This window comes from Phytophthora cinnamomi (genome assembly GCF_018691715.1).
Source record: "Phytophthora cinnamomi strain GKB4 chromosome Unknown Contig4, whole genome shotgun sequence".
Classification (NCBI taxonomy): domain Eukaryota; phylum Oomycota; class Peronosporomycetes; order Peronosporales; family Peronosporaceae; genus Phytophthora; species Phytophthora cinnamomi.
The window spans coordinates 1,793,550-1,859,756 of NW_027150937.1; the positions used below are offsets into that span (position 1 = coordinate 1,793,550).

Here is a 66,207-nt window from a genome sequence, read left to right on the forward strand (position 1 = left end):
TGCGTGAGAGCGATATCCCTCTCACGGCAGTGAGCACGCCAAGCGGCATGCTCTGGGAATGGCTAGTAATGCCACAGGGGCTTAAAAATGCCCCTGCGACTTTCAACAGGTGCGTGACGCACTTGTTGCGCTCGGTGCGCGACTTCGCACCGAGCTACTTCGATGATGTATTCATCCACAGCCGGGCTGTGGACGGAAGACTCGACGTAGAGATGCACAGGGTGCATCTCCGACATACTTGAGCTTATGCGAAAGCATAAGCTCTACGCGAACCTGAAGAAGTGTATCTTCGGGGCGAGCGAGATACCCGTCCTCGGGTGTCTCGTAGGGAAGAATGGTGTCCGCCCCTGACCCAGAAAAGGTCAGAGTGATTAACGAATGGCCAACGCCTTCAAGTGTCAAGGAACTGAGGCAGTTCCTTGAGCGGCCACGTACTTGTGCAAGTACGTGGAGGACTATGCGGGCAAGATCCGCCCGCTGTCACAGCTTCTTAAGAAAGAAGCTGTGTGGAATTGGACACCCGATTGCCAAAAGGCATTCGATACAGTCAAGCGGGGCTTGACTGAGGCGCCGATCTTGGCAGTGGCTGACCAAGATCGCCCATTTCACGTAGTGTGTGACGCATCCGATTTCGCGATCGGATGCGCGTTAGATGCAGCACGATCACGAGGGCCGTGATCGTGTCGTCTACCAATCGCGTCAGCTGAAGCCAGCTGAGCGCAACTATCCGGTGCATGACAAGGAACTCCTTGCCATGAAGTATGCACTCGCAAAGTTCCGAGTGTATTTGCTTGGAAGTAGACCATTTGTGGTCTACACCGACCATGCTTCACTGCGCACCGCAGTGAAGTCGCCACACATTTCACAAAGAATGGCGAGATGGCTCTCATTCTTTGCGGAGTATAACTTCCGGGTCGAATACAAACCCGGAAGATTGAACGTGGTGGCCGACGCGTTATCACGTCGGCCAGACTATGTAGAAGCTGTTGACGTCAATGCCATTGACGCCATGCGATCGAGCAAACCCACATCATCTCTGTTGGATGATGTGAAGGCCGCGTACGCGCACGACGCGGACGCGAAGCTCTTTGCTGGCCTATGGCACAGCGCCTTCTGACAAGTCCCGTCAGAAGCTGCCCAAGCACCTTCGAGCGCGTGCACACCGCTTTCGTGTGCACGACGGACTGCTACTCTACAACGCAGTCGACGACAACGCGGATCGCGTTGTCGTGCCAAATGACCATGACCTGCGACTCAGGATCATGTACGAGTATCATGATGCCCCGACTGCGGGACATCTCGGACGTGAGAAGACTTACGTCCTTCACGCGCGACTTCTACTGGCACCACCAGTATAGAGTGGGTGCGCAAGTACATCCGTGCTTGCGAGGTATGCTAACGCGTGAAGCCTGCGCCATTCGCGCAGGCTCCACTGTAATCACTACCGACTCCGTCGGAGTGTTGGAAGTCCATGTCTTTGGACTTCATCTTTGGTCTTCCCCGGACAGCGGAGGGAACACCGGTGTTGTGGTCTTTGTAGACCGTTTCAGCAAGATGGTACATCTTGCTGCGGTGCCAGCAGAGGTGACCGCGAAGCAGACAGCCCGTCTGCTCGTCGACATGGTGTTCAAACACCATGGCATGCCGTCCGACATCGTGTCGGACAGAGACCCGCGCTTCACAGCGCATCTGTGGCAAGAAGTGTTTACACTTCTTGGGAGCCAGCTTTCCATGTCGACTGCGGATCATCCGCAGACGGACGGTCAAACCGAGCGCGTGAATCGCGTGCTCGTCGATATGTTAAAGAGCTACGCTCACTCGTTCCAATACTGGAGCGAGTGTTTATCGATGGCAGAGTTTGCCATCAATAACTCAGTGCATGCCTCGACCGGGCATACACCGTTCTACGTGAATGCCATGCGGCATCCACGCCTCCCGAGTTTACTCGGAGTGATGGCTCCCACTTTGGTGGGGAGGACCTACGACTGCAATACAGCAGCCAGCCGAAAACCGCTGACACTTGCACCGTGTCAGCGGCAACAATGGACAAACCACATGAGTCTGCGCAGGGCGCAGACTCCCCAACAACATGGTTAACGACCACGGGTTCTGCGCAGGGCGCAGACACCGCAAGAACTCACGCAGAGGCCGGGCCTCTAGCGGAGAGCGAGCTGAATGACTTCAGCTCGGATGCAATCAGTTTCATCACCAAAAGACAAGCCGTGATTCGGTTTGTCCAAGACAATAGCAGCTTCTGTTGATCAACAGAAGCTGAACGCAGACAATGCGGGCAGAGGCAACACAAATGAATTTAAAGTTGGTTCATTAGTTTTGTTAGCTACACAAAACCTGCCTAGACATGCAGTTTCGGATTTCGGAGCAAGCAAGCTTGCTCCGCGCTTCATCGGGCCGTTCACTGTGTTGGCACGGCACGGCAACGCATACACGCTAGACATACCGTCTAGCATGCGCCTCCATCCGACCTTTTACGTCGGACGGCTGAAGCCATACCGGCAGCACGAGCCATCTAGCTCGGTTGACCCGAAGCCTCGGCAGGAGCCGAGGCAGCAGCGGAGGACTTGGCCTCAGCGACGAGCAACCTCTCCTCCAGCGCGCGGACGCGCTGGAGCAACTTCTCATCTGGGTCCCCAGCTCGACCTGGATATTCGAGGCGGTCTGCGAGACCGCCGCGACTTGGGCCTTCTGGTTCGCCAGCTCCTGTTTTAGGGCGGCGAACTCAGCGCCCTGCAGACGCTCCACGACGGTCACCCGGTCGTGGAGAGGCGCATACTGATCAGCCCGGGCTGATCATACCCGGTCGTGTTCCCACCCCCGCCACCGCCGATCCGTGACGCCCGCGGCTCAACCCGCTGGATTGTTGAGCGGATTGTTGACCATAGTATCCCGAAAACGAACCCTCAAGGGGCTCGTTTTCGTATTCGTTGGAGAGGATTTCCTCCCCATCGAGATACATGGGAGCCGCGGAACGTCTTGCTGGAGGACGTTCCGGAAATGGTGAGGGCGTACGAAGAGCAGTACGCGCTGGCACAGCGGAAGTAGAGCGAGCGCTGCGATCATCGCCAGCGCCCGAACCCTCACGTGCTAAGAACTTAGCACGGAGCTCTTTGAGACTCTCGGGCACACGGAACGACGTGTACCCGTTCAGGTCGCGGTCGCTCAAGCGGACCGCGCCTGGAAAGCACTTCGTGCACTGAAAGCCCTCGGGCACAGCGCACGGCACATTTGCCTCCTCAGCAGCAACATGAAGTTGCTCCAGTTTTCCACGCTTCGAGTACGTCTCGAAGCGATCACGCTTGCTTAATCCGATCACGGTAAGCACTCGGCCTCTTGTTGAAGTTCTCAACAAAGGCGTTCCAACTTTGACAAAGTGCCTGCCATTCGGGCACTTTGCTGCGAGAAGAGGTCTTCTTGCTTTGAAACCATCGGAGCTCATGAAAGAGTCCGATGTAGTAATCGCGCCTTTGATGCGTTTCCGCATCAAAGTGCAGCTCGGCAGCCACAGCGTCATCTTTGATGGCGCTGCATACGTACAGCGGCACCTCATTCGGAGGTACCGAGTTCCCAAACCGGTCCGCGATCTCGGACGCGGACGGCATCCATGGATCGCGCGCTGCAGGCGCAGCGCGCGGAGAGCCTTGAGCTTTAACATCACGCGCTGCAGCAGCAGCGCGCGGAGTACTGAGAGCCCCAGCTGAAGCGAGTGGGGTATCACTCTCAGTACGCGAACGCTTCGAACTCGAAGCGTCCGATTCGTCCCCTTCACGCGGGCGAATGTTCTTGGCATGAGGGTCGAGCGATTCGCTCGACACTGATTCTTTGCGCTTAGAGGGCGAGTCCTCCTCGCCCTCCATGTCTTCATCGTCGTCGTCGAAGTCGACGACGTCACCGTACTTCGCCTTCTGGCGTTCGAAGTAGTCGTCGATGGAGAGATGACTCCCCATCGACTTTGCGGACTTCTTCTGAGGCGCGCTCATCGTTGAATGAGCGCGGATTGCTTCTCCAAACGCGGAGAATTGACGAATGGTCAATTCCAAAGATTGACCTGCGGAGACCCCGCGCGTCTAACCTTAAGGGTGGGATGGTGTAACGGGGTTACACGTACAAGTGGCTGCAAGCCACTTGTGAATTTAACAGATAGGTTATCTGTTAAACGTTTTGGATACTTCCTCACATTGGTGTAAGACACACCGATGGATACATTGAAGTGGACCACCACAGTGAGTGGTCCACACACACCCAAAAGATCCTATTGGTAGAAAGCAGCATCTTTCTACCAATCAGAGACATGCATATTAGCGGGGCTCTGACAGCCAGCCGCTGCCAACCCTTTCATAGATGATAAACAGTTTTTAGCAGATTTTAGAGGAAGATCAATTTACAAACAATACAGTTCTCATTTTACCTAATCTAAGTCACTTGGAATCCTTTTGTTACTTAACTTATATTTGTGTATTCAAATATAATTAACCTAAGTAATTACTAAGTACTTACGCTTCCTCATACACGTTGCGCAACGTGTAAGCTAAAGTAGTGAGTCAAGTTAGACCCACTACAAAACTTGCCATCTCGGCTCCAGTAAATGATTGTGCCATGCGTTGCTTGGGGACATACCTCTGCCTGGACTCTGGTCCTCTGATACAGCCCTACTTCAGTAAGGAGCTCGCGCATGGTAGACTGAAGCTCCTCTTTCTCATTGCTCCAGTTCCAACCCTCTTTTCGTCTAAAAGCTTCTAGATACCGCTCAGAAGTACATCAGGCATGCGTTCAATGGCTTTTTGAGTCTCCCGCTGCTGCTCATATAGATGAGTATAAGGTGGAATTCCTGATGGGACCAGCGATGACATATTATCGCGCACCAGCTTGCATTGCAGTGAATCCATTAAATTGACGTCTCGAAATATGGCTGAAGCCATTAAGGGGTGCTTGGCGGGTATAGTATGCCTCAAGAAAATGGCATGCTCAACCAGTGATGCCAGACACAGTGCTAAAATCATATGCATGTTTGTGTCCTTACTCATTGACGGAAACATCACCTGTACTGCTGCGTCAATAGCGCTGCCATTTACTTCAGCAAAGTGAGGTGGTAGCACTGAAAAATCAGGCGAGTTGAGTGGAAGCCCTGCCACAATTCGACTCAGGAATTGGTCACCTGCAGATTCGTAGCGAATGTAGAGGACTTGTACCCACCCAGGGACCACCCGCAGCGCAGACACACACTTGCGATTGATGATCCGCCAGTACTCCCACTTGAAGCAAAAGTAGCAACCCCTTTTCGTATGGAGTGCGTACCACACGCCTTGCCACTAGTCTCCTCCTGCAATAGCACTCCCAGGTTCTTAGAAAATCTGCTTTTCTCGTTCGAACCATTGAAAAGGCTTATCAGCGCCTAGCGTTGGGTTCGACGCGAAATAGATGCCAAAGGCCAAAATACAGCAAATGCTTGGATTCAGCGGGTTGCTGTAAATGTGTCGGGGGTCTTTGGGGCCACTGCGCTCTTGGTTAGTCTTAGTTTTGTGAAGAATGCAGCCAATGCTATCGTCAACACAATTTAGATGCGTCATGTGCACAGCTTCTATCGACTTAGATCTGCACTTTAAATTCCATTGCAGCACCAAGTACAAATGAGCTAAGTCACTATCAAGGATGCCAAGCGTTTTCTTGCAGAGAATCTTGTAGAGAGAAAAAGAAAGGGGACATTTTCCAGAGGTGCGACCAGTGCCATTTTGATCATTATCTGCTTCAATGCGCTTCAGCCCACGAAAAAAGATTTTGAGGTCGTCTGTGTACTCGGGAGGGAGTGGGATTTTCTTCCGCCGATAGATATCCCAAACAACACTTTGGTAGCCACTTAGAGTCGATACTTTAAGCGACTTTGAGTTCATCTTATCAAGCAAAAACGTTTCAAAGTGAGATGGCTGGAACATCTCCACATTAATTCCACCATCAGTGTCAAAGTAGCTTTCAGGAGACGGCAGCTTCTCCTTAATCCATTTGGCAATGCCCTTAACGTAACTCTTGTGGGCCTTCTTTGTTGATGGTGCTGTGCAAGCACCACGGACGTCAGCACTACTGGGCGTTCAAGGTGCTGGTGTCCGGCCTTGAGCCTGAGATCGTTGTGTTGGAGGTGCTAGCGAGTCCACGCCATGCCTGACGGTCGCCATGTTCGCTTCAGCGTGTCTGTCGAAATTTGAACCAATAGGATACGGATCTGGGCCGTAAGAGATTTAAGCCACCAGAACCCACACACCAGGCTTGAGGCTTGCTCTGGTGGGGATGCCTGTGGTTATCCGACCCATTTCGGGACCGGGTTCTGATACCCCTCATTACACTATGGGGCATTTTTCGGCACTTGGGGCCTCCAGCCCACCCAACTATCTGATCTGGGCCGTAAGACGGCCAGGCTACGGGCACTCTACACGACTCATTGAACCGGACCATACTAAAACCAGGTTTTTTGAGTCTCGTCAAAACTTTTGTTGAGAAAAAAATAGGATATTCGTCTTACGCTGCCACACAAAACACAAGTTTGGTCTTACGAAAGTAGTTGAATCAATAATATCAACAGCCAAAAAAAAGAAAGAAAAAAAAAAAAAACACACACACACACACAGAGCCAAACTCCGGTATTATCTATCACAGCGAATGCTACGTAGGTGCTGTTTGTTAGCTGACAATCAGTATAGTTTCTGGTAAGGAAAACTACCTACTACAAATTGAAAAAAAAATGCTCGAGTTATACTTATTCGTTTGTGTTCGCCACCACTCTACCAAAAATGGATTGCTACTTTGGTTTCGTCGTCGCATGGTTAGCAAATCAGTGCCCCGCATAGCCGTCGCCACGTTTCGAGGCGATGTTTGCGATGCGCCGCTCGACGCGCTCCCGCTGGGCTTGGCGCGATAGAGCGATCGCATCCTTAATCAGCGTGGACGACTGGCGGTGGGTGTAAGCCGACTTCTCAGCTGAGCGAGGCGATACGGGAGGCGTGCCTTCAAGGAGGTCGTAGTCTTCGATCTCCAGCGGGCTCACCACAGCAACAGCCACCGTCTTCTTTTCAACCAGCTCGAAACTTTCATCGCTGCCAGTGCTGCCTGAACTTTGCTGGGGAGTAAACGCACGAGCTGGTTCGTCTTCTTCCTTCTCCGCCTCGTTATTCTCCTCGATAACACCCGCCACAGTTTCTTTCACTAGTGTCGTATCTTCCTCTCCCGACGACTCCACCCTCTCTTCTTCCTCCTCTTCGTACAGGAACTCGCTCTCGTCGATCTTCTTCATCACCGAGTGGTTCTCTGGCCCGGCCGCCAGAGCGTTGTACTTCCGATGCAGCCTCTGGAACAGCAGCTCCTCGTTGAACTCGTACTTCCGGAGCAGCTCGTCCACCTCGCGCAGCTTCTCCGGGTTGTGCTTGGTGTAGAACGCCACGAGCCTCTTTCTGCAGCACGTCAACTGTTAGCACTAAGTCCACCATCAACCTCCCTCTGATAGCCACCCACCGGAAGCGCGCCTTGGCGTCACCCTTTCCTCCGAACAAAATTACGCTGACGATGGCTGCAAAGCACAGCATGGCGCCCGCCAGGAACAGCTTCTTCTCGGCCTCCACGCTCATCCCGAGCAGCGAGTCTTCCGCAAGCTGCAGCCCCCACAGCGCGAGCTGCAGCGCCGCCAGCGCCGCCAGCACCCAGAACCAGGACGGCCGGATGCTGGCCAACGCGTAGCTCAGCAGCGTCAGCAGGCCGCGCAGCACGCGCACCGACGCGTCGGCGTCCGCGCCGTCCAGCTCCGACCCGAGCAGCGGCTGCAGCAGCAGCTGGGGACGCACGTAACAGGCCACCGCTGCCGCCAAGACGGCCACCTTGAGTCCCGACCCGAGCATGATGTGGCCGATTGATGTCTGTCTGGGTGATATTCCTGGACGACAGCTTGAAGCTATTTTTAGCCGCAAGGTGCGCGCGGATTGGTCGATATTCGTCACGGCAGGTTACTGTGCGAAGCATGAGCCGACTGCGTCAGCTGATGGTGCTGAGCCGCGACCTGGCGCGCTCCAAGCAGTTCTACCAGGAAGGACTGGGGCTCAAGCTGCTGCGCTCGTCCGACACGTTCGCAGAGTTCGACACGCAGGCGGGTGTGCCGTTGTGCGTCAAGTTGGCGCAAAGGTGCGAGGGCAACTGGCTGGAACTGTGGAGACGGTGAACGACTCATGGGACTGTGTGACTTGTATATTAATTCTGTAGTGAGGCTGCGTGCAGCAGCGGATACTCACCGTTCCTGAACTTCGACATTCCGGACCTGAGCGACGCCGTGCCGCGGCTGCTCATGCTAGGGGCGATCATGGACGGCCCCATCAAGTACCCGGCCCACGGGAAGGTACGTTTTGGCGATCTGGACGCGGCTTGGGAAGTTGTGGGTTCTAAGGAGTAGCGTGGTCCTGGTGGTGGGTAATGCTGCAGGTCGCGGCGCTGCGGTCGCCGGACGGAGTTATGATAGGACTGTACGAGCCCAACTCGTGGGACAATGTAACTTCGGCGTGATTGGTGTCAGGGCAATGAAATCAATTTGCAGAAGTACCAATTGAGCTTGGAGCAAGGCTCGCTGCGTGGTTACCGCGTTGCATGACAAATTTGTATGATTGATTTGATACCTTTCGTGAAGGTGAAGTTCGACTACTACGAAACTAACTGTGCGGCGATACCCATTGTCGTCGACAACTCTTGTCACGGTGAACATGCTGCGGTTACATGTTCCAGACTTGCACTCATACAGAGAATGCTGCGACCACTGCGCCAATACAAAGCGTATTCCGGAGAGTTGCGCGGGAACCTGTGGGTGATTCAGCCAGACTAGCGGATCGAGCTCGCGAGTGCACCACTGTGTCGTACGGCGCAAATGTGAGTCGCACCGGGGAGGCGTCACTTGCCCCACGAAGAGCAGAACTGACGTCGGCCAATCGAGCTCCGATCATACTTGAGCTGTTCACGGACCGCAGTACCATGCCAGGACGTACACCTAGCAATCTTGCAGGTCCAAGCACCTCTGATACGACGATCGGAGATGGAGGCGGGGTGAAGTCAAGCACACAGGGAGATCGAACACTGTGCAGGAGTTCCACCACGTCCTGCAAACTCTTCCCAACGACCGACATCTTCCCAACACCGATGAGTTCTTGACCGGGGGAGATGTCCGTGCGCATACCTGGTACGTCCTTCACAGCCACGCCTCCTTGCGGCATCTCGACGAAAGTCAGCCCCAGTCGCTGGTTCTTGGACCAGACCAGTCTCGTGGGTCTCTGCTCCTCCAGAAACCTCGACCTCGCGCGCTGCAGCTTCACACAGAGCGCGCCTCCCGTGTACACAATCGTGGTCTCCTTCGACGCGACTGGCTGCAGGGGGGTCGGTGGCGGTGGCAACTTGGCATTGAGGCCCTGAGTCCGCCGCTTGCCGTACACGTAGCCAAAGAAGCGCATGGTCTCAGGCCGCTCGAGTCGTGAGCACTAGGCGTGCGTTTGCTAACTGCACCACTTGCAACCAACGCGCAAGCTCACCCCACCTCTCGAACAGCCGAAAGAGTCCAGACGAGCGAAACTGGCTTGGTTTCTTCGCGTTACTTGCCGAGGGCTGAACGTGAGCTAGGCGCCAAGCAAGACCACAGACCTCTCCACTCCGTCGCGCCTGTCTCCGTTGCACGATGTAGCAGCATTCTATTGCTATTACGTTCAATGTTACGGAACGTATTCGCGCCTTCACAATTCCACCAGACATGACAAACATCATATCCCGTCCAGGTTGGGTATATCCATTGAATGGATTCCATTCACACCAGCACTGCTGCCAACGGACTGCAACAAGCAAACCTTTCTGATTTGCCTTGAACCAGGAGCTCCACATACAAAACGCCGCATAAAACCATCATTCCGATGCCAGTAGACCCGTCATCGCCGACACAATTCAATTCGCTTCAAACCTGGCAGGCGGCATGGGCAACGCGGTGAGCTGGCTGGCGCAGTGCTTCTATCCGGAGGACCAGGTGTTCTGGGCCGCGGCGCGCTACGGCGACGCGCGCATCATCCGCTCGGCCACGTCGCGCCTCACGCCCGAGACGCGGCAGTTCCTCGAGTGGCAGGAGCCCTACACGGGGCGCACGGCGCTGCTGGAGTCCGCCGCCAAGGGCCACGTCGAGTGCGCGCGCCTGCTGATCCAGGCAGGCGCCAACAGCAACGCCAAGGACCTGAAGATGAACACGCCGCTGCACCTCGCGTGCAAGCGCGCCAGGCCGGAGATGGTCGAGCTGCTGCTGCAGGTGCCGGCGCTCAACCCGTTCGAGATCAACTTGTACATGAAGACGCCGCTAGACCTGGCGCGAAGCAGGTTCTCGGACGAGGAGGAAGAGACCGAAGCTGAACCATACGCCAAGTGCATTGAAATTCTGGAAAAGGTCCGGGTTTGTCAGCGTTTTAACGCTTTTGGACCATGCTGTAGTGTTGCTGACGTTAATGGTGGTGGGTGGATATGATGTTGCTGCAGAAATTCTGTTTATACAGTGGCTGGTTGTATGAGAAGACCGACAACGTGCTGTCGCTGGTGTCGGGCATTTCGTCGCTGAATTCGTGGACGCGACGTCTGTGTATCGTGTTGGAGCGTGGGGAGCCCAACGTGTTGGAGCTGGCGCTCTTCAGCATGACGGAAGGCGGCGGGCTGCGCCCTGTTTGCCCTACGTCGGTGATGCTGTACAACGTTGCAGCTGGGATGGAGGCTTCCAGTGATCCGAGGTGGTTTAGCCCCAAGGACTTCACGTTCATTCTGCGAGGAGACCAGCTGAGCAAGTGTCATTACCGAGCCAGCTCGGCACTGCAGAACCCCGTCCACTTTGCCGCAGTTGACCAAGCGAGTTTTGATGCGTGGAAGGACTTTTTCGCCCATCAACAGCAGCAACTGGCCGAGCGATCCCACTTGAACAACAGCCTCCACGAACAGCTAAGACCATCGGAGGCTAGACACAGCCACATTGCTGGCTGGAATCCGGCCGTTGTTCCTTCGCCGTCAATACCGACTCCCCCAGGCATTGGCCCTGAAGAAGATGAAGACATTCGAAGAGCTATTCAGCTTTCCCTGCAGACGGCGGCTGCAGAAGGCAATGGGCTTGGGGCTACTACAGATACAGCACGTTCACCACCATTGCCAATATCAGCTCCTGATTGGGAAGACTCGGAAGGATGCGAATCAAGTGGAAAAGAGGCATCAACAGCGGATGCCAGTGAGCATAGCAGCGAATCGGTGGCGTCTTCGGCCTCTGAGCAAAAGCCACCCGTGGTAAACAACGGAAGCACAGCGTACTCGTCTATCGGCGAGTGCGTTATATGCTTTGATGGACCTCAGTCCGCTGTATGTGTGCCTTGTGGCCACAACGCAGTGTGCATGAAATGCGCCGAAGAGATACTTACAACTACTGCGGAGTGCCCAGTTTGCCGAGCTCATATTCGTGAGCTAATCAAGTTGTACCGTGTCTAACCAACAAAGCGTAAGAAGTAGGGTAACGTGAGGCCTTCTGTAAGCTTTCAACATGAAAATTAATTTATGTATTCCAAGTCACTACCGTGCCACTACGTCACACACGATAGAGGCGAATCACCTCCCTGACTTGTTGTCGGCACACAGGACATAGTCGAGTGGTATCAAGAAGCTCCTGTGCGCAATCCATGCAGACAGCGTTGTGGCCACACGGAACGCAAACCGCCTCCTGAGGCCCATCGAAGCAAATCACGCACTCATCAGGGCTCTGAGCTCCTGATCCTTGAGCAGAAGTACTCTTCGCAGGAGGGCTCGACGTAGCAGGAGGTGCGGATGCTGTGCCATGACTAGCCGTCGAGTCATCGTCACGAATAAGCTGCACGATCTCCACTCCATCGGGTCCTACGATCGTTTCCGAATAGCCCAGCGTTTCCAGCATGGTGTCGGAAGGAGGTGGAGCAGAAGGCGCCGACCCAGTTCTGGGCTGACGCCGGGATTCCTCGAGGGAGAGGCGTAGAGCTCTTTCCAAGTCACGCTGCTCTTGAAGCAATGCAGCTTGGGTAGGACTTGTGCTTTGGGCCGACACAGCAGCGGACTGAGCAGGTTGTGGCGACGCAGAGCCCTGCGCTCCAAACGCAGTAGTGATTGGGTTCACTTGGACGTTAACCTGTGCAAACACCTTGCAAGTTAGAGCCTACACCAAATCATTTCGAATAAGGTTATCTGCAGAGAACAAGTCGTACCCGTAGACTCGTCAGAAATGACTTCCATGCAACCAGTTCGCCCTGATTTGAAGCAGCAAAATCCATCGACTGGACGGCCGACGCTCGACTTGTGCCTAACTTCCGCGACACCTTCAAGGACAATCGATATTCCTTTCGGTTGAGCCACGTGACATCGTCACTCTGTTGAATCCCGTCGCTCGTTCGATAGAGCAGCTCCGAGCTGGTGACACCAAGGTTTTTCTCGCTCAGTGGCGACGTCGTAAAACCTCCCATGAAATTAACAACGCGTACCTTGGCACTGGTGGGCGTCGCTCTCCCGGCTTCATCGGGAACAAGTCGATCTCGACAACTTCTCTCGCTGCAGTCCGCAGCACCATCGCGTACCTAAGTCCAAGGAACGCATCAGAGTCTTCACCCTAAAGATCCGCACCCGGCTACGCTCTACCTCTTCTTCCACGAATCCAGGCCTGAAATCCCCGACGCAAGCGACAAAAAGTTGTCGGATCGTTCGTACAGCCATCCCGAGTAGATGCAGAGTTTCTGCAATCCATCCCGAAAGTGCATTAGAGGGAAAATATATCAGATCCACCACAAAGCAACACGAGTCTTCTACATGTACTGGTACCTTCTCAATGTGCTCCACGCACTGAATGTACTTGAGGCCTCTTCCCTCCGACGTTCTGTACGCCTGGCGCGCAATGTCCAGCGCCGTCTGCGCCTTGGTATTCGTCTTGGCGAAGTAGTCCACTGCCGGGGCCTCCAGCAGCAGCCGCACCACCTCACTCTTGCCGCAGGCCGTGGCGATGTGCAGCGGCGTGTTGCCCTGCGAGTCGCGCGCGTTGCAGTCCACGCCGTACGCGAGCAGCGCCTGCACGCAGTGCAGATGGCCCTGCGAGCACGCGTTGGCCAGCGGCGAGTAGCCGTACACGGGGTCCCTCCACTCGGCGTAGAAGCGCGTCTCGGGCGTGAGGCGCGCCAGCCCGTTGCGCAGCGTGGCCACGTCCCCGCTCTTGGCCGCCACCCACAGCGCCTGCTCCTCCGGGCACAGCGACTGCGCCAACCAGCTCGTGGTGTTGCCCATGGTCGCACTCCGATGGCTTTTTGTCGAATGGCACATATTCTTGATCCATCGCTATGATACATAGTGTAACCAAGATATAACGGTATAGTTGAATATCAGGTATAACATCGGAATGATTGTAAGCCAATATCCACGTTGCTGGATGCTATTCAGCCTGGTGCTGCTGGTCGGCGCTGCCTGGCAACGCGAATACCTCGGCGCTGACTTCGTTCCTGTTGAAGTCGTCGAGCTCCAGAGTCGTGCCTTGCACTACGACGAACTGCAGACTCGGACAGTGCACGCTCGTGGTGGTCCCTATCAGCTGGTCGCAGCCGCGGAGGTTCAGGCGCCGCAGCGACGGCGAGCGGATATACAGGTGTGTGAGGCTCTTGAGGAACGACAGGTCCAGGTCCGTCACGCGCTCCAGGTCCAGCAACACGAACTGCAACTTGTCATTGCGCGATAGGTCGAGCGTCTCCAGCAGCTTGGAGCTCACGTGCACTCGAGAGAGCTTCGCGCAGCTACTGAGGTCGAGTCTACGCAGAGCAGGGAGGTCTCCAGGATCTACCAGCACCTGCTCAAGCTGCGAGCACCCGGCAAGACTCAGTTTTTCCAATGCAGGAGACCTCGACAGCGTGTCCTTGATCAGGTGCCGCGCCTGCAGCGCCGACAAGTTCCGCGAGGACAGCGTCAACTTCTTGAGCTGCGGCAGACTCGTATCGGCGCAGAACTGGCTCACGGGGCAGTGCTCGATCACCAGATCCTCCAGGTTCGGCGCGATGATGGCAGGCTCTTGCACCTGGTAACACTGGCGGATGGCGACTTTCTTGAGCTCCTCGGTCAGGAGATGCACGTAGAAGCCACCGACGCTGGTGACTCGCGTCAGTACCAGCTCCCGCAACTTCCAGTCCTTGTTCAGCCATGGCACGAGCGACTGCATCGTCGGCATCTCCTCCAGAATCGCGTCCTGCAGCCGCAGACACCACACGTGTGGGAACAGCTCGGCCAGGCGAGCCATGACCTCGGAATCGCTGACGTTGCTGGCCGTGAGCTCCCATGTGTGTCGCGGAACTGCAGCATGCAAGTTGCGACTCACTGCCCGCAAAACGCACAGGTCAAAGCTGCTGAGCCACGAGCTCAGGTGCCCCAGCACTGCCGGCGACTCAAGCGACATCAAAGCTCAACCTGGTAACCTGGAAATGCCAATCAATTATAGAATTTTAATTCCAAAAATTGCACCTTCACTCACAAACAGAGAAGCTATCACAAAATGCGTCAAATAATTTATTTTGCTCCCAAATTGCATCAAATAATTTAAATAATTTATTTTGACCAGCATTTGACCACCAACGATCAGATGAACAGCAGCGACAGCGAGAGCGATGGCGAGCAGCTGATGCTGTCGGGCGCGGCGCTGGCGGCGCTGCAGGAGTTCGCCATCGAGCGCGGCATCGCCGTGGAGGAAGGCTCGGGCGACGTGCGCAAGGACATCCAGAAGGCGCTGGACGTGGAGCCCCGCGAGGACTCGTTCGAGTTCAAGTTCGGCCAGGCCGAGGGCGCGGAGGACGCCGAGATCACCATCCGCCTCAACGGCCTGCGCCGCGACATCGGCCAGACGCTGCAGTCCACGGGGCTCACGCTCTGGCGCGCCGGAGACTTCCTCAGCGCCTACATGTACCAGGACCGCGGCCGCTTCGCCGGCAAGTCCGTCATCGAGCTGGGCAGCGGCCTCGGCCTCATCGGCATCTTGGCGTCCTACCTCACGGACCAGCAGGTGGTGATCACGGACGGAGACGACGACACCATCGAGCTGCTGGTCGCCAACTGCAAGCTCAACGAGGTGGAGGACAGGGTGCAGTGCCGCAAGCTGCTCTGGGGCGTCGATCTGGACCAGATTCAGGACAAGTTCGACGTCGTGCTGGGCGCCGACATCATCTACGAGCAGGAGCACGTCGTGTCGCTCTTCGAGACGGCCAAGTACCTGCTTAAGCCGGGGCGCCGCATCGTGGAGGACGGAGGCAAGGCCGCGTCCGAGTTCTTGCTGGCGTACACCAAGCGCAACGTGTCCATCGACTACGTGCTGAACACTGCCAAGAGCTTCGGTTTTGAGTGGGAAGAGCCCACCAACGACGAAGGTATCTACACCTTTAGATTAGCGTAAACTGGTCTGCGTTTGACGCAGCGAAAATGAAGACGGCTTCATCTAGACACGAACTTGTAGCTCTACGCGTGCGTGTTCACCGCAGGTGACGATGAACCCGACGAGGAGGAGGACGAGTACTTCTCGCTGAACTCGATCAGGATCCGGCGTTGCTTTGGGTGGAGACTTACGTGGGGTCTCTTGGTCTTCACGAGCTCAAAGGCCTCTTCGAGCGTCATGTTGCGATACTGGATGAGGAATGCCACCACCACCACCGTGCTGCGCCCTCGTCCAGCTTTGCAATGCACATACGTCGTGTTCTGCTTCACGTCAATCTGCTCGTGGACGAATTCCACACACCTACGCCAAACGCACACAAAACGATGCCGATTAGAATGTGTTTGTTTTTCGTACCTCTGCTTCCAGCCGAACCTCTGGATGGTCTCCAAGGTCGGCGGAGAGAAGTCCCCAGTCGAGCCAAAACACTGAGCAACCTGCGCGCTCTCCCACTCTTCTGCAATACAAACAGTGAATCGCCTCATGGGTCAGTTTGCGAACTTGCAGCCACTGTAATCCACTACACTTTACGTACCCGGAGACACTGGCGTAGCCAAGAGGTTCGGCAGCAACTCGACAGGCTGGTTCATGGTTACAATTGCTCTCACGCCTTCATCTTGCACCAGCTAAGCCCACGTCCCATCAGAATAACCCAAACTGCGCAATATGCTGAGTATGTCTCTACCTGGTCCAAGTGGTTCTTGTTCTGCAGCGGGAGGGCGCCGAGGATCAGCTTGGACTCGATGCGACTCCACCACGGCCGGCGCTGCTCGTGGCGCAGCAGCAGGTTGTACAACAGCGACACGTGGAAAATCTGCTCGCCGTGAAGCAGTGTTAGCACATCAGACACACTGTCACAGTCAAGTACGTCTCCACCTACCACGCCGCGGTTGCGCTTGGCCATCTCGACGCAAGTACTGTATCGTCCGTCCGCTTGACGACTTGTACAGTTCAGCAGCGATGGACATACGAGGATGTAGCCATATGCTGAATGAGATGGCTACAAATAGGCTGAGTTGGACACCGCATAGCTATGCGAGTTGGCGATGTCCAACTCAGTCTATTTGGGGCTCAACTGCTGCCTGGTGCAGTTAGTGTGGCATGATGCAGTCGCTTGCGGCGCCATCATCAGCGCTCGGCATCGTCCGGAACTTGACGGGGCCAGCAGGCCCAAGCGACACAGAGCTGCTGGCCTCCTTACAGCGGACGCTGCTGATAGCAGCTCTGGAGACTCCGTACGACCTAGTGAGGCTGGTTACACATGAATGGGATGCTGGATACTGATGTCGAGCGTGGTTTTCAACAGCCCTCGCTTTCGCAGCGACATCGACGTGGTCATGATTCAGCAGCACCTGGCAAGTCTTGGAGTCTTCGCGTCCGTTGCACCACAGATTCTACACTGTACGTGAACTATAGTTTGGATCACTTTTGGAGCAATTCGAATTTTACATCTGTGGTTGCGTTTGTTCATTAGACTTGGCTACCGAGTGTACAATTACTGTTGGTGCAGCATATCCCATTTTGTTTGCGCCTGATAAATACAGATCACTAACTTCGACTGCTATCATAATTTCAATCCGACCATTTAGCGTATACCCGATGGAGATGTTCTTTTCTACCAGGTACGTGAGCGGCCAGACGATACTGCTATGTTCGTATCACCGTCTTATATTTTTGCGCTATTACACTTTGATGCAGGAGGACGGAGTAGACGACCATGCTCACGCGTACATTGTCGTACGTTCATCGCAGTCGATTACACTTCAATGTTAGTTCCAACCAGGGAGGGTGTCGTCATTTTGTCCAGCTCGAAGGCTCGCTTTGTGGTTACTTCAACAAAGCTTTTAGCAACCGTCACAGCAGAGGTGATGACTTTCGATCTTGGAACAGCAAAAAGAAGAACGCTAAAGGTGTCACGATCGACTTCGGGGATCTCCAGGTCACCTATGGCAAAGGAGGTATTGCATGTATCTAAACAATGTAAACATGGTAACGGATCTAACTGTTCGCCGCCTTTTCTTCACAGCCATATGCGGGATTGACGATTTTTACTCGTGTTCGTTGTCTACATCGAACTGCGAGAGTCGGCATCATCTGAAACCTCTTTGCCGTCGCAGCAGCGTGGTAAGCAAATGCTGACATGTTTTTTTTAAATAAGTATTAACTTAACACTCCCGCTTGTTCTATAGCACAGTCAAGAATCCACTACTATAATCATGCTAGCAAAGGTGTTGTTGGCTCAATCACCAGGAAATTTCTACTTTGTCTATAGTCTCACTCGTTTACTATGTAAATATTTTTGAGCAGGATTCACTGGATCGGGTAAATGAAAGGTTTGGGCTGGTTTACGAACGAGGTGCTTTAACTTCGACAAAGGTCAGAAGAGTGCCAATGAGTCGATAGTAAGGTGTTTCTTCTAACCGAAGTTTATGCGGGAAATTTGCTGGTGTACAGGAAACCTTGCGTACGGATGTTGCTCACCTAGCAGTCTTTTCTCTCCTGTCTGAAACGGCGAAAAGAACGCTGCTTCAAACCGCGGCAACACGAGAACTCAAGGCGGGAGAAGTCTTGTTTTCTGCTGATGCTGAGAAAGATTCCAGCGCTTCAGCGTTTGTGATAGTTCGCAATGGCTGCCTGAACATTCATTGTATTGAGTATGCCGATACACCGATTACCACTATGGTGAACACCACAACAAGCAATACGTCGGTGCCTAAAGGTGCTGTCGCGTCACTATCTCGCGGCCAAACGTTCGGCGACCAAATGGTTGCACTCGGCCGTCCACATATTTGGCCATCCAACCCTCGCCGGCGGCGACACGCTAATGCGTTTTAAAGTCGTGGCAGGTGATCCATCAACCGAGGTTTTGCTGATTACCAGAGAGCAGTATGAGCAGCTCGTGCGCGAAGATCAGCTACGACTATCATACACTCCGATCTTTGGAATGACATGCGTTTCTAACTCTGCAGCGTCCTTGGCGTCAGCTATCGAAGACCAAAATTTATCCCTGATTACTCGACAATTGTTGACCGATGCAACCTTGTCAAAGTTTTTCTTCCAGTTTCCGCCGATCGTTCTCGAGCGCTTGTGTCATCATATGGAGATCCAGCACTTCGAATCTCATGGAGTTCTCCTGGAAGCTGGTGAGCCCATCGACCGTGTACATATTGTTCTCATTGGATCTCTTCGCAGTCATCAAGTTCGCGGGTCTGAAAGTGATCGCAACGCGGGAAAACCATTGGTTCACCAGGGGAGTGCGAGGCGGATGTCCTTCGCGCAAGAAGTACATTTTATTCCAGGCGATGCGTTTGGTGCTCGTGAGTTGATGAAGCGTTCTTATACTTCCGACTCACCTGTGCTTGCCGATGCTGGAACAACCTTGCTTTGCGTTACGCGCTCAACGTTTGAGAGGTGGGTGACGCCAATGCGGCACAACACGATTGTAAAAGCAGGAAGCATTCTGCAGCCTTTTGTATGGAGTAATACGTCGCCTCCAGCAAGTCCGCGGCATTCATACTCGGCAAACTACGCTTCATCGGCGAAAGTATATCGACGACAATCTGGCCCACCAGTACTTTCGTCTGCAATCGTTGAACCGGACAGAAGTAACGCTCGTCGGCTTGACGAGGCAGCAATTTTACTAAAGCGGCTTGGCCTTTTTCAGACTCTGCCACGATTCCTGTTGGCACAAATGCTTACTCAAGCCTCTTTGCACAGCAAGAGCGCTGGAGATGAATTGTTTCACGAGGGAGATACCCACCGAGCACTTGTCGTCATTCTCTCGGGCTTTGTGTCATTCTACAGTATTGAGAATATGTCAGCTACCATCGATATGTTCCAGAAGCACCCGTTTTGCTTTTACGCCACGTTTTCTGGCAGCACTACAAGCCCAGAAGACTTCGTGACTGAGAGGAGAGCCGAGGAATGTCCAACAACGCCTCCCCCAGCAACGTTGAAACACCGTGGTGCTATGCATGCCGTTCATATACAAACACTACCACCCCGTAATGCCTTCCGAACTGGAGTACTTCAAGAAGGCACAGTTTGTCCTGCAACCGTGCTGGCTCAAACAAATTGCCAGTATCTATTGTTCGACGAGAAAATGTATGCGACCTTGCTGGCCGAACATACTCCTGCTGTCGATATGAGCAGCTATGTTGTTCAACCCGAGTTTTCAGTAACACCAGTGCCATCTACTCCGGCATACACTCCCGAGTCAGGATCAGTGCTACACCAATCAACCCCGAAGCCGACTGCACCGAAGCCAGACTGCAAACCTGGTGGTATTCCACCGAGTTTGCTCTCGTATCTTGAAGCAGCACGTATTCCATGGCTTCCGCCTTCCACTGCCAAAAAATCTCTGCTGCTGCGGTCAATGGCTCGTGTTCACCTTGCACCAGGACAAAGGCTCATTAAGCACAACGAAATCTTGAAGCAGCTTGTGTTTGTCGTATCTGGTAAACTCGCAGTATACGTCCGTGAAAGTAAAGAAGTCACATCCATTCTGAACGCGAGCCAGCGTTCGGTCCAAAGTGCCGCTCTGGAGCGAAGTGTTGCCAGTAACTACTCTACTACATCTCAACAACTCTACCAAGAGCGAGATGGCATTGATGATCGAAAGGCACTTCAACGTAAAATTGCACGTATCTCAGAAGAGACCGTGTACAATGAGTCTGAGGCAAAAGCTACCAGCCCCAATTCACGTTTTACCGATTTTGTTTTGCACGCAGCGAAAGAAGCAAAAGCTCGACAATCTATCAAGGTAGAGGGTCCCCAGCAAGTACCCCCCAATCCGCCGGCAGGTACTCGAAGATCGCTACACTCAATGGTGGACAAAGTGAAGTTTCAGCGCACGGCAGCAGATTCGAGTGGACATACTGCAACAGAAGTGAAAATGTACACCAAAGAGCTATTCATGCTTCACTTGGGTCCGGGAGATATCTATGGTGAAGAAATAACAGCTCCAAGCGGCATTTTTCGGAGTGTTCACGACATCTATGCGGATACTTCGCTAAATGGAAACTCGGAAACGGGAAAAGATCGATCGCAGATGTCATCGGCGGGGACAGAGATCCTTTGCTTAGATCGTCACGTTTTGCATTCAATTTTTGCAAAAACAGAAGATGAGGCTGCGAGCGAGCTTGTTGGAAGGGCGTCAAACGCGAAGGCTAACTGGCAACTTGCGAGTCGGAAACTCATAAAAAGAGCTTCGCATGGGACGATCGATGAGTCTGGAGGATATATCAAATTAAAGAAGACTCCGAAGCTCTTTGATATCTTCAAGAACATCCTAAACCAACGACGATTTCTTACAATGGGCACCCTCGCTCACTTCCCACTGTTGCGAGATTTATCAGAAGACGCTCGACGCGAATTGTGCCTAAATGCCCGATTCGAAGCGCTAGATCGATATACCGATGTGTACAAAGGTAACGGGGACGCCAGTGGAAATGATCACCGATTCTTCCTGTTGCTGTCCGGACGTGTTAATCTCATTGCCAAGGGACCAAACAGTCATGTTGTATCCCAGAACGCGAACTCGACTGGTCTTGAACACAGCCTTCGTGAGGTTGGAGCAGGGGAAGGCTTCGGAGAGTTCGAGATTTTGGTACCGGAAGCACCCGTCTATATTGCGGCAATTGCTGCAGAGCCCACAAAGCTATTGTCTATTCCTGCTGACATGTTCATGAGGCATTGGCCATCCACAAAAAACGCACAAGGCAATATTGAATATTTGCGCTCGCAGATCCCGTCTTTTGCTTCGCTTGACCACGAGAGGATTGCATACTTGTATCACAGTTTTTCATTCCAAACGCACATACGAGGAACCAGTACGTTTGTCTTCTCAATCGAGCATTTGCAAGTTTGTCGTCATTTCTTACTGACACCGTTTGTCTGCAGACATTTTTCAGCTTCACGACAAGCAGTCCTGCGTTCCGACGAAGGAGGTCTACTTGATCAAGGAGGGCGCATGCTGCATCCGCCAAATTGTTACTCTAATAGGCTGTCCAGGCACCGACTTTCGTTACGATCCATGTGACGATGATTGTACTAGTGCTCAAGCAAACACACCAGCTCAGATGCAAAAGGCTGGAAAACCCATCAAAGTATTGGCGACTGTGGCTGATGTTGGGGTCGGGCACGTCTTCTGGATCGACAATGATCACTATCCTATTTCTCTGGTAGCAACTTCGGCTGCTGTCACAATAGCAAGCATTTCCGTTGACAAGCTAAAGGCAATCGTGCCGCGTGGTTTGCTAGTTGGTCTCGAAGATTTAAGCGATCAGCTAAGCGAGCTGTACGCGCAGCAATACCAATTAGCAAAGCGAGTGACTGCAACTGTAATGCACGAAAAGCTGACAGCTCATAGTCGACCCCTTCCAACGATACAGCCTTGCAGTGATCAAAGTCCTGGCATTCCAGAGCAACCTCCTTGTAGCATTTTATCGCCTTGTGGATCACCGCTGAGAAAGCAAACTAATCCCGACACCGGCAACGCCTTGGACGTGAGCGCAGATGCTTCGAAGCGAGCCGACATGGTAAATGCTACTTATCAGGCCCAGCATCAATTTGAGCGCTACGATATTCCCAGTCAAGTGTCGGCCACAACCTTAACAGGATCATTTCTCGACAAGAAGCAAACGAGTAGTGATGCAAGACCAATTGTTAATCAACCGCAGACGACAGCTACGCCCAAGCAAGATCAATGTAGCAGCGCTGAAGCTGCTACTGAGCCCACCGTCGCACAGCGAAACGAAGCACCGAGCTTACTTCGGTTAAACGTAAAAGTTCCTGTCGTTGGTCGACATGGTCCTCCCAGTCTCCGAAATTTAGCCAAGCCTACCGCAGCTTCCACCGATTGGAGAAGATGCTCGACAGGCAGTAGTCGTGGGGTGGCAAGTTCACCAATTGATGTTGAAAAGGTGCTCCGCTCAAACCAAGAATGCCCGATAACTTATGAGGTTGACGTCCGTGCAAGAGTCCGCGCGCAGATGTGTACGATTGAGTCACCAATGCGAGCAATGCGTTTGGAGCCTTCTCGCACAGCAGTGAATAGTTTGGGGAAATATTTGGCTGACTCTCCGTCCCCATTCACCCGGCCGGGAGAATCCTATCTGAGGCGACAACTAGGCCTACTGCACCGCGTACCCACACCGCCAGCTCAAGAGCGCTCAAAGCCGCGGCACCACAAGCCAGTAAAGTCTTCGATATCAAACGTAAAGCAGATGCAGGCAATTATGCCTTCGGACGTTCCATCTCGCGCAATGTTGCCACGAAAGCAAGGGTTTCTCACGACATTACGTGTGAGGAACGTAGCCCCTTTCGACGGCGACGGACGTGATATCCTAGACTCAATCCTCCCTCGAGTTTACCAAGGGCGCCGATTTTTCTACGTTCTGGTTGACAGCGAGCTCCGTGAATACGCGGACACCATTGCTCTCAACAATCTCTCTCAGACACCTTGTCTCCGTCGCTACAGCCTCTACAATCCTCGCAGGACATGCTTAGTCAGTGACGTACCTGTTACGTCGGGACAAGCCGAAGCCTTGCTGCGTCAAAGTTTCATGTTGATCATCGACGACGCGACTCGGCTATTTTTCACGGCTGCGAGTGCAGTTGATAAGCACAAGTGGATGACCGAGCTCAGTCAAGCACGCGTGCTTGGAGGGTTACAACATCCGGTCTCTGTTCAAGTCCAGCCACGACGACCTATCGCTGTAGCGCCAGCTCCAGGTGATCCGGCAGCACTTGCAGTAGCAGTAATTGACGCATTCAAGGGCCGTCGTAAGTCAAGCGTAAATGAACGGAAGCGGTCCTCCGTTTTCGTGCCGAAACTAAAACTTGAAGACGCATTACACGTAGAATACCACATCAGCTGAATGTACACGCACTTCGGAGCGCTCGTTTTTCGTTCAAATCTGCCTTCTGCGTCAACTCGGTCTGCACACTGGGCATCTACTTGAGCTCGACGGTCGGGTACCACTGCTTGAGCGTGTCAGTGAGCTCCCGGAAGCTGTCGTCCACCACCTTGTTGACGAGGACGGCGTCGAACACGCCCGGCTGCTGCCCGTAGGCCAGCTCGCCCGCGGCGTTCTTGACGCGGAGCTGGATCTTGTCCTCCGTCTCGGTGGCGCGTCCGCGCAGGCGCTTCTCGAGCTCGTCCATGGAGGGCGGCGCGATGAAGAGGTACTTGGCGTGGATGCCCGACTTCTTGACCTGCTGCACGCCCTGGATGTCGATGTCCAGGATGCAGATCTTGCCCTTCTCCTGCACGTCCTGCACGGCGCGCTTGCTGGTGCCGTACACGTTACCGTGCACCTCTGCGTGCTCGAGGAAAAGGCCGGCCTCGATGTCCTTGAGCACCTGGTCCTTTTGCGTGAAGTGGTAGGCCACGCCGTCCACTTCGCCCTCGCGCGGGCCGCGCGTCGTGTGGCTCACGGAGAAGCCGAAGGTGTTGGGGAACTTCTCCAGCAGCAGGTTGATGAGCGTGCCCTTGCCCACGCCCGACGGGCCGGCGATCACGATGGGCTGCAGCTCCGCGTGCGGCGGCTTGAAGGCCGAGAAGTGCTCGGCCGCGAAGGCCACGACGTCCTGCGGCTTCTCCAGCAGCAGCGCCGACATGAACCCGCTCAGCAGCGTCTTGATCTCCGGGTGCGCCTCCACGTAGGCCGCGTGGTCCTTCTTCAGCGCCTCCTTGCGCTCGTTCAGCAGCGACAGCTCCTCGAACGACAGCGACTCCAGCGCCTTGGTCGCCTCCTGCTCCGCCGCGCTCATGGCTTCACTGGTCTGCAGATTATTTAGATTGGGAACTGAGGATTCGACTTCAGATGGAGTGTGCACCACACCTATTGATGTGGTGTACATGGACTTCACAAGTGGTACACGTAGTTGAAGTGCAGATAGCTACATACACTGGTTATCCCTTTTCAACCGGCAGGCCGGAGCGTATCAGTTCTCTACTTGGCATTAGTGCTACGGCGGCTACTGCAGCACGCTCGCGTTCGCCGATAAATTCACTTCTTCGTCCTGTGCAGGTGCGTCGTACGCGACGGGCTGGGCCGGAACGTACTGAGGAGCGGGCGCCGCGCCGAATGCAGGGGGCTGCGCGGCGGGGACAGCGGCGGGTGCAGCGGCATCTGCGCTGTTGGCCAGCTTCGGGTTGAAGATCTTGAACTGAGGTGGTCCGCGAGCTGCTACGCCAGCGTTAGGAGGCGCGTAGCCCGGGTAGCCGCCTGGGGTCGTGCGCGGCTTGTTGGCGTACGTGGAGGCGTACGGGTTCACGCCGGGGGCAGGAGGAGACGGAGCAACCCCTTCTGGTGCCGGGACATCGACTGGTGCAGGTGCCGGTGGCATCATGACCGACGGAGGCGGGGCAGTGACCTTGATCTCACGCTTATTACCGAACTTGGCCGTCAGCTCCTCGTTACCCACACTCGAGCCGAAGCCGTCTGCCTGGATGGGGCGGTAGTCCTTGGGGCGAGCGAATCGCGACGGTCCGCCACGCGGAATAGCGCTGTGCGTGGCGGCAGCATATAGGTTGTTCTGCGGTGTATGCTGTTGCGGGGGCATGCCCATCGGCGGACCCTGCACGGCCGAGTAATCTCCACTAAGCGGGGGTGGCGCGATGACCGGTCGAGGCGCCATCGGGTCCACCGACGGCGTGATCCCGGGCGGGAGCATGGACGCGGCCTGCGCCGGGTCTTCGTGTCGGAACTGCAGCGGCAGCAGGAACTGGCGGATGTTGTCGCCCTTGGCCACGTCGTACGGCGTGCGGCCGCTGCGGTTGCGCAGCGCGGGGTTGGCGCCGCTGTTCACTAGGTACTTGACCGCGTCGTCGCGGCTCTGCGCTGCTGCGTAGTGCAGCGGCGAGTTCTGGCGCGGGCACATGGCGTTCACGTCCACGTTGTGGGCCAGCAGCAGCTCGAGGAAGTCGACGCGTCCGTAGTAGGCCGCCGTGTGGATAGGCAGGTTCCCGGCCTCGTTCTTGGCGTTCGGGTCCATGTTCTGCTCCTCCAGCATGCGCACGAACTTGTCGTGCAGACCCTGCTCGATGGCGGCGTGGAACTCCTGCTCGGGCGTGAGCGTGGGCGCCAGCAGCTCGCCCAGGTTCTTGACGTTGAGCTTCTCCGCGAAGTAGCCGAACATCTCGACCTGATCCTTTTTTTATTCCAGCTACAGCGGCCTGAAGGGTGCGGGCACACACAGAGGAGAGGGCGCAGAGGAGGACGAGGCCACCTTCTCACCTGCAAGAGGGCAGCGGGCGTCTCGTGCTGTGCTGACTTTGAACTGAGCCACGTAGGTCAGGTCTTGTCCGCTGGTGTGCCGCACACAAATAGGTATGTCTGGTGTCCTGCACACAAAATTATCCATATGGTGTATTGCACACCAATGTATCCATGTATCCTCTGAGTTCAGAAAGGAAGGGTTTCCTTTTGGGACAGTCAAAAGAGAATCCACCTTGGCGTCAACCTCATTCCCGATTAAGCAGCGTCGGACCGACCGAAGCCGCCGCGATGATTCCCGCCGCACAGCCACTGCCGCAGACGGCGGCCGACATTCCGCAGCGCTCGTACGCGCCAATGAAGGACCCGCGCACGGGGCTCGACACGACGAACGCCGAGTGCGCGCACTGCCGCAAGAGCCTGTTCGAGAGAGACATCATCAAGCAGCCACAGTGCGGCCACCTGTTCCACGCGCACTGCATCGACAGCCACCTGCGCTCCGAGATCTGCTGCCCCGTGTGCAAGGTGCAGCTGCTGTATCCGGCTGTGGCCGCCACGGTCGTGCACGACGGCAGGGCGGCCGGCTCAGTCTACCCGGCGGCGCAGCTGCCCCCGCGCGCGGTGCCCGTGGCCACGGCCTTCGCTCCGGTGGACGGCACCGACGCTCGCGACTACGCGGCGTGTCGGGAGTGCGGCCAGATGTTCTACCGCGACCCGACCAAGGTGCGGCCCGAGACCAACGGGTGGTACCGCTGCCAGCGCTGCGCTCAGACGGACATCATCGACCTGATCAGAGGCAGCTTCTGCGTGCTGCAGTGAGCGGCAAAGTGAGTGTCTGCAGCGGCAGCAGCTTGTGGCGGATACGTAACGTTGCTGTATCCGCCTGCGCCGAGCGGACTGGCTGCGGACTGCAGTGGATGGGAGGCGATCCGGTTTTATATATCACCATTTTGTACGCTTAGCTCAACCATAGCGAAGAGGGACAAGTAATTAAAAGAGCACGAATGCTGTGGTTGCATGTCACGTGAACGGTATCAATTGCTGGTGGCCTGCCAGCGTTTGGCAGGGATATTTATTTCATCCAGGCTGACACGACTCATCTCGCACTTCGTCCTCTGTCGGCATATTTTAGCGAGAGAATTTATCCAGGAGCATGTATCATTGTTCATGTAGCACGCGTGCTTGCGTACCCAATGCGCTGAAGTTGCGAATACTATGTAGTAAGAAGCTTCTCGTACACGGCGTTCGTCGAGCGGTACTCGCAGCTCGGTTGAAGTTTCGACTGTTAACCTCAATTTTGACTTTCACGTCGCGTTGGTTATCGGAATTTTCACTTTTGCACCAGACCTCCGAGACCTCATGGTGACGAGGAAAAGGACCAGGCACGGGGTGCGCAACGCCGGCCGCGCTAGCGGCCGAAGCACGTCGTCGCTGAAGCTGAAGGGCCTCCTGAACGTGGGAGACTGGCTGGGTGCGTCTCTTGTCGCCCCCCGCAGCATCTGCGTGCAGCTCAAAACTCACCGATTCCGAGAATTTGCGCAGACGTACTGGACCTCGACGGCGTGTGGAACGTGGCGCGCGTGCTCAGCGTCCCGGCGCCCGGAGAGGTGCAGCTCTGTCTTCCGCGCCTACCTGAGGCATCCACAGCCGCTAACAACGGTATGCTGCTGCTACTGGCAGGTGGAGATCACGTACGATGGCTGGCCGACGGACTACGACGAGGTCGTGCGCATCGACAGCGACCGCGTGGCGCCCTACCACACGTTCACGAAGGCGGTCAAGTGCTGGGTCAAGTACCTCAACTGGCCGCTGTGGCCCTCGCTGGTGCGTCCCTCACCTACGTTGCTGAAATGGTAGTAGACTTGTGCTCACCTGCTGCTGGGAGATGTCGTAGATCACGATCCGCACGCCAGGGACACCGCAAGGCGTGCGGAACCTGATGGCCGAGAATCGACTCCACGTCGACTTCTTGGATAACCCCGATTTTTCAAAGAGAGACCGGTGCGTGCTATTCAGGACAAGGATCTGGGAGCACACTGCAGTTCCTTGACGATGGTTTTCATGTTGCACCGTAGATGCTGGCAGAAGAAAGGTCAAGCGCGGGCCTTTGAAAGTAACTTCGACACGAAGCGCATGGCGACGACTGGTGCTCAATTCGAACGAGCTCTGGTATGGGTGCTGCAATCCGACGCGTCTACGAAGATGCCTAGGTTTGTTGTAGGGACTTTGCCGGTGGAGTACAAGAACGGCGAGATGGAAAACGTTCAGACGGCGAGGAGAAACATGGGCGACGAACTTTGGTTCCAGAACTTCACGCAAAACAGAATGCATCACCGCCTGTGTCACGTCTACGAGACGACGGGAGAAGAGGAAAAAGAAGACTCGTCAAGCGACGAATCCCCGCCAAGAAAGCTGAACGTGAGAAGATTAAATCTGTCGGCAATGAAGCAAGAGCTTCCCTTAATTGGCAAAGAGAAGAAGCAGCCGCCTCCTGTCAAGATCGAGCTGGACCCGTATTCGGATCCTGAAGTGCCGTACGAGCTAGTACCGATGAGCGGCAGCGATGACAGCAGCAGTCCTGAAAAGATTGTTTCAGCGAGCAAAATGGACATCGCAGATGATAATGCGGTGACAGGTGGTCAGGTTCATGTCGACGAGGTGGATAAGGCTGAAGCAAAGTCCACGTCTGCGGTGGTCTCTGTCGACGAGGTGGATAAGGCTGAAGCAAAGTCCACGTCTGCGGTGGTCTCTGTCGACGAGGTGGATAAGGCTGAAGCAAAGCCCACGTCTGCGGTGGTCTCTGTCGACGAGGTGGATAAGGCTGAAGCAAAGCCCACGTCTGCGGTGGTCTCTGTCCACTCGAGCGATCTTGTCTCGACGATTGTGATCGATAGGAGTGAGAAGGGGTTCCAGGAACTGCGCGGGCGATTTTGTATGATGCAGACTGCAACACAAGGTGATGGCGCTAGCTTTATGCAACTATGTTTCGTTCACTGTTAACTCATCGTGATTTTTGTGCAGAGTCGTCTCCAGCAGTTCATGCCGAAGAAAAGGTCAAGAGATCCAGGCAGACGGCCATCGCAGTACCGAGAAAGTTTGATGAGGCGGCTCACAAACCTATCAACCCAACAATCGCTATGGTTCAACCCCGCTTTAGTCTCGTCAAATCAGTTTCAAGGATTGAAGGTGGAGTTGCGTTGACATCACCATCGACGGCAGTTTTCAGCTCCAGCCAGGGATTTTCAATGGAGTCGTGGTTCAAGCGGAAGTTGATGGCAGATTTTATGGCTGGCGAGCCACAATCAACTATCAAACGTTGATGTATTAATCAATACAGACAATCCTCTATGCTAGATCCCTTTGGTGATGCCTTCTATGTAGTTCCTGGTATACAATGGACGGATTCCCGTAGAATCCTTGTCTAAAAACCCATGTACAAATCTGGTACAGCCCGTTGTTTGGACCCGCACATCTGGTGATTAGATGGCTAATACGGTACAGATCCGAGGTGTCATTTTGAAGCTGAGGAAACCTTTACTTCTGCACTCATACGCAGCATAAATCATGGCACCCAGCATGGCGGCAGCGCTACCTGCAAGAGTAGGCGAAGTACACGGGTATCAGGAAGGAGAGCAAAATCACATTCTATAGTGTAAGAAGATCCAGTCAAAACGAATGCCAAAGGCAAACACAAACGCAGGGACTAGGGGCTCATTGTCGGTGCGCGAGCACAACGCTGCCTCATCCTTCTAACACACGCCATCCCGAGCAATACCCGTAGGTATGCGCTCCTAGACTTCCGTGCGAAACCAAGTTGGAAATGAACGCTCGTCACGTTGAAAAGCCCGTCCTAACGACTAGCGTAGCTCATTTTCCGTACCGGAAATGCGTTCTCGTGGCATACCGTGCCGCCAGTTCAGTGGTGTATATCTCTTCGTAGTCATTGCGACGGCCACGATGTTAAACGAACTAGTCATTGGCGTCCACTATCTGCACAATGATTGCTTCAGCGTGGAGCAGCGCCTCATACTTGGTTTCACACGAAAGTCTAGGAGCGCATACTACAGGGCGTGTAACGAGCAATGCTGAGCTTTATGCACTATTTTGTAATTTATACATACCTTTTCTGAACTTCCATTCAAAATGCCGATTGAACTTTTGCTTTTGATCCAAGTTAATTCCATAATTCCATAACGTCGATCCCGATAGCAACGTCGGCCATGCCGCCCAAGAAGAGGCTGTCCGCACACAGCTCGTCGCCCCGACAGAGCGTGGCGCTGACCAAGGGCGACTGGCTCGGTGCGTTCCTGCTGTCCGGGTCGGCGGCCGTCGATGACCCAATCTAACGGCCGATGAATGATACATTTTTTTATTTTAACGATACTCTTTCGCGGCAGACGTGATGGATCACGATGGGGTGTGGAACGTCGCTCGGGTGCTGAGTGTGCCGTCGCCAGAGGAGGTGCGACACGTACTGCGTGCTGTAGTAGCTCAATGAATACTACGCGAGGCTAACCGACCACGTTGGAATTGATACATCGACCGCAGGTTGAAGTCATGTACGACGGTTGGCCCGAGGACTACGACGAGGTCGTGCGCGTGGACAGCGACCGGGTGGCGCCCTTCCACACGTTCACGTGGGCTGTCAAGTGCTGGGTCAAGTACCTCAACTGGCCGCTGTGGCCATCGGTGGTGCGCAGCTCTACTCACCGCAGCTAGAACTGTGAATTTTGTGTCGTAAACGTGGTTGGATTTACGTCGATGGTTAGATTACAATTCGGACGCCTGGAACGGAGGAAGGCATCAAGAACCTCGCGATGGAAAATCGGCTCTACGTGGATTTCCTGGATGACCCCAACTTTGCCAAGCGAGACCGGTAGGTGCGTTCGCTCTGAAAATTGGCGCTGCTGGTTGGGCTTAAGGGTTCCGTTGTTGCTGTAGGTGCTGGCAAAAGAAGCGGCAGGTGAAAACTTTTAAGGATAATTATGATGCAAACCGCACGGGAACTAATGGCGCGCAGTTCGAGCGAGCTCTGGAGTTTGTGCTTCGGTCGGACGCAACGACAAAAATGCCAAAGTTTGCCAAGGGTACGCTTCCCGTGCAGTACGAGTATGTAACGACAGGGTCCGTCGAAGGGATGCGAAAGAACATGGGTAAGGGACTTTGGTATCGGAATTTTGCGAACAACAAGCAGCGCCACATGCAGACACACGTCTACGAGGTGATAGGGGATGATGAAGAAGAAGAAGACATCAGCAGCGGGAAACCCATGCCAAAGCTGAAAGTAAGGAGGCCGAAAACGTCTTCAAGGATTGACACGACACCCACTATACAAAAGAAAAAGCGGTCACTTCCTGCAAAAAAGCAACAGATTCCGGTGCAGATAGAGGACGAACCACTGGTGCAGGTCGAGTCTTCCTATGAGTTCGGGGTGACGAGAAACAGTGATAACAGCGGTGATAGTGAGCATGAACGACGGGCTTCACTCATCAAGAAGAGACGCAAAAACCGATCAACAGTGCCTCCATCAGCGAACGTAAGGGGATCTCGGAACGAGAGGCACATGATCTCGTCAAAGGACACTAATGCTGCAGCAACGATGCCCCGGCATGTTACTGTCTTGATGGATGAAATTATTGTCGACGATGATGATGATAGCGGCAGCAGTGGGGTAGTCAATCCAAGACCAACAAGAAAAAGCCCCAATAAAAGTGCGTGGTGGAGGACGAATGCAAAATTCTTGGTATTAACGATATTTGTGTTGTTTTTGAACACGCAGAGCCAACCAAGATGACAGCCAGGCGAAGCATTCCACCGATCAGGGGAGATCTTAGCCTTGCTGCGAGCGCCAAAACATCTACTCGGACGCCTAATTCAGATGATGATTCGGAAGAAGGAGAAGAAAAAGAAGTTCCCAGACATGCAGTGAACGACGTCGAGCTAGATAGATTGTCCCCGAAAACGGTTTTGGATTCGCTACGCACCGAGCACTTGGGAAAAGAAAAGTCTCGATCTGGTGATGTCACAGCTTCAAGGACGTCCAGACAGCCGAAGTCAGCGAAACGACCAAAGCCAAAGACAGCGTTGGAGCAGCGTATTGCGCTCACTAAAGAGCTGCTACAAGGTCTGGATAAAGAGAAGCAGCTAGCGGCCAAAAGCATCCCAGACCAGGGGCGGAAAAAGACGACTACGCTTTCATCCCGTGGCTGTAAGTATTGATGTACATTTTCGAAATGACACGACAACCATAACCAGTCTCTCGTAAAATATTTGCAGCCCGCGATGGGAATCGACCGGTCGCTCACCAAGCAAAGATGCTGGAGTCATACCAGCTGGAGAACTCAGACCTATCGTTTATCCGTCCTAACAGCGAGAGTTACGGATCTCAGGGAATCGACACCTCTCATGAAGGTATGGTATGGTACGCATATCTTAACTTCACTGCAGCGTAAGATAACGGCAATCGTGTTTCTTTTGTTGTGGGATCATATACAGGAGTGTTCACTGAGACTTCATTCGCCTTTGGTTTGGAGTCTGAAGAGTTAAGGCACTCATTTCTGTCTGTCGAAAAAGACTACAGCTCTGATAGTCAGGAATCAAAGGGTATTCCGACGGCACCTGATGAGCCTGTTATGATAGACCCCCCAAGCGCCCCAAAAGAGAGCGCACGCCGCATGAAAGCCGAGTCGAAAACTCTCGAGATGAAAACTTCTGGTGATTCAGAGCAACGCCCTGAGGAGAAGATAATATCGGACGATGACGGCGAGGACAAATCTCCAAGCGATCCGAAAGAGAGTACACGTCGCAAGAAAGCTGGGCTAAAAGTTGTAGAGCCGAAAACTCCTGCTGAGATGAAGCAACGCTCTAAGGAGAAACCCATCTCGGTCGATGATGGTGAGGAAAAATCGCAAGAGGTGCGTCGGCGTTTTTGTGTTATGCAGGCTGGCTTAGAAGGTAAGCCTTCATGAAGCTTACCTGAGTGAAGGTTGGAGTGCCCAGACTTTTTACTGATGTTTGTACATTGCAACAGGCGCGACGGAGGCTGATGGTAAAGAACGAGGCACACTGGAGGTTGATGACAATGAAGAAGCGAGCCCGGAAAATTTGAGAAGAACTGTGATCAGAATATCACGTAAATTCGACGAACCTGTCAAGGAAGCGTCGTCTGTGTTCACGAGCTCGACAGACTCCATGCTGCGTATTTCGCCGCCACCACCGCTACCCCTTGATGATTCCAATGACCGCTCTAGCGTAGCATTGACGTCTCCTTCGGTAGCAGTTTTCAGCTCAAGCGAAGGATTTTCAATGAACAAGTGGTTCAAACGCTCGCTGGTCGCCAATCTTAGGAATGGCAAGTTTAATTGATGTGACGGAAGTCAGCGGCAGATCCAGCGAAGGTTGTTACAAGTTATGTGTGATCAGGGGGTTACCTATTTAGCGTACGTGCGCTCGGCGAACTAAGAGATCCAAAACAACAATTATTCGAATACAGCCCTGGTCTACTGGTCTATTCTGGTAAGTCTTTTGTTGTGGGTGCCAACATTTGTCTTCGTACCGAGCTCGATCACAGAACAGAGAAGAAAATGGGGGGCCAAAGTGACGGGGAGGAATACACCAACGATCAACAGCGAAAATGCAAGCGAAGGCCATTGTACACAGTCCGACAGCCACCGTTGATTCAGCCATTGAGATTGTCTGCGTTTGCTGAGAGAACTTGCTGTCGCTTCGGTATTCCATCCGACGATCTTGCGCATGAATGGGTAGTATTGTTTCAAGCGATCAGTGGTGGAGAGAAAATAGGTGGAGGTATGCCACTCCAGATCCCCGATACGATCTTGCTCAGCCCAAGTGGGTACGTTATGAGAGTTCCAGAGCGGCAAGCTCCATTATACCAACGCTGATATTTATTATTAATGACCGTAGGCAACCAAGTGTTTGGTACACGACATCATCTGCAGGACGCGTGAAAGCGAGAGACTTGATGGTGAGATTGGCTTCGATGCTCCTACCAATTGTGACTTACGTGTTCGCTCCAACTTTGCAGCGCGTCTCGCCTCAAGCGATTCTTGAAGCCTTCCACACCCCATTACCTCATCGACGGAATCCTTGTGCCGGCACGGATGATGCAGTTGCTGTGCAACGTCTAGGCTTTGAAGTCATTACTCTTGTTTCACAGCAGCTCAAGGTGAGTAGCTAACTGTAACTTGGTTGTTTCGTACCGAACTAATTGAAAGTTGGTGCTAGGTGTTTTGCAAAGATATGGAGCTCCCTACCATTTGTCTTCCTATGGAGTCAGACTCGAATCCAGCACGGTCAAGATTAACCAAGGGGGTATTTTGTTTGCAACGCCATATTCCATGCCAGAACAATGCCAGCTTTTTGGTTGTGTGGCGCCACTCGCACGTACTACCAAGTAACGAAAAACGAGATAATTACGAGAAATCTACTCACCCCGTATCGGGGAGCCGTGGAGAGGAATCGATCCACAAAAGTACAGGTAGCAAGCGTTCGACGCCGCGTGCGCACTCGGACGTATTTCTTCTCACTCAAATCGCAGTCGATATCGAGCGTGGTGTAAACGAAATTATTGACGACGGCACTACCGAAAACGAAAGAGATCAGGCCCAATTGCAGAGTGTCTGTCGACTGGAACACCTTGACATCGAGCGTCCGGGTAACACTACCTCGAAGACACTTCGGCAAGGTGGATTCGACGCCGGTGTGATGGCTCCGCTGCTGTTCTACATGAAACGCGTGACCTCGGAGGTCGCAAACAGTATAAATCTAGGCCACAACACGCGGCAGGCATGCGGTACGTTGAAATATCAAAATGTGGTGCCATCTTTACAAAACTCACATCATTTCTCTTCTTCACCAGGCCTTGCGTGTGAGTTTTTCGTCGGTGAGCACAACCGAAGCGTGTATTTTCAGCACTGCGTGGCATTCAATGGGTCGCAGGAGCACCGTCTTGGGAAGTTTTGCGGGAGGTTGATCCTCTGTCAAGATCGCTGTGCGAGTTTTACGAGCGCTCGATACCACCCGCGTTCGCCTAGGTGGAAGGAGTAGTAGAAGACGAAACGCGACGTCCCCTGTAAGGCCTCAATCACCACTAGCAGCGATGTATTACGAGCTAAATCCGCGGTTCCCATCGGTCCACACACCATTTGCCGGTGAGAAGCAGTGGCTCCATCGCTCTCAATTGCTCGCACCAGACATATCGCCGCGTTACATCGGTGCATCCGTTCCAAAAATCTATCGAGACGGTGTGTTTCAGTCGCTGTTGACAGCGCACCAAGCTGACTCGGTAGTTCGCCTCAATCTGTCACCACAGGCGCCAGCATCACTGGCAGAAGTTCGCCGTGAGCAGCCTCACTTGTCGCCTCGGAGTATTTCGATTCGGCGGAGGACGACAAAGAGTATCTCGGTCTCTTCAAACGAAAACGTTGAGGCCTCAGCTTCATCTCCATCCCTCCAGCTGCAGTGTGAAGATCTCAGGATATGGTGCACGTAAGCCAAGAAGACACATCAGTACAAAGGTCATTTACACAATAGAGAACAGCTAGTATTCTCCGCTGTAGCTTTGCTTCACTTCCTCTGCAGCCTGCTTTTAAAGCCCTCCGTCAGCCATCCCAGGATGTTCCAAGGTTTGTTGTCCACTTCGTAGCGAGATCCGCCAGACCAGTCTTGGTAGAAATCCGGGTCTTGCTCCAATGTTTGACTTGACGTCGTTTGGTTGCGTGATCCCTCCATTTTCACAGAGGAGATACGCTCGGACAATTTGGCAGGAGGGTCCATCGGGTCTTTCCGACGACGGTTGCCGCTCAGTACACCAACGTTGGTCGGACGACTAACTTCGATAGCTGGAGCCGCGGGCTTCGACTCGTCCATTAACACGTCGTCGTTCAACATCTTGCTGTCCGCCGTGCTGGCCTTTGGTAACTGTGACGGCACTGGTGCTGGTTTTTGGTCTTGGACACCATTGGCAGGCGGTTGTTTCATTTCCCAGGACGCGGCTTGAACGGTAGGCTGCGCTTCATGCTCCGCATCAAGACGAGCCTCCGATGTGACTACAAATCCCGAGCTGCTGTCTACAACGCCGGCGTGGTTGTTGTCCCTGGCAATGCTTGAGGATCTGGAGCTCGCTTCGCGCACGGATGGAGGTGGTGAAAATGAAGACGCAAAGGAAGAGCTCGAAGAGCTTGTTTGCGTCAGTTCCTCAATTACTGATTAAAAAAAGAGCCAAACCACACATACACAGTCGAAAAATCAACACTATGCACGCATGGGAGGCAGCTACGCGCAGGCACGCACGCACGCACCCATCCACCTGCACTACAACTGCAGACGGAAGGAAGGAACGTCAAATTAACCTTTAACGCGTCGGGCCCGGGTGCTGCGGCGGGTGCTTGGTGCCGGGGCGGCGGGGCGCTTGTTCTGGCGAGTCCGCCGGGCCGGCGCCGTCTCCTCGTCTTCATCGCCACTCTCCTCGACTTCATCGGCTTCCGGCTCCTCCTCCTTCTCTTCGCTTTCATCGTCGTCTAAACACAAAATCCCACGAAACAGCAACCATAGCATCCAAAATATCACCATTTCCGCCTCTCACCAGTTAGACAGCAGCAACACACGAGCACGAACCTTCCGACTGCTCCTCCTTCAGCGCCTTCTTCGGCGGGCGGCCAGGGCCGCGCTTGGCCGACTTGTGCGCACTCGAAGATGCCGTTTTCTTGCCCGACGAGAACGCGGGCGCCGTCGAGTAGCCGTAGAGCTCCTGGTAGCGGTTGCTGAAGTCTCTGTAGAGGTGGAACCACTGCTCCGACGTGCACTCCTTCCTCTTCTCCTCGAGCGGGTCCGCCATCTTGCTCGAGTACTCGATGGGCAGCGTGCCCGGGCCCGAGAACAGCAGCGGCGACGTGCCGGCCTTGGCGCGCTGCGTGCCTTCCACGAACTTGGGGAAGTTCTTGCCGATGTTCTTGGACGCGCGCTCCTCGAAGCCGTCGCGGAAGGACGACACGTTCTTCTTCTGCATCCAGCAGCGCGAGCGCTTGTCCTCGTTGAACGAGTCGTAGAACTCGACGTACAGCTTGGTCTCCTCCTCCAGGCCCTGCGCCGCCAGCGCCGTCGTGGGCGCGCGCAGCACCACCTGGAAAAAGTATCATTCGTCAATCCACGCGTCAGCAATAAGAAAATAGTACTCTACTGCTACACGACTACTACGTTTTTCTAAAAATAAAAAATGATAAAATAAATTACGTACGAAGGCTGGCCACCAGGGCCACTTGGTGAGTTTGGCCCAGCACTTCTTGACGATCGTGTACGTGTGCAGCGGCGCCAGGCGCTGCGTGGCCACGCCGATCCACTGGTTGTAGTCGTCGCCCCAGCCGTCGTACTTGATCTCCACCTTGTCCTCGTCCTCGTCGGCCTCCTTGCCCACGTCCACGATCACGCCCGTGTTCCAGATACCTTCGTCGTCCAGCACGTCTGCGCACAGAGAGAGGGAGGGGGAGGGAGTGAGCCTACACGTCTAGACAGGGGGAGGGGAGGGCGATCGCACGCACCGACGCGCAGCCCGATGTCCAGCGGCATTTCCATCATGTTCCTTGCGCCTGGGGCCTGAGCTTCTTTTGCTGCTGTTCCCCCGTGTTTTTTCCCGCGTTGATGTGCGATGGGGTCAGGTTTGACCGCGCGCCGCTCCCATTGGTCGAGAATAAGTGTGCGCGTTTGAAAGAAGGCTCCGTCCCGTAAAAGATGGGCAGGCAGCTTCAGCTTCAACCTGCTCCGTATGCTATGCTGAACAAGTTGGGGCTCAGTTAAGCCGAGATGGTTAGAAGTTATTGGACGTGCGTCCTTCGTGCGGTGTATTTACAAAGTCTAGCGTACTGTTCTGTTCTTCTATCTGCACAGGCCGGCGTCATTCGCATCGTGCTCTACTAGCCCAGCGGTGTGCTGCGCAATTTACCTCCCTTTAACTTCCATCGGAGTAGCCGCTACCTCACCCGCAGCGAAGTGTTGCTGGGGAAGCATTGACTTGGGTGACGATGCTCCTTGTGCGTGCGTGACTTCCTTGTCCGGATTGCAAGCTACCTTGCCGCTCTCATCGGCGGGCTCCTCTTCCGGTGTCGGCTGGGGCTCAGCGGCAGGTTGCTGGGTCTGCCACCACTCTGCGGTCTCGTCCAGCAGCGGGAAGAAGTACGGCACGTGCACCTTCTTGACTGGCACCTCCGCGGCCTTCCGCTTCTTGCGGAGCGGCAGCGGCAGTGGCATGGTCAGCGACATGGAGCGGGAGCCCTTGCGGACTGGCCGCATGACCTGAGAATGCTGCTTCTGCTGCTCCTTCCGTCCCGCGCTGACGCTGTGCCACGGCGACCGCAGCAGCCCCGCGAACTTGGGCAGCAGCGAGTCCTGCTCGTCGTGGTCGGCCACGACGTTGACGCTCAGCGGCCCCGACGTCTCGTCGTCGCTGCTGTCGGCCTCGGCCGCCGTGGCTGCTCGTCTGCGGACGGCGAACACGAACGCGGTGGCGATGGCTGCGAAGAGCGCGACGCCTATCGCAGCGGCGACGAGCGGATCCATGTCACGGAGCGCGGCGGGTCCCTACGAGGTCGCAGGTGAGCTCTGCCGCCCACCACCGTGGCCCCCTTTGCTGTCCGACCGCAGTAATGCTCGCGCGGCATGCCATTGGTGAAAAAAAACATAAAAGAGTGGTCGTGTGTGACACACTAAATATTCCTATCTTTAGGATACGCGGTCAAAACTGCAGGAATGCGAGTGGCGTGCGGCTGGCACGAGCTCGCGCTCGCCCTCGGCCCGTGACCGCCAGCCACGCTCCCGTCTCGGTGGTGACTCAATGCCATGCACACGGACGGACAAGGGTGCCGAACGAGTGCACGAAGCTCGATGGCGCGCGCGTAATCGCCCCGCGCGGCATGCGCGCACTCGGCTGGTCTCTGAATGCCCTCCTGTGGCTGCGAGCGCCTCTGGCTGGGGCAGGACTCAGCAAGAAGCGGCGGCGTATCCGTGCGGCACTGGATTGCGAGCTTCCCGATCGCTGGATCGCTCCCGCATTCGTCGTTCGCGAGGTGCACGGCAAGTGGCACTGCGATAACGGACGCTGTACCGAATAGACTGTACGTCAACTTGACGTCGTCGTCAAGCCTTGCCTTGAGGGCCGCGGCTTGCGCAAACTGTTCAAAAAAGGCAACTTGCAAGTCGGCAAGGCTCTTGCCCCGTTCAAATCTTTCGGTCGTCAGGTTTTATGCTGCGATATTGAGCGCCGCTGATTGCAGAGGCTCGAGAGCAGACTTCGGGTTCGCTAACTGCAGCCTCCCCGCGACAAGTGTCCATGATGATGATGTTCGCCCCCGAGTATCCTGCGATGTGGATTGCGATCGCCTGCGTCGCGTCGCATATCCGACTGGAGCCCGATCCCTCATGCCGATCTTCGGTGACGGCGGAGCTCGGAGCTTGGAGCTTGGAGTTGGGGCTGCTCCGCGCCACGCTGCTCGGGGCTCCAGCACCGGTATGGCCGGCGGGACCACTGCTGCTGTTAAATGGAGGAGAGGGATGCGCTAAGCTTGAGTCAGCCGGGTTCAACTCAACTCCACTCACAAAGGCAAAAGGCATCGAGAGGGTTGAATTGGTACACTGGTAACGTGTTGGCATTCATTCTGCACATACTTATTACTACTTCGTACACTACGCGGGCTTCTCTTTTTTATAGTAGTGGAGCGCTACATACATAATAAACTATCCTGTGGGGCGGGGCGCAGCCCAGAGCTCGAGGTCGAAGATGAGGTCGCTGGCCGCGGCGTCGGTGGCCGCAGCGGCGTGGGAGGTGGCCTGCCAGCTCGCTCTGCTGCTGCTGCTTTTGCGGGTGTGCGCAGCACGGGCACTGGTCGGCGTCGTCCTCCTCCTCCTCGTCTTCGTCCCACAACCACCGCTTCGTGGAGGTGGCGACGTACTTGCGCGTCTGCGCGGGGATCAGCACGGGCGAAGTGCGCGGGCGGCGACGGCCGGGCGGGAGACCTCCTTGTGGAAGAGTTGCTTGTGCAAGCGCGCTCGCGCTGCAGGCGGATGAAGCTGGCCATGAGCTGCTGGTCCTCGCGGCTGAGGGTGTCGCTGCCGCGCTCCGAGTCGCAGTCGGTCTCCTCGCCCGACAGGTACAGCGGGTCCTCGTCGTCGACGGCGGGCTTGCAGGGCTTCATGGGCGCCCACGCGGGCAGGCTCTGGGTCTGGGCGAGCGGCATGCTGGCTGGCTGGTCGGGTGGGTGGGTGGGCGGATGCCAGTCACAGTGCGGGCGGGCGTGCGCGGGGCTTCGACAATTGCGGACTGAGGCCGGCTCGGTGCCGCGGCCGCGCTTGCAGTCTCGGCTGGCGTGGGTGACAGCGCCGGGCGGCGAGCCCAAGCGGCGCCAGCTGGCCGATGGAAGCGCACGCGCGCAGGAGGCGCCCGCCCATTGGCCCAAAGTGGTCAAATCTCGCGCGATTGGCTGAATCCGCGCCGCGCGCACGGCCGAGCCCGAATCTGCTGGCCGCGGCGGGGTGACGGGGCGCGCGTCCGGTAAAGAAGCCCGGCCTCGTGGGGCTCGGTGACGCCGCAGTTTATGGCCAGCCAGCGGCGATGCGTGCGCGGGCGGGCGGCCGGCGATAGGTAGATGCATAAACTCACAGCGAGGTCTCTCCACCAGCAACTCGAGGCTCTTTGTCAAACGAATCTCTTCCAGAATGTACCGAGATTCGGGCGGTACCACGATACCGGTACAGGTACAGGCAACTGCAACCAAACTGCAACCTCGCGCGAGGAACACGCAGCCCGACGGATCACGGCTCGGAGCTTGCAGCATGCGCCCCGCTGTCCTGGTGCGCATCGCTAGCGCTGCCGCCGGCGGCTCGCTGCTGTCTCGACGACGAGCGAGCGAGCGACCGACTGGATGTCATCATCATCGCCCGATGACGACTGCCGCCGTTGCTACAACGAGACAAAGATAAGATTCACAGGCAAGCGCAGGCAAGGCAAAGCTTCAACTGCAAGGTTCGGGGCGATAATGTTCGATGGTGGATAAGTTACGGCGCGCTTTTGCGTGCTCTTAGAGGCGCCTCGCGGGGCTGAATAAATAGACTATCCTGCGTTACTACGGGTGCGGGCCTTACAGCTCCATGGAGAAGATGTCTTCGTCGCCGTCGTCGACGCCCGTCGGGGAGGTCGGGGCCGCGGCTGCCTTGAGCGGGAGCGCGCTGCGACGCACCACGCGGGCTGGGCGCCGCACTGCGAGCGGAAGAAGGCCAGGTTGCCGTAGAAGGCCGGGTCGTCCTCGTCCAGCTCGTCCTGCTCCGAGTCCACGCCGTCGTCGTGCTCGTGCAGGTAGCGGCCGGCACGAAGCAGGCGCATGTCGGCGTGGTAGGACAGGTCCGGGCTCTCGACGACGCTCGCGCACAGGTGGAGGGCAGGGCTGCCGCCGGCCGGACGTGGGGATGCTGATGGCGCCGTGCTGCGCGGCGAGCTTGCGCTTGGGCTCGAGGCCGCAGCGGCAGTCGGCGCAGCCGCTGTCGTCGCTGTCCGAGTCGGCGCTGTCGGTCTCGGCGTACGAGGACGCGGGGCTGTGCTGCGGCAGCTTCTGCAGCGTGGTCATCCACTCGGAGAACTCTTGCATGCTGGTGGCGGGTGCGCTTGCGCGGTGGGTGGCAGATTCGATTGTGAGCGTCTACAGCGCTCCAGCGCCGCCGCCATCATCGAGCCCGTCTCTCCGCCGCCGCCGCGCTTGTGGTGCAAGCGGCGCCGCGCTGCCAGCAGTATTTTCGTCGCCAGCAGGCACACGCGCGGCCCGCCATTGGCGCAAATTGCGGCCCAATCCGCGACCAAGCGGCAAAGATACGGCTGACTCGGCCCCAGTATAGCCCTGCCGGCGGTCGCGCGCCACGCGATTGGCCGCAAGGGCCCCGCAAAAAGACACGCCGCAACACGCCAGCCTCGCCCGTCACGAATCGCATGAGACGAACAGGCCAGCACCCGACAATCCCCAGGAGCCCAGGCTGGGCAGCCAATGCCTCTGCTGGTCAAAGCCACCACAAGGCTGTTGTTGCCCAAGGACTTCGTAGCTCCGACGGCGCTCCTGCCCTCATTTGACAGACCGTGTCTATCCTCACGCGCAGCCAACAGCGGGAAGGCGCGGCACGCTCGCCACGCTCCCAATCGCCCCTGAAGGCCTTGGGCTCGCTCAACGAACGCGCACCGCGAGCCCCAGCACTCGACATCCGGGGCCCACCCGCGAGAAGAGCCACCCGAACAACGCACGTGCCTGGCTGCCTGTGACAGCCTTGTCGACAATCCGACGGGGCCGAGCGGGATCTTATCCTGCTGCAATGCTCGGCTCGAGGATACATGTAGCACAAAGCTCTGAGCAAGTCCGGCCGCCGCTGCTGCGGGTGCATGTACTGTAACCATGGTAATAATAGATGTACCATGGTAATAATAGATGTACATATCGCCAGCGCTGGGCCGGGCGATTGGCGAACGTGCGGCCGTCAGCGCTGACCTGGCCCGACCGACGGCAACGAGCCGCGAATCTCGCCGACGGCGGCGAATCTGCTCGTGCCCGACACCACCCGCTTGTTACCTCTATGATATGGTCGGTCGCGTGGTTGGTCGGGCGGTGAAAACGCGCATCCCAAGTTCAACGGCTCGTCTATTTCTCCCACAATAGACGCGGCGCGGTTAGGATTCAGTTGTACCAGAACAGCGGTACACGCCAGAGAGCCTCTGGTTGAAGTTCGCCGCAATTCTGCGCAATTGTCCTCAGGGACGTCCTCCTCTGCCGGATCGTGTTGATCTACAGTATTTCAACGCCCGCGACGCCGCCAGTGGTTGCCTTTTGAAGATCCCTTGCGGCTCGCCGGTGGGGCGCTGCGCCGAAACAACAGAGTCGAGCGCTCGTTGCGCAGCGGGTGAGCTTTTTTTCCTGTTTGAAGTTACCCCCTGCAGGAGAGGGTCGGTCGGTGCTTCTCAACACCATGCGATGGTGGTTCGGGCAGTTCGTCGGGCACCCGCGGCGGCGGTGCCACGATTGGCCGTCTCCGTGACGTGGTCTGGGGCAGCTCGACTATTTGACGTTGAGGCACCTCCACGTTATGGTTCGCACCTCCACGTAGACCGTCGAGGCTACTGGAGACAGCTCGTAGTATACACGAAGCGATCGACCACGGCGTTCCAACTTAGGAAAAGGCAGTCGTACGAGCAAGCAGCGTGCAATCGCGTTCGTGAAGTACGAAGCTCCGCCTGCTGCTGATGAACGTCCGCAGCTGATTGGAAAACTTCGACATACACAAGGCGGGGTGGTGTGAAAAGTGTATGGCATGCCTGCGTTTGACTCAAGGTTAGGTTCTTATGGCGCGTGCCGTGGTGGGGTTTCTCTTGCCGCTGTTACCGCCTCGCTTCTTGAAGTTAAAGTACGGAAAGCTGCGAAACACGAACAATGCTCTTGACAGGTTTACCGTTTGTGTGTCATCGCCCTCTCAATGTATGAAATGCCACAAGAAGAGGCTCTTGAAAACTTAAACGGTCGTTTATTGCAAGCGCAAAATTCTCAATCAGACCCAGAGGTAGAGGTACATATGCTATCCGTGTTGAGTGGCTTGGAACGGAAACTCGTCAGCAGCGTTCTGATTGAGTTGCACACTATTCACGCTTGGATGATCTCAGTTAAACAACAACTTGCACGTGACTTGGCGGTAGCGGCCGCGTTCTGCTCGGCGTACATACATGTAATTTGCTCAGAATGGATACCCGATGCCACACAAACTGTAGTGGGTTTTAGCGAGAAAAAAAAAACACACACACACACTGGTAAGGAAGCTGGGGCTTCGTTGCGAACCCTAAGCATATTATGAGTATTATTGCACGTGTTCCCTAATGAACCTCCACTGCCAGGCACGGCCTGTTGGCGTGGAGGTGGTTTCCTAACTGTCAGCTCAACATCGCATCCGTTGCGATGCTCAGTGAGTAGATCTGGGCTTCGTCTGAACGAAACCCCACTACACAAACGATGAATTTGATTTGGGTCAAGTTAAATATCGCCCTACTTTCACGTAAAGCGTAATACACACTACACCACGCCAAGCTTCGCTTGCGCAAGTTACACAGCTCCTCGAACTTCTCCAACCCACATCGTGTATGTCGAAGTTTTCCAATCAGCTGCGGACGTTCATCAGCAGCAGGCGGAGCTTCGTACTTCACGAACGCGATTGCACGCTGCTTGCTCGTACGACTGCCTTTTCCTAAGTTGGAACGCCGTGGTCGATCGCTTCGTGTATACTACGAGCTGTCTCCAGTAGCCTCGACGGTCTACGTGGAGGTGCGAACCATAACGTGGAGGTGCCTCAACGTCAAATAGTCGAGCTGCCCCAGGCCACGTCACGGAGACGGCCAATCGTGGCACCGCCGCCGCGGGTGCCCGACGAAGACTGCCCGAACCACCATCGCATGGTGTTGAGAAGCACCGACCGACCCTCTCCTGCAGGGGGTAACTTCAAACAGGAAAAAAAGCTCACCCGCTGCGCAACGAGCGCTCGACTCTGTTGTTTCGGCGCAGCGCCCCACCGGCGAGCCGCAAGGGATCTTCAAAAGGCAACCACTGGCGGCGTCGCGGGCGTTGAAATACTGTAGATCAACACGATCCGGCAGAGGAGGACGTCCCTGAGGACATTGCGCAGAATTGCGGCTTGAACTTCAACCAGAGGCTCTCTGGCGTGTACCGCTGTTCTGGTACAACCGAATCCCTAACCGCGCCGCGTCTATTGTGGGAGAAATAGACGAGCCGTTGAACTTGGGATGCGCGTTTTTCACCGCCCGACCAACCACGCGACCGACCATATCATAGAGGTAACAAGCGGGTGGTGTCGGGCACGAGCAGATTCGCCGCCGTCGGCGAGATTCGCGGCTCGTTGCCGTCGGTCGGGCCAGGTCAGCGCTGACGGCCGCACGTTCGCCAATCGCCCGGCCCAGCGCTGGCGATATGTACATCTATTATTACCATGGTACATCTATTATTACCATGGTTACAGTACATGCACCCGCAGCAGCGGCGGCCGGACTTGCTCAGAGCTTTGTGCTACATGTATCCTCGAGCCGAGCATTGCAGCAGGATAAGATCCCGCTCGGCCCCGTCGGATTGTCGACAAGGCTGTCACAGGCAGCCAGGCACGTGCGTTGTTCGGGTGGCTCTTCTCGCGGGTGGGCCCCGGATGTCGAGTGCTGGGGCTCGCGGTGCGCGTTCGTTGAGCGAGCCCAAGGCCTTCAGGGGCGATTGGGAGCGTGGCGAGCGTGCCGCGCCTTCCCGCTGTTGGCTGCGCGTGCGGTTTGACACGGTCTGTCAAATGGGGGACAGCCCCACAGGAGCCGTGCATTCATCTCGCCGTCGGAGCTGCAAGCGCGCAGACGGCGTGCCTTTCCTCCGAGAACCATCGCAATCCAGGGGGGTAGATAGGCTTGAAAAGATACGTTGCTCAGCGTCATTGAGCATCTACTAGTAGCATGGCTGTCTTACAGACCAATGCCAGCCACGTTTATTTCGGTTAGCAACCGACGAGAGTGTTGTGTCAGCTTTCCAACAGCGTCATGCAAGTCGAAGAACAGCGCCATGATGTTCATGTCGGACAGCGTTCGAGTGGACGCCGCGCCTACACGAGTATGGAGGTCAATGGGCCCTCGCCGAAAGACGAGAAGCAGACGCAGACAGAGCCGTTGCTGGTTGCAACCGGGAAAACGCGTTTTGTGACGCCACAGATTGTCCTGAGCGCTGAAGAGGCCACACACTCGCCCTACGCCGAGGCATTTGCCGAACTCTGCAGGCGCATTCGGTCGCCCGCATGGGCATCTTCAATGCTGGTGGTCCTCGGGCATGATCCTGAGAAGCATCGAGATGACCTGGAGCGCAAAATTCGAGAAGATGAAGCAGCGGAAGCCATCAATACCGAGCTGCGTGTATTTTTCGACACAGTGCTGGCTCCGGTCATGCAGGAACGTGAGACGGCCATAGTCAACACTATCCACGAGTGCGTCCAACAGGAGATGCATGCCAGAGATCTCGTAACTCAAAACCAACAGCAACGTTTGGCCCAGCTGACGCTGCAGATCGAGGAGTGGGAAAAGCAGGTTGTGCATCTGAAAGCCAAAGTCGATCGTCGCGTGGCCGAGAACAACGCATTACGCAAGGAGCAGTACAGACAACTGCTCATGCTGCGCGACATTGTGAGCAAGCAGGGGACAGAGCCTGGAGCATTGTCTGCGTTGAACGAGGCAATCGCCACCGTTTTGGCTGGGAAGCAGCACGTCCCGACACCGGAGAATACCCAAAGCAACAACGAGCCCGATCAGGGTAAAGCTCCTGGTTGTGGCTGGGTACCTGGAAATGCCAACGTACAAGCGCTGCACCGAGAGAAGGAGAAATGGGAGCAGAGAGCGAAAGAAGCCAACACGGAGTGTGAAGGACTTCGTGCTCAAATCGCACGGTTGGCGCAGGAGAACTCGACATATCGAGCGACTGAGTCGGCGCCTTGGTTTTTGAAACCTCAGAATGCCATCGCAGAGCGCCAGCGTATCGCGGATGCCGTGTGCTCGTATCAAAGCAATTGGGAAGAAATTGGCGACTCCCTCGTGGAGCTTCTGAACAACGACATCCTTTGGGCTGCAGTAGAGCAAAGCGCTCGTCGGGGTGGCAAGAGTCGAGTTTCAAGAGGGTTGGAGGCCGCACTAGCACAGCTTGACAGCTGCCTCCAGCCTTCATCCATCGAAGAAGAGCCTGCACCCAAAAGGGGACAAGAACCCATTGCCCCTCAGCTTGGTAGAAGACGCTCGACATTCACCGACCTTGGTCGGTTGATTCCGTGTAAAGCCTGCAATGGCATCGGGTATGTTCATGCTGACAAAGGAGATGCTGGCACTAATGATACGGATTCATACCTGCGCAAGACGTTGGAGCAAGTGCTGGAGTTGAAGACGCAACTGGATAAAGCTAACACTAAGGCATTAACGCTGGAGGGACAACTCCAGTTATCGCATATGCAAAGTTCGCAGTTGCAGGAGAAGATTCAGCAGGCGGAGCTGATAAAGTCTAGCGCGATGGATAGTTGTCTCCAAACGGACTTGGGCGAGGAGGAAGGGCTTGATCTCGATGAGATCATGCACTCAGCTTACGGGCAAGATGCACTCGCAACTGATACTTCCCGATCTCGCCAAAAACGACGCAATACACAGTACGACCATTTGATCGTCGAGCTAAAGAGCACGCTCGCAGTTAAGGATGAAGGCTTGGCTGAGAGTAGGAGAGCTCTCGATGTAGCTCAAGCACGTACAGCGAGTTTGCAACGTGCGCTTCAGAAAGAGAAGGAAACACACGCTGAAGAGCTAGCGATGTTAAAATCCTCGCTGGCATTCTCGCTCAAGACTCGCAACAGCAAAATTGAAGAGCGTCAAGCGGCCGTTAAGCTCTTGATGAAGAAGTTTTCGAAGAAAGCACCTCAACCACCGGTCATAAAGCAACCCAGTGCGACTTCTTTGCCTCCAATGGACGAAGCTGAGCACGATGAAGAGAGTGATGACAGTGATGAAGACCAGGAAAAAGATGCCGATAGTGGCGCATTGCTACACACGAATACAAAGGAACAGTGCAACGAACCGAATGAGGTCAAGCGTATGGAAGCGTTAGCTCAACGATACGCTGAAGACATCGTCCGCGTACGAAAGGAATACGAAATGCAGCAGGGACTGCTGAAAAAGGCGGAAGCGGAGATCGCGGAGGAGGACGAGAAGCGAGGACGGACCAACAGCATTTCCCAGGGAAACCTCGTCGTCAGTATGGCATCCCATCCTCGTGACTTGTTCAAGGCACTGTCTACAGCACAAGCCGATATTTTGAAGCTACGCAGGGCATCACAACGCTCGTCGGCGTTGCAGACTGACCGTTTGCTGACGCTAACTACTCATTTGGGCCATATGTCCGAGGAGCTATGTACTTTGCGCAAGCGAAACTTTGCCGAGCTCGAGTTCTGGAAGCTAGAGTGCGAAAAGCTGCAAAACACGAACAAGGCCCTTGAAACAGAGCGGCAGATTTACAGGAAACAGTTGCAAGAGACACACAGTCAAGATGATTCCGGAAACTCGCTGTCCTCGAGAACCTGCTCGATGTGTGAAGAGCACAAGAAGAGGCTCTTACAGATTTCAAACGAGCTACTGAAACACGCACAAGTTTCTCGGTCGGATCCGGACGTAAAAGTGCCTGCTCCATCAACACTGACAGACGCGGAACGAGAACTCGTCAGCAGTGTTTTACTGGAGCTCGAGACTATATACGCTGGGATGACGTCAGTTAAGCAACAACTTGCCCGCGACTTGGTGACAAGTCACCTGGGTAGTGCATTGCGCCCACGTTCTGCTCGGCGTACAGCTATAGATCTCGCGAAGTTGGAGCCGAATGCCACGCGATCGAGCAACCAAAGTGGAAAAGATGGAGGTTCACCAGTACCCACGCGAAGTGCAGGAAACTCCCCAAAGAAAAGTTCGGCTGGTTTAAAGTCCCTAAAATCTAGTCGTCAGCTGAAGAAAACTGGCGGAGAAGTTATCGACGGCAAACTAAACTGTGCTCGAAGTCCTACCCGAGCCAGTCTGGACTGCCTGCCTTCAGTATCGAAGGTGAAGGTCAACTTAGATACCGAAGGTACACGAGACGAATTACCCACTACCGACGAACGAGCTTCTGAATCGTACCACAGAAAAACACTTGTCCAGGAGATCCTGGAAGGCGGTGGGTTCTCGCTAACTAAGATCGGTCTTAGGGTCGAAAAGTGGACGTCCGAAACCTCTGAGTTGGATGTTACACAGGAAAAGAAACCGAATTCGGACCCTGATAACAACAGTGAGGATGCTAACACTGGTCATCCTGTTATGACCACGCCAAACGATACGTCGTTCGACTGGAAGGGTTCTGAATCTCAATATGCTCCTGCGTCAGAATGTGATGAAAATGCGCTGACGCTTCAGATAGCGGGCCAGCCTGTGGTGAACACCTCCAATGACATAAGACGTGATCCTGAGATTATTTGCCAACTCAGGTATTTGGTCAACCACAGAACTGCGGCTAAAGAGCGAGTAGCCGTCACCCGGTGGCAACTTTTGGTATCCCGTATCTTGTATCTGATGTGCGAGCAGCGGCTTGAGCAGGTATTTGGGTGTTGTGGTCTCTGTACGATATGTTACTGCGCGATAGGGCCAAACTAACGGTGGATGTCCATTTCTTTTCCAGATTAAGTTTGTTGCGGACAGAAGGACGATAATCCATCCTGATGGAACCCTCCGTCCCACGAGCTGCAATATTATCGGCGTTTGTGTCGTAATGGCTAAGATGGCTGAGCACCATAAAGTTGCTGTAGAGACTGCCATGGCTGCTCAAGATCTCTCGTGTAGACATCTCAAAAAGGCTGAAGCACAAGTAATTTTTCGAATTGTATGATAGCTTTTGCTTGGATACTCACAATGTTTGTTGCGTTATGGCAGCTTATTCATGGAGTAGCTGCGCTTCTCGATAATCTGAGTAGGAAAGGGAAGTCGACGATCGAGCTAAGGGAGATCCTCCTTCCAAGTCAAGGGGGCTCCCCTCGGCGAAGCCCAACAAGTAACCGGCCATTGTATCCATCGACTAAGGTGCACTTGAATCGATTGCCTCAAACGCAACAGATTCCGACGTCAACCTTTCCAGCTGTGGTCACACCAAAAACGGGCGGGGTCATGCGTCCTCCAAGCAGCTCTGGGTGCAGCGGCGAACCACCCGCTGGACACTCTTCATACAATGAAAGTTACCACCTACCAGTAAGAAACATTTTGCTGTTCTCATGTGTGCCAACCGAAGCGCTAACACCTTAAATTCTCCCTCTCAAACGCAGAATCGGCTTGTTAGGTCTGCGGGGCCCCGACCATTCCACTTGATTCACTCTTCAATTGGCGCATTGCAAGGGTCAATGCCATTCCCCGATTCTGTGTACATCCGGAGTTTGCATGAATCGGAAGTAAGGCCACCTGGTAGCACAGTTGCCGCCCCACAACGACCAGTGCGACCCCATTCGTCCCCAGCAGGCCCACGACCGATGTCTCCCCGGGTGTACGACTTAACTTCGTCGTCGTGTTTGCTATACAGGCCAGGGCAGATCGCTGAATCCGAAACAGAAATTGAAGCAAACTCGAGGTGCTAGTAAACTTAAATTTGATTGGGGTAAACTACAACTCAATTACGCTACTCACATCAGTACAGTTATTTTTTCCAGTCGAATTTGCTCAGTTGTGAAGTTTAATGTACTGGTCCGTCCGTTATGGGGATGGACTGATACCACGTCAATCGCTGTATTGATATTGATATTCTCAATCGTAATTTTCCACCTTTTTGAGCCAACTAAATTGCCAACTGAAATCGGCTCCTGTTCCATCGTGCAAGATATCGTAGTTAGATCACTGACCATAGCAACAACGAATCGTGGTGCAACTGTCGCTCGTACACATACCATTGTGGTCCAACGAGTTTTGAATCGTGTAGCATATCCACAAAAACAGATTTGATTGCACCATTCGCCATTCACGGTCCAGTACGAAGGCGAGCTGATGTAGTGTCGAGATCCCAAGCTTTTTCTTTAATATAACGCTCATAGCTATGAATGACAGGAGTTCCATGAGGCCATAAATCGCGATATTACCGAGCATTGAGGAGAGTGACGTGCGATTTAACGCCCGGATCTGTGGATAGAAGACTCGATTTGGTAGTTGGAACATCGCGATCGTATAAATGCCTACATTTTCAGAAGCACCACTAGTATTAGGCGGAACCTTCAACGGGATGGATACAGCTTACTGTATATGAAGGGGATGATAACTTCGGTGAATTCGATCAGGACAATAAACTCAGTTGTGAACAACACTTGAGCCGTCCTCTGAACATATTCCATCCGCTGCTTCGTCGTAAAGATTGCCCGAAGAGGCTTGGATATTTGCGGGCTACAGCAGCTATGTATAAAAACGGAGTCGAGGCATACTTTGCTAGTATTGCTATTGTCGGGAACATCTGGCGGGTAGACTTGAAAGTTGTCTCTACTTCTTCAGAGGTCGGGTCAAGATGCACTTTCACCCCCCTGCCACTAGCTGCATCGGGGTTATGAGATCGAACTGAAAAATAGCGAAGAGATACATCTCTTTTCAGTTGAGCGTCTTCATCCAGCATTTGAAGAGCAATTTCGACAAAATTTGCCGATTTCAGTGGGTGATCCGTCGGAATCTTGAGGTGCAGCGACGTAATATCGCTTAGAAAGTGGTTTACGTCCTTGATAGATATCCATGCGAGCACAAAATCGACGAGCATAAGTGCCAAGGTTGTTGTGATCGATGTAGCATTTTGCATTGAACTTGCCACATAGAGTGCGTTGAAAGCCTCGATGTTGAGAATGACAACCTGCGGCTTGAGGTCATCTTTGGCACCAAGAAAGAAGCTAATCCAATTCTTCGTGGCAATTTTGATAATTGGGAGTAGCAGCACGTAAAAGGTTTGTGCAGTTGAACTTATCGATCGGAAGCCGTAGAGATAAGCAGGATAAATAAACGTCAGCACCACTTGGCAAGCAATTACGACTATGTAGCTGAGTAATTCCTTGCGTAATGCCGCTTCTCGCCTTAATTCTCGCCAAAGAATATTCCAAAGCATATTACAAGCCCAACAAACAACACTGGAATCCCAACCACGAGAGTAAATGGCAATGGAAATCCAAGTAAGCTCGTCATCCTCAGCATAAAGGCCACAGCACCAGCGCTCGGGATAGCGGAATACTGAACGTTCGCAGTGTCGTGAACTCCAAGCTTGGAACAGTGAGATGAAGCTGCTCGAGAATGGCGCGTGTCATGAGTGAAATTGTCAGATAATTCCGACCCAAAACAAATAGTTCGCTTGGGAACCTTTCTCCGTCGGAGCCAGTGGCACGCAGTCGATTAGCGTGAGGATAATAACGCACGGAAATGGTGCCATAGCCAAGAACATGCTGGCGCGAAGAACCGAAGTCGAACTCGTGTATTTGTTTAAGAGCCTCATGCGATAGATGGAGTAGCTACCATGGAGTTCCACTTGGAGATACAACCACACGTCGAACACGCCATTGCACAAGCGCTTCAAACCTCGCATTTATTTTCTTGGTCAGTCGGATTGAACTTTGAGGGTTTCGAGTTTTAGAAGCAGTCATTGGAATGGCCATCCCAGGATGTGAGCTATTTTCGCTTTCCAGTATCAAGTCGTAAGAGGTGTTTTAGCCCTTGTGTTCTGACTCACTAGCTTCCAAGTACGACATTAGTTATTCGCCTCGTCACCTCTCACTTGAGAAAACGAAGCTGGCCCTCACAGATATGAGGCAGGAAACTCGTGTCATTTGGCGCCGCATGCGCAAGTTTACATCTACGTTTCAAGCGGAGCTGCGTGGACACTACTCTCCCGATAGGATGGAAACTTTGATGAAGTACAGTCAAGCGACGTCAACAACACGAGCAGTTCTCATTTGTGCGGTATCGCCATTTCCGTGCCTGTTGGTATTAACGCTCATAGACTGTGCCCCGTTGGCCCCACCTGATGACGGATCCAGGGCCAACTACTTGTTCTGGGCTCGAGACTTTCTGACGATTGCACTGATGACACGGGTTATCTTGGAACAGTTTCGAATAAGCGTTCCGGGGCTGCATATCAATTCTATTCAAGTAGTTGCCATGCCGCTTATCTCCAGTGGAGGAGCTGTAGCATTTATGACGATGATGTCGAGCATTATTGGGTTTCCATTGCCATTCGCGCTTGTTGTTGGCATCCCGGTGTGGTTTGTGGTCCTCGTCGTGTGTTTTGTATTGTTTTTCGGGAGAATACTGAGGCGAGATTTAGTGTTGTTCAAAGACTTGCTGAGGTCGATCGTGGTATTGATTTGTCAAGTGCTGCTGACGTTCGTCTACCCAGCGTACTTGTATGGATTTGTCAGTGTGGAGCCGTCAAACCAAAAATTCTACGTCATGTTGCTTCCTGTCATAAAGATTATTGCTAAAAACTGGATCGGCTATTGTCTCGGGGACAAATACGATTTGACGCCGCAGATCATGATTTTCAACGTTGACGTCTTCAACGCACTCTACGTATCTAGCTCAATGCAAAACTCGCAATCCATTACTACAATGATGGAAATGGTGGCATTGGATGCATTACTAGGTTGGGTATCGATTTCTGACATAAGCGATCTTGTGCGGGATGTTCTCCGTCTACGGCGCAAGATACCCGCAGGACATCCACTGAAATTTGCCAGTTTTATCGAAATCGCTCTGCAGATTATCGAGGAGGACCCTCACGCAAAAACCCTTCTAGCACAGCGTCAATATAGCTCTTCTGCCATGGTTGTAAAGCGTTGGAGTGGTCCTAGTACACCCTCCGTGGCGGTTCCTTCCCAACCTAGCTTGCTATCCACCAGCAGACAAGTTCTCCCTGTTGACCTGTCGTCGTCAACAGTTGTTACTGCACCTGAAACTAAAACTGAACCCCTGCAGCTAGCCCAAGTCCCCAAGTCTCTCGAGAGCATTTTCTCGCCCAAGGAGCGTCGGCGCTTTCTAGATCAAAGTGCACGAGTGCTCTTCACGACGGAATTCGTTATTCTGGTCGAATACACGGAAGTGATCGTGCCGTACATTTACAGTGAGTAGTTGAATTTAATTGCCATACCTCTGGAGCGCATACTCACCTGTTGTTTAGGTATCTACACTACTGCCATGTACTATCTGCCCAACCACGACTATTATCCACAAATCCAGTCATTTAGTAAGAATGGTTTGGCAGACAATCTCGGCAGAATCGTCGCGTTTGGGTTCATTGAACTCCTTTCACTGTTTGTGATCGGGTTCTTCATCCAGCGGATGCTTCGCATCTCAATGCTACAGTTGCTTTCGTTTGTACTTGACCGTAGCTGGCGCATGGTTCAGTCCAACTTATTCTTGTGGATTTGCTACACCATCCAGAACTCGCTTGAGCACAATGGTAGGCGATCAAATGTCGTTATTTACGCGAGCATCGTTGTATTTCTCACAGCTATGTTTCGTGAACTAGGAGCCGACTTTAGCTTCTCATTCGCGTGGCTTCATTCAGCTTAACTTGCAATTTGGCCCACACCCAATTTGCCGAGCGACTCTTCATCACGCTAGCAGTACTTACCCATATGGCGGCCGCTTCAGCAGCACAGCTAACAAGTGTGGGCCAGATTCAGGATGCCGCGAGATTTCTGATGCAGCCGCGGAACTCTCGTCGAGCGTCAAAGGTTCCTGCTGTTCAAGCACCGAGACGGATCCTGCTGTCAGAGCAGCAACTTTCAATGGAGTTTGGAGTTGAGTTCTTCCTGTTCATCTCGTTTCCCGCCGTCTCTACTTCATTGACTATCCTTGATCTCTCGTTCAACGGGCTGGATGATCATTTCTGGCTGAATTGGACGCCTGACTTGCGAGGCGCAGCATGGCCAACGTTGATAACACTGAATCTAGCCAACAACCAGTGCGTTCGAAGTATCGATATACTGATTTGTTGATTCATTATTGATCTTTTGCGTGCTACTTCCTTAGATTTTCAGCCCGAGGGCTTGAAGCAGTAACAGTATTTCTTGCGCGATGCCCCAGCTTGACACAACTCGATCTATCGCTCAATCCGTTGAGTGATAAAAGTCCATTGTCTGACTGGATACGTCCTCTCATAGACGTCCTGGATGGAAAAGGCCGTGATCAGTTGCATGTACTGGACATGTCATGCACCGGTCTCACCGATGCTAATGTCGTGCAGATACTTCAATCTGATTTTGCGAAGTATGTTACGAAGCTATATCTACGCTCAAACGGGTTGACGGATGAGGCAGCATTTACATTCGGGAACGCATTACCAAGTATGAAAGTGGAAGTTCTCTCGTTGGCAGGTAATATGATTGGAGACAGTGGAGCTGCTAGCCTTGCCTTTGTCATGGATGACGTACCAGCGCTGCAGACTCTCGACCTGGAAGAAAATCAGGTATTGTATCTTCCCCAGAATAATAGCTGGAATTTTACATCTATTATGTTATGTATGTACTGACCAACTTTCGTTCACAGATCGGACGTGCAGGAATTGCTTCGTTTTTCCACTGCATTAACGGGATGGCAGCAGCATTTCCGTTGCGCCACCTACACCTTGGCGGAAACCCATTTACATCGAAATATGAATTGGAGCAGATCCACACGAAGATACACGAGAAAGCTATCGAAACTCAATTGGGTGCTTCCCCTACTGCGACGGTGCTCAATCTTTGCGGGAATAAGGTCAGGCGGGATATCTTACTGGAATGCTGCTTAACTGACCGCTATGTACATGTGGTGACACAAACACTGCGGGCATTACCCAACTGGCAAATGCTGGAAGTACTTGATTTGAGCGGGAATGAGATTAGCGAGCAGGGCGCGTATGATATTGGTCTGTTCCTAGCCTTGCAGCCCCATCTTCGCTTGCTTAACCTGTCCAACAACTGCATCACTGGTAAGGATAACTGCTGCGTGCACACAAGATTTTTGAAGCTCACAATCGATGTGGTGTGTATGCTTGTTCAGATACCGGAATTTTAGGTCTCGCAGAAGGCCTAGAATCGAACGCAAAACTGCAGGAACTACTTCTCGACCACAACCAGATAACCGATGCAGGAGCAAAACAACTGTATTTGAAAGCTTTCAAAGCTAACCAACAGCGCCGCATAAAGCTCAGCGTCGGAAACCCTCGTGCAAAGTCATGTTGGCAGCGATTTCACAGGCACACGATCTCCGGAAGCGATTCGCGAAGGAGTTCGCTGATCAAGAGAAACTCGAGCTTAGTGGAAGAGCACTACGCCAATACGGTGTTGCCGCAATCACCGAGGAACTTGTATCAACCCCCAGTTCCAAATGTCGAGTTATTGACTTCTCACGAAACGGGATCGGCGACGAAGGTGCCGAGGCTGTCGCGCATCTGCTGCGAACGTACCCGCCGCTTGAAGAGCTTGATCTAAGCTTTAACGATATCGGTGATGGCGGCGTCATTGTACTATCCGATGCGCTAACTGAGAACTCCACCTTACTGTCACTTTCATTGCACTCTGCGCTTGAAGGATCCCAAGTGAAGCCGAAGCTGCAGGAGAAGGGTTTGTGCTATCTTGCACGGGCTATTCAAGGGCATAGAACGCTGGTTAAAGTCGATTTGCGGAACAATGTCACCTCCCCGGCAGTAGTGCGGGCTTACGTGGAGATGCTGCGCCGCAACCTAGGGATTCAAAAGTTCAACGGGACGAGTGCGGCGGTGTTCTTATCGAGATACGACTTCTGAGACTTCGAAGACGCATATACACGCATAGCTAAACTAGTGTCAAACGTGTCCCCTACTTTTACAACTGTTCCGTTGTAGTGGCGTGACTGATTGTATAATTAGTTTCACGATAGCATTTCGTTTTGCACTGAATCACGCGACTGACTCACAACTAACGATGACAAGCTTGCACCGCTTCTGGAGGCGAGCATACAGATTCTGCGTAAGCTTTCAGGTGGAATTACGCGGACACTACTCGCCCGAGCGCATTAGCAACTTCGATGACTACCGCCGACAGACTTCGACGCTCTGGGCTTTGTTGGTTTGTGCAGTGTCACCATTTCCGTGCTTGCTCGTTGTTGCAGCAATCGACTATGCCCCATGGCTCCACCCAGAAGAAGGTTCAGAAGCAAACTATCTGTTTTGGGTCAGAGATTGCCTTGCTATTACTCTCATGACTCGAGCCATATTGGAGCAGTTTCGAGTTAGCGTTCCAGATCTTCACATTAACGCGATGCAAGTTGTCGTTATGCCACTAATCGGTGGCGCAGGCGCTGTGTTATTCATGATAGCTATGTCAAGCGTTATCGGCTTTCCCCTCCCGTTTGCGCTTGTTGTCGGGATTCCAGTATGGTTCGTCGTCATTGTGATATGCTTTGCGTGCTGCTTTGGGCAAAAGTTGCGCCGTGACCCCATCCTGCTCAAAGACCTGCAGAATAGCCTCGTGGTGCTGATCTTTCAAGTGTTGCTAACATTCGTTTACCCGGCATACCTCTACGGGTTTAATCGAGTGAAAGTGTCTAACCAGAAGTTCTACCTCGTCTTGCTCCCGATAATCAAGATCATCGCGAAGAATTTGATCAGCCACAGCCTAGGCGCAAAGTACGATCTTATGCCACAGATCATGATCTTCAATGTCGATGTCTTCAATGCTTTGTACGTGTCCAGCTCGATGCAGAGTTCGAATTCGATGAGCACGATGCTTGCGATGGTCGGACTGGATGTTTTCCAGGCGTGGGTGTCGATATCGGACATCGATCGCTTGATGAGATGCGTGGTTCTGCTTCAGTGCAGGATACCCACTGGACACCCGTTCAAATCTGCCAGCTTCATTCAAATTGCTCAACAAATTATTAAGGAAGACTCGCACGCGAAAGCCAGTCTTTTGTTGCACCGCTACAATTCCGCTCTTACGCTATTGAAGTTCCCGGATAGGAACAGTATTGACAGTCGTAGCTCCATCTTCGCATCGGCAAATGTAATCCAAGGGAAGAAAGTACTACCAGCCACTACAACAGGCGTATCACTCCCGGTTGCAGCAGTAGAGACATTTACACCTCTCCACCAGGACGAATCGTCTCGACGGCGCAGTGTTTTGGAGGATGTTTTCTCACCAAAGGAGCGCCGGTTATTCGTCCAGAGAACAGCTCAGGTGCTTTTCACGACCGAGTTTGTGATACTCGTTGAGTATACCGAAGTCATCGTACCTTTCATCTTCTGTACGTACAATGACTACATGTATAGCTACGATGAAGATATCCTCTCACTGATCTTATGAATGCGGTGATACAGGTATGTACACGCTCTCCATGTATTATCTTCCCAATCGAGCGTACTATCCTCAGCTAGAGGGACTCAATGAGTCGCAGTTGGAAACCAAGCTCGGCACCATTGCGACGTTTGAGTGGTCGAGTTGCTCTCGCTGCTGGTTTACGGCTCCATCATCCAACGCAAGATCGGCGTCTCGATGCTGCAAATACTGTCGTTCGTGCTCGATCGAGGGTGGAGAATGGTGCAATCGAACCTGTTCCTGTGGATCTTCTACACGGTGCAAAACTCGCTGCAGCACAATGGCGCTGACTTCAGCTGGTCCTTCAGCTGGCTCAAGGACAAAAACACCTGAAGAAAACTACATGGATACTGTCAAATACTACTAGTAGTAAAAACACAACAACCTCGTCTGTTGTACCGAAATGATCACGCCAAATCGATTCGGCGTATTATACGCCGAATCAAACGGCGAGAGTGTACCATTAAACTGGCACAACGCAATAATGGCGGCGGAGCGCGGCTTCGAGTTCCGGCGCGACCTGGAGCTGCTCGTGCACGACGGGCTGCTGTCTCCGCGGCGCGCGGCGCAGCGCGGGCGCTTCCGCCCGGGCGTGGCGGCCAGCGCCGAGCCCGCGGACGTGCTGCTGCAGCAGCGCAGCAAGAAGAAGCTGGCGCGGGCGCTGCGCGCGCTGCGCGAGGACTACGGCGCGTCGCTGGCGCTGAGCCGCGAGGCGCTGGGCTACGCCAACTCGCTGGAGGACGCGCTGCGCTTCCTGGCGCTGCAGGTCACGAGCGACGAGCTGCCGCCCTCGCTGCGCGCGCAGCCCGCGGCGCTGCAGGGCGCGCAGCAAGCGGCGGCACAGAGCGGCGAGCTGCAGGCGGAGCTGCACGCGCAGGTAGAGCGCGTAGAGCGCGTAGAGCGCGTAGAGCGAGAGGAGGAGGAGGTAGAGCAGCAGCAGCAGGAGGAGGAGGTGGAGCCGCAGCAGGAGGACGCCAAGCACACGCAGGCGCGGTCCTGGACGCAGCAGTACGTGCTGCACATGGCGGCGCGCGAGCAGCAGCAGGAGGCGGAGGCGACGCCCGAGGCGCGCGAGCTGCAGGAGCTGGAGAGCCGCTACCACGAGCAGGCGGCGGCGCTGAACCGCCTGAAGGAGCGCAGGAGCAAGAAGAAGGCCAGGAGCGGCGACAAGCTCAAGACGCGCGAGCTGAACGAGCAGCTGCAGGACACGAGGCGCCAACTGCTGGCGCGCGGCTGGAAGGACCCCATGCAGCAGCAGCAGCAGCAGAGGAAGAAGAGAGAAGAAGAAGGAGAAGGCGAGTGCTGAGGGTGTTGCTGCTACGGCAGTTGCTGTGGAGAAGCAGGACGGACCGACTTCAGGTGACACCCACGTGCTGGAAGATGCTGACGACGAGTTGCTGTCGCTGGCGCTTGGACGGGCGGACGATGACGAGCAAGGACAGACCGATGCGACGGAGATTCCGACTTCAATGCAGAATGGTGAGGTGAAAGAGAACGTTGGGCAGGAGCACAGCCCGGCAATTCAGGCTGAAGGGGACGACGAAGACGACGAGGGGGGCTTGTTTGGCCTCTTGGAGGAGGCGGAGGCTACAGTCGTGAGCGCCGATGCGATTAAGAAGAGTGCTGCTGTCGACACGGCGGCGATCATTGCCGCTCAAGCTGCGGCAGATCTAGCGGCTTCAAAGGGGAAGAAGGGGAAAGGAGGAAAGAACAAGAAAGGACGCAATATGCTGAAGGTCCAGGCTGCGGCAGCACAAGCTGCTCAGGCTCAAGCTGCAGCCGCTGCTCCTTGGACGGGCAAGTCGCCTCGCGACCACTTGGAGCAGCACTGTCGTAAGAATGGCTTGCAGAAACCGCAGTACAAAAAATTGCCTCGCCCCGCAGGCGGAGGGCATCTATACTCGGTGGTCCTCGGCAATAAAAACCGCGGCAAACATGACGTCACGGTACGGGATGCAGGTGACGCTGCGCGGGGATTTGACTCGATTTCAGATGCGAAGGACGCCGTAGCTACTAGCGCACTGTTTGAGCTAGCGTCGGACTTACCGCTTTATCGGGTGTTGCCGCCGATGTACCGGGATATGTGGCAGCGCTGGATCACGGAGAGACAGCAAACCGACGCAGCAGCTGCAGCCGCTGATCGGGATGAGCAAGACGAACTCTTGAATGAGATTTTCGACACCCTCCCCGCAGAGATTGCTGAAAAACGAGCTGTCATAGAGATACCGTCTCCTACGCCAAAACCTGTAGTTCCTGTTGTGGAGAAGGTTGCTGGAGATACTTTAGAGGACTGGAGTGTTGAGGACTGGGATGCTGATTTGTCCGATGACGATGATACGAATGGCAAGGAGTCGGATGCAGCTACGAGTGATGACATCGCAACACCGGTCAATGACCTGGAGGTAGAGGAAGAGAGCGAGAGTGATAAGAACGCCGCATTGGAGCTGTCTCGCCAGCTACGAGAACACCTCCAGAAGCGGATGCGCTCAGGTGCATACAAGTCAAAGCTCCCACAGCGCGAGTCGCTGCCGATTGCATCGTTCAAGAAACAAGTTGTCGAGATGCTGGCTGACCACGATGTGATACTGATTTCCGGAGAAACTGGTTGTGGCAAAAGTACGCAAGTGCCGCAGTTCTTACTGGAGGATCTATTGTTTTCAGAACCCGGAGGAGCCCGTGGACAAATTGTTTGCACGCAGCCTCGGCGACTAGCTGCTATTAGTTTAGCTGAACGAGTCTCCGAGGAGCTTGGAGAGTCAAGTATGGGCACAGGCGACTCGCTAACAGGCTTTCAAATCCGCTTGGAAACACGGATGACACGCCGCACGCGTTTGCTCTTCTGCACAACTGGTATCCTACTACGCAAGTTGCAGGACCCTCGCACACTCGGAGAGGAAGTGAGCCACGTGATAGTGGATGAAGTCCATGAGCGCGATCTTCAGAGCGATGTGCTGTTGGCCATGTTGCGTCAGTTCCTGGCTGAGGGCAACGCGGCAAGACGCCGGAAGTATGGGGCACGTTGCCGCCGCTCAAGGTGATTCTCATGAGTGCAACGCTCAACGCCGCAAGCTTTCAGCAGTACTTTGGGGGTGCTGCAGTGTGCCCGATGATTGAAGTTCCTGGTCGCACTTTTCCTGTGGAGCAGTTCTACCTCGAGGATGTTCTTGAGAAGACCAACTTTGTTGTGGATGAAGAGTCCCCCGCGTATGTGCCAGTAGATGAAAGTGGTTCGGACAGGAACTCGACGCAAGTCACCATCTCTGGCCGCGGAGGCACTTCCTACACTCAGCAAGTTTCATGGACATCCTCTTCTGGCACGTCCTCTTCCAAGGCAACAACTTCTGAGACGCAGCGTATGCTAGAGGAAACGTATTGCGAGTCAACTCTGCTTGCTTTAGAGCGCCTCGATCCATCCGTTGTCAACTACGAACTCATCCAAGCGCTTTTGGAGCACATCACTACGGAAACGGACTTGCTTTTGCTATCGAAAAAGGACGATGATCAGCATGGGAGGAGGAGTGCATCAGTGCTTGTATTCCTTCCAGGTCTGCAAGAGATCACTACGCTTCTGGACATATTGGCAGGCAGCCGTTTGCTGCGGCATGATCCCCACGGGCGTGAATTCGAGTTGCTGCCACTTCATTCGTCACTGTCGGCCCAGGAACAGCAACGCATCTTTCGACAGCGCCCAGGCGTTATTCGGGTTATTGCCGCAACCAACATTGCCGAGACTTCTTTGACTATCGACGACGTTAAGGTTGTGATTGATACCGGACGTGTCAAGCAAATGAGCCACGATGCTCAACGCCGCACTAACGTTCTCGAAGAGATTTGGGTTGCTCGTGCCAACGCCAAGCAACGTGCTGGTCGCGCGGGCCGCACAAGCGGAGGCTCGTGTTTCCGCCTATTCCCGCAGTCGGTTTTCCGTTCCGTCATGCTCGAGCAACCTGTGCCTGAGATCCGGCGCGCTCCTTTAACGTCACTATGCTTGCAGATCAAGACGTTTGGTGTTGGTGGCAATGAGCAAAAGGACGGGTGCGGCGAGTTCCTCCGTGCATGCTTAGATCCACCGGATGACACTAGTATTCGCGATGCGCTGGAGGAGCTCTTTGAAATTGGGGCGCTGAGGCGTGAGGATGAGTCGCTCACCAAACTGGGTGTGCACTTGGCTCGCCTACCTGTAGACGTGAAGGTAGGCAAACTACTTCTTCTTGGGGCACTATTTGGTGTGTTTGATGCTGCAAGTACCTGTGCCGCTGTACTGGAGACAAAGTCACCTTTGTAGCACCTTTGGTCGCCAGAATGAAATGAAGCAAGCCCGCCAAAACTTCGCAATTGAGCTAGCGATTTGCTCACAGATGTGAACGCCTTTGAAGCTTGGCGCTACGTTGTGCAGCACGGGAAAAACAACGGGATCAACGAGAAGAACTTCTGCCACCAGAACTTTCTGAGCAACCGGGGGTTGCGTGAGTTGAGCAAACTCAAACGCCAATTCCGAGGTCTTGTGGCGCAACTTGGATTCCTTCCACCAGCCGAATCCGAAGCGGACGAGCGAATGACAGTTCAGCAGCTGGCGACGATATCTGCAGTGCTTTACGCTGGACTGGCCCCGAATCTGGTGCATGCTGAGCCGCCCTCGGGGAATGGTCCCAAGCGCGCAGTCCTCCGTGAGCGCGACCACAACATCGTTGTGGTGCATCCGGGATCGATTAACTATAAGGTGGCAAGCTTCCGGGCGAGCAATTTCCTCACGTATGCAGTGAAGCTGCACACGTCGCAGGTGTACCTTCCAGCCTCCAGCCTCGTGCTTCCGTTGGCTGTGTCTCTCTTTAGCCATGCTTTGGAGCCGCTGCCACAACTACGGTGCAAGGATAAGGATGGCAATGAAACCATTGGGCTGCGCGTGAACGATTGGGTTGTTTTCCAATCGTCGTACCGCTCAGCGGCATTGTTGCAGGAAATGCGCGACGTGGTGCTTGAGGTCATCGACTCGAGCCTGCAGGCGCCACCGTTCGCGCGCGGTGGCAACGCAGAGACTGAAACGCAAAAGTCCGAGCGAGAGTCACTTGTGGATGTGCTGCGCGTGCTCTTCCTCGCCGAGTACGAGGAGCGCGACCCAAACAAGCAGCTTTCGGGACAGCTCTGTGCCCGCAAAAAACGCAATTAGAAAGTAGGCGTAGGATAATGCTTACCCTTTAAACAATAGATAGAGGCTACATTGCATCGTAAAGCTTGTCCCGTAGCGCAGAAAGCTTAAGACAGGCAGGCATTAGCCCGCGGGGAGATGGCCCATGTAACGAATATGGGCGGGCATGTTGAAGTGGTTTTGGGAATAGGCATGTTGAAGTGGAGTTGACCTACGAGAATGGGATCTACTACTGAGCAATGGCTGGAATCGTTACAGCGAGTACTGCGCGGCCATGTAGAGCGCCCAGGAAAGCGAAAGACCGTCCATCATGGTGCACTGGTTCAGCTTGACCAGGGCATCGGGCTTGTTCAGGCGCGCATAGTTGAGGTACAGCAGCGACAGCCACGAATTGGACACGTCGTTGGAGGTCACGATGTCCAGCGTGGACAGGATGTTGTCCCATTCCTGCTGCACAAACGTCGACGTGCGCACGTACTCGCTGAGAGGTGTGACCGGCAGCATCTGGATGCCGTGGATCATGTACTCGTCGGCGGAGAACCACGTAGCGTGGTCAGCCTTGTTGTCGAAGAGGATACCGGCCACCATCCGCGGGCGATACGCAGCCGGGTGGATCGTGTTCGAGCTGTCAAACAGGAAGTACGTCTGGATTGCGCGCATGCCGACCTTGCTCATGAGCAGCCCAATGGACTGCATGCGCGTGTTGTTCGTGGCCTGGCCGAAGAGCGCCATACCGTACGAAAAGTTAATGTCCTCGGACGTGGACTCTTCATCCTTGCCGTCTCCCAGGGACGTCATGCCGTGCGAGTACGAGTGTCCCCGGAACCAGTCGAAGCCACGGAACTTGGGGAAGTACGGGTCGTCACGCGACGGGTTGGCCACATCACGGAGAAGAACCCGCGTCATGTTGTTGAGGTCTCCAATGCGCGACCAGGTCGGGTGCAGATAGTTGATCACCGACGCCATGTGCACCCAGTAGCCGTAGTGGTAGTGGTGGTCATTGTACACGGTGTTACCGAAGTCAGCGTTCATGTCGCCCGTCGCGAACCCTTCCGAGCTCACAATGCCGCCCATGACGGCGTCGTATTTCAGCGGGTACTTCCAACTGTTGTCCAGGAATGGAGTGATGGCGCTCTCAAGCTTGGTCACACAGCGCCGCAGTAGAGAGACATCAGTGCCTACGATCACGGGATCGTTGGCCATCAGACACAGCGACGCATATTGCTGCACGAGTTTGCCCGTGAAGTAGTAGCTACCATCGATTGCCACGGTCCAAGTGCTCTGAATATCAGCGCGCAGTTTCGTGAACAGATCCTGCTGCAACGCGGCAGCTTGTGTCAGACGCGATCGGGGATAGTGCGTCACAGGAATGTTTCGAGACTCGTAGAAGCACCACGCAGGTGGAGATGTCAGCGTCACGAAAGCCTTCATGAGGCCTCGCGTGGCCGAGTACATCGCGACATTGGTCACTTCTGCGACGCTAGCCGCTGTGAGTGACTTGGCGTGGTGATCTAGTCCGTAGTGAAGCAACCCGTTCGAGCAATCACCGTCGGTCTTCCATTTGAAGGAGTACTTGGAGTCGCTGGTGATCTCCACGTCTCCTCCGGTCACAATACAGCTGCTGTACTGATCCTGGGCGGCGGACTGGGTGTCATCCAGAATTGATGAAATCCGCATCACTCCGTTGAACGAGGTTACCGCCTGCAAGATCATGCTAGTAGCAAGATTTAGCTGGATGCCACTTGTCGACGAGGACGACGGGAAGACATGGAGCCACCATTGCTGGCCGCTGACTGCCACAATGTTAAACTTTGTGCCGGAGTAGATAGTGCCGATCGACGCTGCAACTCCGTTGATTGTTGCGATGGGGGCCTCGAAGAGGATTTCCGGTGTGAGCCCCTGGTAGGTGGCGGTGAAGTACGCCATGCCGCTCACCATGCTGGTTTTAATCGTACCCGTCGATGAAGGAGCCTGGAGCTGGACGGTGACGCCCAGGTCCGTCCAGTTGACGATCTGCATGTCGGGGATCGAGGTTGCAAACTCGCATGCAGTCAGCTGGATTTCATTTCGCTTCGGGTGTGCGTAGTACTGGGCGACTCCATTGATGACTCCGCCGAAGAACCTGTTGCGGTACGGATAGCTGAGTGCGAAGCCGTAAGCCCCCGACGACTCGACACTCACAGCGAACGGGTTGGGCCAGACAGGAGAAGTAGCGTTGGTGGTGCTATCGCATGTGACGAGGTTGCCCCACCAGGCGTTCGTGGGCACCGGTCGACTCCGCATCGTGTCTAGGTGCCGAGGCAGGCAGAATGTCGACTGCTCAACAGTAGCGTTAACGAGCAGCGTCGGGGACGGGAACTCGCCGCTGGGATCCCATGAGTCATTTTGCGCACCGACACCGCAAAGAAGCTGGGAACACAGTCCTGCCACTAGTAGCCAGGAGCGACGGGAGGCGGAAGACGCCTTACTGGAAGACGAAGGCAGGTGGATGCTCATCGTGAGATGAGATGAGAACTGAGAGCTACCGTGCCAGGCAGCAGTGCCAAGCTGCCTGTCATCCTCACTATTGCCATGATCTCGCTTTCTTGAGCATGATCCCGTGCTACGCCACCAAGGCAGAAACGATAAAGCTCCGCAAATAGTCTGGAATGCATCTAGCAGGTTTCACATCCAAGCACCTAGCCAGAATTATATCAGCGCTGTCAAGTCCGTGCAGGCGATATTGCTGGGGCAACTTCCCCACGTGGTGCCCAGCGTTCGTTTCACCACGCGTTGTCACAGGAAACAACCGAGATGGGATAGTGGACAACGTGGAGAGCGTCATCGCAGCTTCGCTGGGAACGTTCTGTCGTCAGACACCTTCGCCGGCCACGCTGTAGCAGAAGTACATGTACACCTCACAGCGCAAACGACATTTCTCCCCGCTGCCTCCAATGATGGCTAACCCCCGTAGCGTTGGAACTCGTACAGCATGTGCGCAGCATCTGCCGCCAGGTTTTTCTTCGTAACTGATACCCTGAAGCTCTCGCTTGATCCACACCCGCCTCACCTCACTCCCGTACAATAGCCCGCCATGCGATTGAGTCCCTCATCATACTGTATGTATGATTCAAACATACTCTCGCGCACGAATCCGCTGCCTGCCTTCTCACTGCAAATCGCTGGCAGCACTCCGAGCCACGTGACGCACCACCCAAAAGCGCTGCGACGTCCGCAGAAATCCCATCAGAGACATACAGATTCCTCTCTCGCACCGGCAACACCAACATAAAACTTAAGTGTGCATTACATGTAGTGCTACAGTGCCGTATCCGATTCCGATTCGAATCCAGGCGCAAGTTGAAGTTTGTATCCATATGGTCTCCTACCCCTGATTGGCGGGAATTTCGTCC

The 66,207-nt window shown here is 54.4% G+C and overlaps 19 protein-coding genes across 20 annotated transcripts; 9 read left to right on the top strand and 10 right to left on the bottom strand.

The window, feature by feature from the left end:
* Window positions 1-6,835: 6,835 nt before the first annotated feature.
* IUM83_05533 (putative secreted RxLR effector protein) lies at window positions 6,836-7,892 on the bottom strand (the record flags this gene model as incomplete). Its single annotated transcript, XM_067929675.1, has 2 exons — window positions 6,836-7,451; window positions 7,513-7,892. 2 exons carry the CDS (start codon window positions 7,890-7,892, stop codon window positions 6,836-6,838), a joined length of 996 nt encoding a protein of 331 aa, XP_067799706.1.
* A 119-nt stretch (window positions 7,893-8,011) lies between these two features.
* Window positions 8,012-8,547, top strand: IUM83_05534 (Glyoxalase-like domain; the record flags this gene model as incomplete). Its single annotated transcript, XM_067929676.1, has 3 exons — window positions 8,012-8,151; window positions 8,251-8,383; window positions 8,467-8,547. The coding sequence occupies 3 exons, from the start codon at window positions 8,012-8,014 to the stop codon at window positions 8,545-8,547; spliced, it is 354 nt and encodes a 117-aa protein (XP_067799709.1).
* Window positions 8,548-8,771: 224 nt separating this feature from the next.
* On the bottom strand, window positions 8,772-9,479 carry IUM83_05535 (NAD-glutamate dehydrogenase; the record flags this gene model as incomplete). Its single annotated transcript, XM_067929677.1, has 1 exon — window positions 8,772-9,479. One exon carries the CDS (start codon window positions 9,477-9,479, stop codon window positions 8,772-8,774), a length of 708 nt encoding a protein of 235 aa, XP_067799708.1.
* Window positions 9,480-9,988: 509 nt separating this feature from the next.
* Window positions 9,989-10,831, top strand: IUM83_05536 (uncharacterized protein; the record flags this gene model as incomplete). Its single annotated transcript, XM_067929678.1, has 3 exons — window positions 9,989-10,447; window positions 10,537-10,746; window positions 10,820-10,831. The coding sequence occupies 3 exons, from the start codon at window positions 9,989-9,991 to the stop codon at window positions 10,829-10,831; spliced, it is 681 nt and encodes a 226-aa protein (XP_067799614.1).
* Window positions 10,832-11,637: 806 nt separating this feature from the next.
* On the bottom strand, window positions 11,638-14,323 carry IUM83_05537 (putative F-box and leucine rich repeat containing protein; the record flags this gene model as incomplete). Its single annotated transcript, XM_067929679.1, has 7 exons — window positions 11,638-11,695; window positions 11,778-12,187; window positions 12,264-12,465; window positions 12,537-12,629; window positions 12,691-12,785; window positions 12,871-13,377; window positions 13,520-14,323. The coding sequence occupies 7 exons, from the start codon at window positions 14,321-14,323 to the stop codon at window positions 11,638-11,640; spliced, it is 2,169 nt and encodes a 722-aa protein (XP_067799613.1).
* A 339-nt stretch (window positions 14,324-14,662) lies between these two features.
* Window positions 14,663-15,466, top strand: IUM83_05538 (putative methyltransferase; the record flags this gene model as incomplete). Its single annotated transcript, XM_067929680.1, has 1 exon — window positions 14,663-15,466. One exon carries the CDS (start codon window positions 14,663-14,665, stop codon window positions 15,464-15,466), a length of 804 nt encoding a protein of 267 aa, XP_067799615.1.
* A 62-nt stretch (window positions 15,467-15,528) lies between these two features.
* On the bottom strand, window positions 15,529-16,406 carry IUM83_05539 (phosphatidylglycerophosphatase and protein-tyrosine phosphatase 1-like; the record flags this gene model as incomplete). Its single annotated transcript, XM_067929681.1, has 5 exons — window positions 15,529-15,805; window positions 15,878-15,959; window positions 16,038-16,128; window positions 16,188-16,316; window positions 16,383-16,406. The coding sequence occupies 5 exons, from the start codon at window positions 16,404-16,406 to the stop codon at window positions 15,529-15,531; spliced, it is 603 nt and encodes a 200-aa protein (XP_067799710.1).
* Window positions 16,407-16,603: 197 nt separating this feature from the next.
* On the top strand, window positions 16,604-21,460 carry IUM83_05540 (uncharacterized protein; the record flags this gene model as incomplete). Its single annotated transcript, XM_067929682.1, has 12 exons — window positions 16,604-16,737; window positions 16,809-16,903; window positions 16,977-17,002; window positions 17,092-17,124; window positions 17,201-17,239; window positions 17,310-17,460; window positions 17,529-17,626; window positions 17,692-17,730; window positions 17,810-17,878; window positions 17,957-17,966; window positions 21,302-21,333; window positions 21,404-21,460. The coding sequence occupies 12 exons, from the start codon at window positions 16,604-16,606 to the stop codon at window positions 21,458-21,460; spliced, it is 783 nt and encodes a 260-aa protein (XP_067799768.1).
* A 1,998-nt stretch (window positions 21,461-23,458) lies between these two features.
* On the bottom strand, window positions 23,459-24,277 carry IUM83_05541 (guanylate kinase; the record flags this gene model as incomplete). The annotated part of the gene is made up of 1 exon (XM_067929683.1): window positions 23,459-24,277. One exon carries the CDS (start codon window positions 24,275-24,277, stop codon window positions 23,459-23,461), a length of 819 nt encoding a protein of 272 aa, XP_067799511.1.
* A 207-nt stretch (window positions 24,278-24,484) lies between these two features.
* Window positions 24,485-25,648, bottom strand: IUM83_05542 (Guanylate kinase; the record flags this gene model as incomplete). The annotated part of the gene is made up of 1 exon (XM_067929684.1): window positions 24,485-25,648. The coding sequence occupies one exon, from the start codon at window positions 25,646-25,648 to the stop codon at window positions 24,485-24,487; it is 1,164 nt and encodes a 387-aa protein (XP_067799672.1).
* A 368-nt stretch (window positions 25,649-26,016) lies between these two features.
* On the top strand, window positions 26,017-26,544 carry IUM83_05543 (RNA binding protein; the record flags this gene model as incomplete). Its single annotated transcript, XM_067929685.1, has 1 exon — window positions 26,017-26,544. The coding sequence occupies one exon, from the start codon at window positions 26,017-26,019 to the stop codon at window positions 26,542-26,544; it is 528 nt and encodes a 175-aa protein (XP_067799512.1).
* A 540-nt stretch (window positions 26,545-27,084) lies between these two features.
* IUM83_05544 (putative E3 ubiquitin ligase) lies at window positions 27,085-29,045 on the top strand (the record flags this gene model as incomplete). The annotated part of the gene is made up of 6 exons (XM_067929686.1): window positions 27,085-27,196; window positions 27,268-27,332; window positions 27,406-27,549; window positions 27,620-27,726; window positions 27,801-28,681; window positions 28,747-29,045. The coding sequence occupies 6 exons, from the start codon at window positions 27,085-27,087 to the stop codon at window positions 29,043-29,045; spliced, it is 1,608 nt and encodes a 535-aa protein (XP_067799769.1).
* A 900-nt stretch (window positions 29,046-29,945) lies between these two features.
* On the top strand, window positions 29,946-34,791 carry IUM83_05545 (uncharacterized protein; the record flags this gene model as incomplete). The annotated part of the gene is made up of 14 exons (XM_067929687.1): window positions 29,946-30,024; window positions 30,123-30,187; window positions 30,274-30,417; window positions 30,495-30,601; window positions 30,667-31,436; window positions 31,505-31,933; window positions 32,002-32,136; window positions 32,221-32,679; window positions 32,756-32,773; window positions 33,490-33,577; window positions 33,649-33,709; window positions 33,770-33,910; window positions 33,970-34,537; window positions 34,604-34,791. The coding sequence occupies 14 exons, from the start codon at window positions 29,946-29,948 to the stop codon at window positions 34,789-34,791; spliced, it is 3,252 nt and encodes a 1,083-aa protein (XP_067799770.1).
* Window positions 34,792-35,310: 519 nt separating this feature from the next.
* IUM83_05546 (PWWP domain) lies at window positions 35,311-37,317 on the bottom strand (the record flags this gene model as incomplete). Of its 2 annotated transcripts, XM_067929689.1 has the most annotated exons (5): window positions 35,311-35,948; window positions 36,096-36,263; window positions 36,361-36,865; window positions 36,980-37,203; window positions 37,281-37,317. In XM_067929689.1, the coding sequence occupies 5 exons, from the start codon at window positions 37,315-37,317 to the stop codon at window positions 35,311-35,313; spliced, it is 1,572 nt and encodes a 523-aa protein (XP_067799513.1). The 2 variants fall into 2 exon arrangements, with proteins under 2 accessions (XP_067799513.1, XP_067799514.1); XM_067929688.1 differs by lacking the exons at window positions 36,096-36,263; window positions 36,361-36,865; window positions 36,980-37,203; window positions 37,281-37,317 and adding an exon at window positions 36,045-36,048.
* Window positions 37,318-37,677: 360 nt separating this feature from the next.
* Window positions 37,678-39,968, bottom strand: IUM83_05547 (serine/threonine-protein kinase drkB; the record flags this gene model as incomplete). The annotated part of the gene is made up of 2 exons (XM_067929690.1): window positions 37,678-38,316; window positions 39,684-39,968. 2 exons carry the CDS (start codon window positions 39,966-39,968, stop codon window positions 37,678-37,680), a joined length of 924 nt encoding a protein of 307 aa, XP_067799753.1.
* Window positions 39,969-40,868: 900 nt separating this feature from the next.
* Window positions 40,869-41,372, bottom strand: IUM83_05548 (serine/threonine-protein kinase drkB; the record flags this gene model as incomplete). Its single annotated transcript, XM_067929691.1, has 1 exon — window positions 40,869-41,372. The coding sequence occupies one exon, from the start codon at window positions 41,370-41,372 to the stop codon at window positions 40,869-40,871; it is 504 nt and encodes a 167-aa protein (XP_067799616.1).
* A 16,781-nt stretch (window positions 41,373-58,153) lies between these two features.
* On the top strand, window positions 58,154-58,975 carry IUM83_05549 (ATP-dependent RNA helicase; the record flags this gene model as incomplete). The annotated part of the gene is made up of 1 exon (XM_067929692.1): window positions 58,154-58,975. One exon carries the CDS (start codon window positions 58,154-58,156, stop codon window positions 58,973-58,975), a length of 822 nt encoding a protein of 273 aa, XP_067799754.1.
* Window positions 58,976-62,629: 3,654 nt separating this feature from the next.
* On the top strand, window positions 62,630-62,836 carry IUM83_05550 (ATP-dependent RNA helicase; the record flags this gene model as incomplete). The annotated part of the gene is made up of 1 exon (XM_067929693.1): window positions 62,630-62,836. The coding sequence occupies one exon, from the start codon at window positions 62,630-62,632 to the stop codon at window positions 62,834-62,836; it is 207 nt and encodes a 68-aa protein (XP_067799683.1).
* Window positions 62,837-63,067: 231 nt separating this feature from the next.
* IUM83_05551 (putative endo-1,3(4)-beta-glucanase) lies at window positions 63,068-65,098 on the bottom strand (the record flags this gene model as incomplete). The annotated part of the gene is made up of 1 exon (XM_067929694.1): window positions 63,068-65,098. One exon carries the CDS (start codon window positions 65,096-65,098, stop codon window positions 63,068-63,070), a length of 2,031 nt encoding a protein of 676 aa, XP_067799588.1.
* Between the last annotated feature and the right edge of the window lie 1,109 nt (window positions 65,099-66,207).